Source organism: Nicotiana sylvestris, chromosome 12 (genome assembly GCF_000393655.2).
Source record: "Nicotiana sylvestris chromosome 12, ASM39365v2, whole genome shotgun sequence".
NCBI lineage: Eukaryota > Viridiplantae > Streptophyta > Magnoliopsida > Solanales > Solanaceae > Nicotiana > Nicotiana sylvestris.
In genome coordinates, this window is record NC_091068.1 from 96,332,753 (window position 1) to 96,404,841 (window position 72,089).

Genomic DNA, 72,089 nt, shown 5'->3' on the forward strand with positions numbered 1-72,089 from the left:
TGCAATCAAGTACAGAAGCGTAGTATGAGTACATAAACAATATATACCCAGTAAGTATCCAGTCTAACCTCAAAGAAGTAGTGACAATGGGTCGACTTGACACATACTAGGGTCAACAAATATAATGATATGAAGTTCAATATTTTAATTCACAATGTACGTAGATAACAACAAGCTCAAACAAGAATAATACTGAAAAATCCTTTCATAAAATCAATATATTTAGGCACTTTCTTCATTTAAAATAGGTGACCTTTCAAGCAATGAATCATACGAATTATAAGGGGTTCCGGTTCTTATATAACACACAAATACCACCGAGGACGTTTGGCTTGATTCAACATAAAAGTAAACTATACACTGCCGAGGGTCAAACGACTTGAACGATATATACAATTTAGTAACCTGCTAAGGCGAACAACTCGCTCCATGAGAGTAGTGAAAATAATCACCCCGCTCGCGAAATATACTTGCAACGCGGTTAAGTATAAATATAACTTAATGTTTCCTCAACTCTTTTCAAAATAAAAATTTTCTTGAAATCCTTGAAATCATGACATTCTCAACTTAGTTTCATTCAATGCAAATCAACAATATAATTATATAACGGTACCCACAAAGCATGGTGTAAGCCTAAAACAACCAGGACATAACAGGAATAGTTGCTACGTACGAACTCTAGTCACTTCGCACGTACGTAGCCCCCACAATTAATCATATATTAATTAAGTTTACCTATGGGGAAATTTACCTCTTACAAGGTTAGAAAAGAGTTTTACCTCGTTTCGAGCCTATTTGCAACTCAAGAATGCGCTCAAACCCTCAAACCGGAGCCGCACTATCTGAAACTATTTAAATAGCCTAAAAACCAATCATTATGGGCTTACAAGTTCATATTCTAGCTATTAAAGTGATTATCCAACCCCAAAGGCAAGATTCCTAAAATTCACCCCCGGGCCCACGTGCCCGGATTTTAGAAATTTTCAAAGGAAGTTGTCACCCATAACCTAAGGATCAAGAATATATGATTTTTACTTCATTCCATAAAAAATTTCGTGTGTTAAATCTTGTTTTTATCAAAACCTAAAACCTATATTTTCGACTAATTTACATGTTGTGATCTACCCATAAACTATGTATTAAACTCACTTAAGTAGAAATAACTTACCTCACAAAGCTAGGTTGAAATCTCCCCTTTTGAAGCTCCCAAATCATATATTAATGGAGTAAAATGTGTCAAAAATGACAAACTCTCGTATTTAATGAAGGCTACTACATTCAGCTATTTCCGCATCTGCGGTCTCTCTTCTGCAGGAGATCATCCGCTTCTGCAGAATTGGGCCGCGCTAGCTACAACCACATTTGCGTCGGGTGACTGCTTCTGCGGTTCTGCTTCTTCGGAAGAGGAGCTGTATCTACGGAACCTGGGCTCCTCCCCTTGGGCCGCATCTGCGATGGCCTAGCCGCTTCAGCGGGCTCGCACCTGCGGCTGGCCAACCAAGTGCGGTTATGACAGAAACCTGGAGCTTCAGCTCCTTCTCAAATTTCCAACTTAGTTCGAGCCTCATCCGATTGACGCTCGGGGCCCCTGGGGTCCCGCCCAAACATACCAACAAGTTTGTAATGATAAAATGGATTCGTTCGAATGCTTGGAACACCGGAAACAATATTAAAACTAGGAATCACACCCTAAAACCATTTGATTCAAACTTATGAACTTCAAGTTCTTCAATTTACTTCCAATGTGGCGAAACACACTTATACTACTCGGATTAACACCAAATTTTGTGTGAAAGTCTTAAATGACATTATGGAACTATTCTCTATCTTGGAATTCCATTCGGACCTCGATATCACAAAAACCCGCTCCAAACCAAATTTAAAGAACTTCTAAAAACCTTCAAGAACCAACTTTCACTATTATGCGCTAAAATGCTCCCAGGTCATTCAAAACCCGATCCGGATATACGCCCAAGTCCGAAATCATCATACGAATCAATTGGAACCGTCACATTCCGATTTCAAGGTCGTTTAATCAAAATATTGACCCAAGTCAAACGTGGCCTTTTAAACCAACCTTAAGGAACCAAGTGTTCCGATTTCAACCCAAACTCTTCCAAATCCCGAACCAACCATCCCCATAAGTCAAAATCAATTAAAGCAAGTAGGGGAAATCTTATTTAGGGGAACAAGGTTCTAGAAAGTAAAACAACAAGTCGGGTCGTTACATTCTCCACTTCTTAAACAAACGTTCGTCCTCAAACTAGATTAGATTCATACCTAAGGCTCTAAACAAGTGTGGATATCTGCTCCGTATGTCCTTCTCAGACTCCCAGGTCGCCTCCTCGTTTGGTTGGCCCCTCTACTGGGCCTTTACCGCAGAAATCCTCTTGGATCTCAACTAGCGATCCTGTCTATCAACAATGGAAACTAGATCCTCCTCATAACTCAAGCTCTCATCTAGCTGAATAGTACTGAAGTCTAACACATCAGACAAGTCGGTGTGATACTTCCGAAGCATAGACACGTGAAAAACTTGATGAACCCCCGATTGGCTGGGAGGTAGAGCAAGCTCATAAGCAGTCTCCCTAACTCGCCTCAACACCTCAAATGTGGCTATAAACCTTGGGCTCAACTTGCCCTTCTTCCCGAATCTCATAATATCCTTCATCGGTGAGACCTTCAAGATAACCTTCTCACCGACCATGAATGACACATCCTGCACCTTCTGATCTGCATAACTCTTCTATCTGGACTGTGCAGTGCGAAGTCTTTCCTTAATCAACTTTACCTTTTTCAAGGCATCTTTCACCAAGTCGGTATCGTACAACTTAGCCTCACTAGGCTCAAACAACCTGATAGGAGAACGACATCGCTGACTATATATACCCTCAAATGGAGCCATTTCGATGCTAGACTGATAACTGGTTTTGTAAGCAAACTCGGCCAAAGGCAAGAACTGATCCCATTGCCCTCCAAAGTCAATCACACATGCTCTCAGCATGTACTCTAATATCTGAACTATCCGCTCCAACTGTCTATCGGTCTAAGGATGGAATGCTGTGCTGAGCTCGACACGAGTCCCCAACTTAATTGTACAACTCTTCAAAAATGCGAAGTGAACTGATGGCCTCTATCTAATATGATGGAAACAAGAACACTATGCAATTGAACTATCTCCCGAATATAAATTTTGGCCAACCTCTCCGAAGTATAGGTAGTCACAACTGAAATGAAGTGTGCCGACTTGGTCAGCGTGTCAAAAATGACACAAACTGCATCAAACTTCTGCAAGGTACGCAACAACCCAACTACGAAGTCCATAGTAATGCGCTCCCATTTCCACTCAGGTATAGTCATCTGTTGAAGTAGACCACCTGGCCTCTGATGCTAGTACTTGACCTGCTGGCAATTTAGGCATCTAGGTACATACTCCACAATGTCTTTTTTCATTTGCTACCACCAATAATGCTACCTCAGGTCATGATACATCTTCGTAGCACCTGGATGAAAAGAATACCGTGAACTATGTGCCTCCTCTAGAATTCTCTCCCTCAAGCCATCGACATTAGGAACACATAGGCGACCATGGAGTCGCAGAACACCATCCTCGCAAATAGAAACCTCCTTGGCACTACCCTGTAGCACTGTCTCTCTAAGAACTACCAAATGCGGATTATCAAACTGCCGAACCTTGATCTATCCCAATAATGAAGACTGGGCAACAACACATGCAAGGACCCGGCTGGGCTCTGAAATGTCCAACCTCACAAGTCTGTTAGCCTAGGACTGATCCAAAGTTAGTGGCCTCTCCTCTACTGATATGAATGCCAAGCTACCCATACTCTCTGCCTTCCTGCTTAAGGCATCCGCAACCACATTTGCCTTGCCTGGATGATAAAGGATGGTGATGTCATAGTCCTTCAGTAACTCAAGCCACCTACGCTGCCTCAAATTGAGATCCCTCTACTTGAACAAATGCTGTAAGCTGCGATGATCAGTATAAATCTCACAGCACACCCCATACAGATAATGCCTCCATATCTTAAGAGCATGAACAATCACTGCTAACTCTAGATCATGCATGGGGTAATTTTTCTCATGAATCTTCAGCTGATGCAAAGTATATGCAATAACTCTCCCCTCCTGCATCAATACACAACCCAAGCCAATGCATGGAGCTTTGTAATATACCGTATACATCCCCGATCCAGAAGGCAATACTAGAACCGGTGCCGTAGTCAAAGCTGTCTTGAGCTTCTGAAAGCTCACCTCACAATCACCGGACTAACAGAAGGGAGCAACTTTTCGGGTCAATCTAGTCAGAGGTGTTGCAATAGATGAAAAGCCCTGCACAAATCAGTGATAATAACCTGCTAGCCGCAGGAAACTCCTGATCTCAGTCACTGAAGTGGGACGTGGCCAACTCTGAACCACCTCAATCTTCTTGGGATCCACCTTAATACCCTCTCCTGATACAACATGCCCCAAGAATGCTAGCCAAAACTAACACTTGGAGAACTTAGCATATAGCTTCTGCTCTCGCAATGTCTGAAGCACTACTCTCAAATGCAGCTCGTGCTCCCCCAGGCTACGTGAGTAGATCAAGATGTAATCAATAAAGACAATAACAAACGAATCAATATAAGGCATGACCACCCTGTTCATCAAGTCCATAAATGCAGCTGGGGCACCCCAGTCAAGCCGGAGGAACTCACTAGAAACTCATAATGACCATATCTAGTATGGAAGGTAGTCTTCAGAACATCTAAGTCTCGAATCTTTAACTGGTGGTACCCCGATCTCAAGCCGATCTTAGAAAACACCCTAGCACCCTGCAACTGGTCAAACAAATCATCGATATGAGGAAGCGGGTACTTGTTCTTAATGGTGACTTTATTCAAATGGCGGTAATCAATGCACATCCGCATAGTCCCATCCTTCTTCTTCATAAATAATACTGGTGCACCCCAAGGTGATACACTAGGTCTCACAAATCCCTTTGCTAACAACTCCTCAAGCTGCTCCTTCAACTCTTTCAACCCTTTCAGAGCCATACAGTACAGTGGAATAGATATAGGCTAGGTACTTGGAGCCAACTCAATAGAGAAATCAATGTCACGATCTGGCAGCATGCCTGGAAGGTCAGAAGAAAACATATCGGTGAACTCCTAGACTACTGGCACTGAATCAATCGTCGGAGACTTTGTAGTGGTGTCCCGAACATAGGACAGATAAGCCAACACCCTTTTTGGACCAGATGTCAAGCCTTCAGAAAAGAGATAACCCGACTAGATGAACTAACAGAGGAACCCTTCCACTCCAATCTTGAAAACTCTAGCATCGCTAAAGTAACAGTCTTAGCATGACAATAAAGAATGGCATGATATGGAGATAACCAATCCATGCCCAAGATGACCTCAAAGTTGATCATGTCAAGTAACAGAAGGTCCGCTCTAGTCTCGTAACCACAAAATGTAACCACACAAGACTGGTAGATCCGATCCACAACCAAAGAATCGCCCATAGGAGTGGACACATTGACAGGAGTAACCAAAGACTCACGAGGAATATCCAGGAAATGAGCAAACAGATATGACACATATGAATACATAAACCCTGGATCAAACAATATCGAAGCATCCCTACCGCAGACAGAAATAGTACCTGTGATCACGACATCTAAGGCCATTGCATCTGGTCTGGCCAAAAAAGCATAGAATTTGGCTGGATTGCCGGTTGGCTAGCCTGCGCCTGGCTGAGCAATGGCTGACTGACCTCCCCCTGTCTGGCTTCTACCTCTAAGATGGCCCCTACCAACCTGTCCCCCACCTCTGGGTTGCTGTAATCATAGGCTGATGACCCTGCTGTACTGCCTTGCCCCAAAGTCTGGGACAAAGTCTCTTTATGTGACCCGGATCCCCACACTCATAACAACCCTGTGGTGCTATAGACTGCTATCCTGAAGCCTGACCCTAGTGGCCCGAATACCCACTAGTAAAACCCTGAATGGCTAGTGGGTAGTATGAACTCTCTCGCATAGCACTAAAGTAGGCACTAGAAGAACTCTGATGACTAGAATATTCATTGGATGAACCCTAAATAGCTGGCGGGCGGTAAGAACTCTCTATCATTGCACTAAAATAGGGCCTCACTAGAGCACCTCGAGGAGGTGGTGGTGGTGCTGAATACGAGGGCCTACTGGGCTGACCCCTCCCAAACTGACCTCTACCCTTAGCTAGGGCACCTCTAAACTCTCTAGAGAATTGGGTCCTCTTGTCCTGCTGCAACTTCTTTCTACCCCTCTGGTGGTAACTCTCAATACTCTGAGAAATCTTTGCCACTAGCTGATACTCAGTCCCCATCTCAACCTCTCGAGCCATGGTCGCCCGAATACCGGGGTGCAACCCTGCAACGAATCTTCGCACTCTTTCTGCATCCGTAGGAAGTATCATGAGTGCATGGTGAGACAACTCAAAAAATCTTGCCTCATAGTCAGTCACTGACATCTGACCCTGCTCGAGCTGCTCGAACTGACCTCGCAGCTCTTCCCTTTGAGATTGTGGAATATACCTGTCCATTAGAAGCTATGTAAATTGATCCCAAGTCATGGGAGGAAAACATACTGGTCTACCGATAAGGTGAGACTGCCCACCATCTACGGGCCCTACCCTCTAATAGAAAGGCAGGGAAATCTACTCCATAGGACGCCAATATCCTCATGTTGTTCAGTCTATCCCTGCACCTATCAATGAAATCCTAGACATCCTCATGACGCTCACCTCTGAAGATGGGAGGTTGTAGCCTAGTCCATCTTTCCAACAACTTCTGCGGATCGCCGTCCGCATCTGGTCTAGACTCAGGTGCCACTGCCACAACTAGCTAAGCACTCCCATGGGTAGAGTATCTGGAGTCTGATATACGACAACTGCATGCCCAGGAGCTTGAGCAGTAGGGGTCTATGCTCCCCCTCCTACCTGAGATATGGCTAGGTCTACTGGAAATAAACTAGCCTGAGTCATAGAGTCCATTAACCGCAGCATACAACCCATGACCTCCTGGAATCCTGGCACTATCATGAAATCTGCCCGGGCAAGCACTGTTGCGGGCACCTCACCCTTCTCCTCAATAATGGGATCCCCTACTGGATAAGCCGGTGGTGCAACTAGGGAAGCTTTAGGACACCCTCGTCCCCTACCTCAGGACGGTGCCCTCCCCCTACCTTTGCCTCGACCTCTAGCAATGGGGGGAGCATCTTCTCCTGGGTTTGGAACGTCTGCCATATACGTCCTCACCATATGTGAGAGAATAGAAGAAGGAAATTTAGTATACCATCGACTGCATGATAGAAGATAAATAAAGTGTAGTTTCCTAATACCCTATAGCCTTTCGAAGATAAGTACAGATGTCTCTGTACCGATCCGCAAAACTCTACCAGGTTTGCCCATAACATGTGAGACCTACGTGAACGTAGTGCTTTGATACCATGTTGTCACGAACCAAATCCCACATTAGGTCGTGATGGCGCCAAATACCGTTATTAGGCAAGCCAACACTAATTAACTAGTAAATCCTCATTTGCATAATTAGTACATGAAAACCTTTCCATATTGATAAGGAAATTAGGAGTTGAAACTTAAACATAATTAGGTGAAAGTAATGATTACGAACTTAAATCATGATAGTAATCCAACAATCACAAGTCTACCAATGTGTGTGCCAAGACCTAGTGTCACAAGTATGTGGGCAATCTAGTAGAATATATAAAACCATACTATCTTAGTGTCTAGAAAGGAAATAGACAGGAAAAGTAAAGACATAGAGAGACTCCAGCTACTGTAGAACGGCTCAAAAGGGCAGCTCACCGGTAGTCTCAAGCTAAGGAGTCCACTCTACGCGCCAGACTGATGGCTAGATGCACCTGCCTCAAAGCCTGTACAATCAAGTACAGAAGCATAGTATGAGTACACAAACAATATGTACCTAGTAAGTATCCAGTCTAACCTCAAAGAAGTAGTGACGAGGGGTCGACTTGACATATAATAGGGTCAACAAATATAATAATATGAAGTTCAATATTTTAATTCACAATGTACGTAGATAACAACAAGCTCAACCAAGAATAATATTGAAAATCCTTTCATCAAATCAATAAAATTAGGCACTTTCTTCATTTAAAATAGGCGACCTTTCAAGCAATGAATCATACGAATTATAAGGGGTTCCGGTTCTTTTATCACACACAAATACCACCGAGGACGTTCGGACCGATCCAACATAAAAGTAAACTTTGCACTGCCGAGGGTCAAACGACCCGAACCATATATACAATTTAGTAACTTGCCGAGGCAAACGGCCCGCTCCCATGAGAGTAGTGGAAATAATCATCCCGCTGCAGATTATACTTGCAACATGGTTAAGTATAAATATAACTTAATGTTTCCTCAATTCTTTTCAAAGTAAATATTTACTTGAAATCCTTTAAATCATGACATTCTCAACTTAGTTCATGTGACGACACAGCCGGTTGTCTTAATAATTAATGCCCCGATCCCCTATTAACTGCTTTTTCCGTATTTATTTTTGCTATTTTGATTTGCTGGGATGCTTGGTTTTGAGTTTCTGAGAGTTCTTGGACACTTAATTCCTAAATGAGAGCTCAAGTGTTGGAAGTTGACCGTAGTCGGAATAGTGTGAAGACAACCTCGGAATAGAATTCCGATGGTTCTGTTAGCTCCGTTGGGTGATTTTGGGCTTAGGGGCATGATCGGATGGTGTTTTGTAGGTCCGTAGCTAATTTAGACTTGAAATACCGAAAGGTCGAATTTTGAAGTTTCCGGTTCGATAGTGAGATTTTGATCCGAGGGTTGGAATAGAATTTTGGAAGTTAGAGTAGCTCCGTAGTGTTGAGTGTGACATGTGTACAAAATTTCAGGTCATTCGGATGAGGTTTGATAGACTTTTTGATCGAAAGCGTATCTTTAGAGTTTTAAAATTTTTAGGCTTAAATATGTGGTTGATTCATCATTTTGATGTTGTTTTAGGTGTTTTAAGGATTGGTATAAGTTTGGATAGTTGTATTAGACTTGTTGGTGCCTTTGGTTGAGGTCCCGGGAGTCTCGGGATGATTTCGGATGGTTGACGGAAGGAATTTGGAGTTGCAGCTTCAGCTGGTTTTCAGTCATAACTGCACCTACGAGTGTGGGACCGCAGGTGCTGAGCTACAGAAGCGGCATTTGGCATCACAAAAGCGAAAACGGGGAGGTTCAGCAGGAGCCGCAGAAGCAGTATAATTTTCGCAGGAGCGGTACCGCATTTGCAGATGTGGAGTCGCAGATGAGAAATCAGGCTGAGTTAGTGATTGTCATAGATGCGACCATTGGTCCGCAAAAGCGGGACCGCATCTGCGGTCCCAGGGATGCAGATGCGAAAATCACTAGGCAGAACATATAAATACTTTTCTTCGCGAATTTTAGCCATTTTTCACCTCTTTTCAAACGGGAAGAAGCTTGGGGAGCACTTTTCAAGGGGGATTTTCAGTGGAGTTTATTGGGGGTAAGGTCTTTGGTCCCTAAACTTGTTATTGGAAAGATTTTTATCAATTTAAGCATGAAAAATTAAGAAAAATTTATGGTAAATTGGGGGTTAGGGCTTGGCTAATTAGAGACCTTTAAGTGATGATTTGAGGGACCTTTTGTGGCCCGATTTTGGTGATTTTGGTATGCCTGAACTCGTGAGAGTGTGAATATTCTAGAAATATAAGTTTTACCCAATTCTGAGACGTGGGCCGACGGGCGTTTTAGTCATTTTACCTAATTCCGCGTATTAGCTTAGAATTTCTCTGTAGAATCAGTTACTTGAAGTGTTATTTACATTATGAAAATAAATTGAATAGCTCTGGGCTATTTGGAGTCGAGTACTCATGGCAAGAGCGTGGTTTCAGATTGATTTGAGCTGGTTCGAGATAAGTGGCTTGACTAACCTTGTTTGGGGGATCTTCCCCTTAGGATTTGGTATTACTGTTAATTGAAATGCCTTGTACGTGAGGTGACGAGTGCGTACTTGTGCTAATTGCTGGAAATCCGGTTTTTCTTAAGTAATTACTGGTATGTTTCTTTTCCTGTTTATATTACCTGCATTGAAAGCCTGTTGTTAGCTTAGGAAATCATGTCTAAGTGTTTTAATTGCCTTATTTGCTCAAACTGCTTTACCTGAATTCCATGCAGCATGCTAGGCTAGAATTACTTGTTTGCCTTGATATGAAATTGACATTTCTGAATATTTTCCTGATGCTGCTGTGTAATTACATTTGGGACTATGGAAGTAACCACTTTTCTACCTGATTTCAAATATAGCCTTTTTCAGTTTATTTTTCCCATTATTTTCTTATATATTCTAGCTAGTTTACTTAAGTTTTGGTTCATACTTAACAAAATTAATCACTATGTTTAGAGAGAGAAAATCCTCTCCCCTCTCTCTACTCACCATTACCCATTGAATATTGCCAACAAATCTCAGCAAAGAATTCAACAAATACTGGGGATTTATCACGGACCTTTATCCCACCAAAACCACCCGACATAGTAAATGATCATTCAATGTCTAGTAATCACTCTACTCCCATTAATACAAGTACCTCCTCTTTCAAAGAGAAACTACTCTCCCATAAAAATCTAACAAATGCCCCAATTAATACAAACACCACCGTATTGATCATTCCAAGCCAATGACGGATGATTCCTCCCACAAATGTATCTCCTCCAAATTAAAACACATCTCTCTGACAGTGGAAGATAGAGGAAGAATGTATACACCATGGAAATTCTCCATTATAATTAAAATCCCGAGCAAATGAGTCGTCTATCAATATCTCAAAAAAAAATCCAAGACCTTTGAAAACCAAACGAAACCTTCCCATTAATCGATCTTGGATCAGATTTTTATGTAGTCAAGTTTACCAAAGATAAAAATATGGCCAAAGTTCTACAACATGGCCCTTGGTTTATCAACGGTCACTACCTCTCTGTTCGAAGGTGGGAGCCAAATTTTGTAGCCGCTAAGCTAATAAAGTTCACTCAGCCATCTGGGTTCGTCTTCCCCAATTACCCACATAATTCTACGATGGAATAATACTTGGTGGGATTGGGAACTCAATTGGTCGGCTACAACGCGTAGATGCTTGTACAAGCTCAACACTCAGAGGAAGGTATGCGAGATTATGTGTGCAAGTGCCACTAGACCAACCGGTCCAAACAACAATACAGATTGGCTCTCACATACAACAACCAGTGTATGAAGGAAAGAACTTTTTATGCAAAGTCTGTGGTAGACTGGGTCACACTGCATCAATATGTTCCTACACTACAATTGACCCAGTTAAACAGAGACAAGAAGGCCCTTGGGCCATCACCTCCACCTCCATAAACAAGGAAAAAGCAGTTGAAGAGCTATGGAAAATGGTCTCCTTTCCCAGAGGTAACGTGCAAAAATGATACGCAACCAGTGCATCTCATAACAAAGCACAAACGACACCCCCAGGTATAAATGGCAACATATTTGATGCAACATCAGGTAAGTTCCTAAATACCAAAAAGCTTGTTTTTAAATCTAAACACACTGAAGTCTTGAATCGACGTCTAAAAATGGATCCTTTTACAAACCTATCAACAATACTAATAGTGTTACCACAAACCCTAGCAAGGAAATCCATACTTCTAATAAGTCTTCATCGCTTCCCACTATTAATAATAATAATGTATTAATGCAGTTAGATGATTCCATCCATAGGGATTTGGACGGACAAAGTGCTAACCAATCTTCAATTTCTGATCAATTATTGATTCCAAGAAACCCCTCCCCTCCCCCTACCCTTGCATCGCCACGTGGAAAAAACGCTGCATGCAACCATACTAATCCTACTAAAACAGCGACCCCTTCCCCTAATCCCCTCTCAGGCACACCACCCCTATTACCTCTATTAACACCTAGTACCATTAATACACTCCTAGATGACTTGTCATCTACCCCCTGCCAAGTGGCCATGCAAACTAACCCACCAATAGCGGGTAACCTATGTTTGGAAGAAAATGATCAGGACATGCAAACACAGTCCATATTAATAGATACTCAATAATTAGTTCACGACCCCAATTTCCCTCATCCACTATGTCTTCTCCTACACACCATGAATATAGTACAACCTCATACCCAAAGGAAAATCCCTCTAAATCTACTATCTCAACACCATTGTCCATCCATCCTCTCCAGAATGGAGAATCAAATACCAAATCCCAATCTTTCGATATACGTAACCAATGCCCTCCCATAGGATCATCAACCAACGACATGGCTAGAACAAGGCCTTCAAGGCCAAACAGTCTTCTTCACTTTCAATATCCAGAACCAAGAAGTTCTATTTGTTCTTCAAAACCCACAGATTCTAGCACAACTAATTTCAGAGGGCATGAGGCTAGCGATGTCAAACTACATCAACCACCTTTGGTTGAAAAATGTTCTGGAACCAATAGCTCTAGCATTAGCACCTGCTATTCTCCACAACATGCAGGCTATTGGAATCTCCCACATCACTTCAACCCTTTGCAGAACATGCAGCTTCTTTACCAACTCCTGTTCTTTGTCCCACAGGATCAAAACACCCCACCCTTTATTAATGCATGACAACCTATTCCTTAACATTTTCCAGCTCCAATGGATATCCATCAGGCGCACCTACATCACCATCACAATGCACCCATACTAGGAGAGCAAGAAATAGTGGAACAAGATCTGAACATCCCACCACTAAACATAACATCATTCACAGAAATTCCAAATCTATGCAAAGTCAAAATCATGTTGTTCCAAGCGATGGAGGATAAGAAGTTTGTTTGCAAGTGCCCAATGGTGCTATACAAATGCTCCCTCGACATAAGGGCTCCACTAAACGAGGCAGTAGGCAAATTTGCCATAATACTAAGCCCATCTGTGAAGGGTGTCCTTATACCCCAATCAATGAGCCAACTCAGTGTCACCCCCTCCACCCAACAACATCGATCGATGAGTAGGCTCCCTAGTTTTATTATTTGGAACATTAGGGATGGTAATAATGATGAGTTGAAGTGTCACTTTAGGGATCTAATCAATACTCACAACCCTTGCATGGTAGCCCTTTTTGAAACTCGAATGTCCAATCATATAAGCACTAGAGATGAATTTCAATTTTCCAAGATGGTTAAAATCCCAACGCATGGCCAATATGGAGGAATTGCCATTTTATGGCATGACAACATTGTTCAACTCAGCCACATTCGTCTTGATGGATAGGAGATACATGCAATGATCCAGGTACTCCCAAACTACCAACCTTGGCGATTTAGTACTGTTTATACTAGTACTAATGTAAAATTAGGAATCAATTGTGGCTAAAACTAGAAAATATTGCTAATAATTATATGGGAATGTTGTTCTCATAAGGTGATTTTAATGAAGTAATTAGACAACAAGATGGAGGGGGGGGAAGACCTATCAATACATGGCTTCAGTCATGCATTCATCACTGTAATCTTATAGAACTTGGTTTTAATGGAGCAAAATACACTTGGTCTAATCAAAGACATAATCGCTCCGATCTAATTCTTGAAGGACTTGATAGGTGTTCCACTAAAGAGCGATGGTTAGAGTATTATCCTGATGCTAGTGTTACACATCTTCCAAAGACATACTCTGATCATACCCCCCTCCTAATTTCTCTCTCCCATCAGAATAGGTACCACACTCAACGTGTTTTCCGCCTTGATACCTATTGGTACCACCATCCAGATTTTAATTCTGTTGTTCTTGATACTTGGAATGGCCAAAACCTACCAAATGCCACTACTCTTTTTACTAATAAGGTTAAAATTGGGCTTCCACCACCTTTGGTGACGTCATTAATAAGAAGAAAACAATTCTAGCAAGAATTGTTAGGATCCAAAAATCCTCTAACTATTCTACTAGTGCCTTCTCAAAGAATCTTGAACAATCCCTTACTAATGAATATAGTGATCTTTTAAAAAATGAGGAAGATTATTGGAAACTTAGGTCTCGTATCAATTGGCTTAGTGTAGGGGATGCAAGTACTAAGTTCTTCCATATAAGTGTCCTTAATCAGAGACAAAAATACAGTATCTCCTTTTTCAAAGATAAGCATAACAACTGGATTAATGCCCCCGATAAAATCCTTCAACATACCTTCACATATTTCCAAAATATTTACCAAACAATCCATGACTCATCTAACTGGGCCGGCGTACAAACACCCTAACTTCCATATCATACACTGACTTAGCAGCCCTAGACAAACCTTTACAAAATTATGAGATCACTAGGGCTATTTTTTCATTCAAACCTTTCAAAGCTCCTAGCATGGATGACCTACACCTATTCTTCAACCAGAAATATTGGCGCATTGTTAAGAATACAATTTTTGATTTTATTGTCACTCCATCTTTGCAACTCACACCATCCCGGAGCAATTCAATACAACCTTTCTTAGTCTAGTCCCCAAATTTCCTAATACGAATAATCTTAAAACATTTCGACCCATTGGGATTTGCAATACAATTTATAAGATTATTACCAAAATTATTGTCAACCGTATCAAACCCTTCCGTGAAAACCTAATTGGCCCTTTTCAATCCAGTTTTCTAAAAGGAAGATGTGCGTCTGATAACGCCATCATCATCCTAGAAATTATTCATTACTATAATAAATTAAAGGCACCAAGGTGAAAATCCTCCTTAAAATTGATTTGGAAAAAGCCTTTGACCGACTAGAATGGTCATTCATCCGTAGAGTCCTAGACTACTTTAACTTTCCACCACACATCACTAAACTTATCATGGCTTGTATTAGCACCTCCCGCATTGCTGTACTTGTGAATGACTCCCAAACGTATTTCTTCAAGCCATCAAGGAGGATAAGACAAGGTGACCCTATGTCCCCATACATTTTCATTCTTAGCATTGAGCTGCTATCTATCCTCATAAACCACCAGATTGATTTAACTCTTTGCGACCCTATCAAACTAAGCTCAACAGGTCCCCCTCTCTCTCACCTATTTTTTGCGGATGACTTAACCCTAATGGAAATAACCAATGAGAAATCTACCAACACAATCAAATGATGTCTTAATTATTTTAGCTCTCTATCAGGGCAAAAAATAAATCTTACTAAGTCTAAAATAATCATTTCAAAGAACTGCTCTACTAACCTCAAAAATTCCATTTCTAGCATCCTTAATATCAATGTTAGTGATAGCTTTTGGAAAATACCTGGCTTCCTAATTCTGATTAACAAACCTAGGCAAACTGACTACACATTCATCCTTGACAATCTCAATAAAAGACTGTCTAGTTGGAAAACCAAATTTCTCTCACTTGCGGGGCGAGCAACTCTAGTTCAAACCACCCTCATGCCCTCCCTAACCACGTTATGCAATACACTATGCTCCCTAAAAAAATCCATACACAAATTGACAAAATTAAACGTGATTTTTTGTGGGTCAGTAACCAAACCTCCAGAAAAATCCACAACATAAAATGGGACACTATCTCACTACTAAAACATGCTGGGGATATAGGAATAAGAAAATCCACTAACAAAAATACTGCCGCTATTACAAGCCTTACTTGGCGATTCTTCAACCACCCCTCTGCCATTTGGGCTAAAATTATCAATTCCAAATATGCTGGTCGTTACTCTAAAAACTCTCACTCCTTCATATGGAATAACATCCTCACAAGCTGGACAATTTATGAAAGTATTATTGTTTGGCATATTGGAGATGGTATAGACATTGACTATTGGCATGCAAACTAGATGCCTTACACAAAAAGCCTGCATAGCATGATTCAAGGTCCCATGTCACCTAATGATTTAAATCTCAAAATTTCAGACATTTTTAGCGATAACTCATGAGACTTGTCAAAACTCTCTTTTGAACTCCCATCTCATATTTCAATTGAAATTCACTCTTTCACAATAACTAATGACTACCATCATATTGATACACCAATATGGGACCCCACGATAGATGGAGTTTTCAGCACAAGGTCTGTTTATCCCCTTATAGCTCCAAATAATACTCAAAACCCAAGCAAAATTTTTGCATGGCTTTGGAAACTAAAAACTTGGAATAAGATTAAGTATTTTCTATGGCAATGCTACCATGATCGCTTACCTACTAAAATCTACCTATTTCATATTGGGATTGATATATCCTTGTACTGCTCAGTTTGTAGCACCACTAAGGAAACACCACAACACATTTTTCTCTTCTGCCCAATGGCTAGATATCTATGAGAGGAACTAGGTGTTAACACGCAAACCCTTGACATCCAATCCATTTATTGGCTAGAAATTCTTTACAAATATAAGCCTCAAATTACTTGCCACTCCCTAACCTGGGACCGTCTCTTTTCCTTTGCACTTTGGCTTCTTTGGTTAAATAGGAATATAAACACCTTCCACAATCTTCGCAATCCTATAAATCATAATAATGTTATCTCAAGAGCCATGGAATATCTTCATTGTAGTAATATTAATTGTAGCAAGCTAGTAGACCTCTAACAATTATTACCAAATGGGAGCCCGCCACCATGCACCAAGTAAAACTGAATATTGATGGAGCTTTTATAGGTAGGTTTAAACAAGGAGGAATAGGAGGTATATTTAGAAAATCCATTGGAGAATGGATTCTAGGATTTAGTAAGAAAAGTTATGGACCTTCCCCACTATACATGGAACTTGTGGCATTATGCTACGGATTAAAACTAGCAAAAGATTATAACTTGACCAACCTCCAAATAGAGACGGATTCAACCTCTATGCCATCAATAATCGAAACTAACAATTACCCACCATATAATACACTTATCTCCACTTGCAGGTACTGGCTGAAGATGTTGGGGAATCCATCAATCCTACACAACTTCCATGAAGGAAACAAGGTAGCACATGAACTAGCACAACATGGAGTCAACCAAACCAACGTCTACTATAATCAGTTATATCCAGATGTCCTAGACTACTTAAGGGATGTTATAAAAGCTGACAAGGAGGGTATTAGTACTACTAGGAGCAATACCACTAATGTTGTTGTCTTAAATAGTTTGGCTATGCTTGGAAACGCTTTAATGCCTTCTTTTGGTTGTAACAATATTACTACTAGCACACCAATGTCTGCTCCCAATGGGAGGACAAGGCCATGTAACCCTACTAGTTAAATGATAAATAAAATTTTTCTTCATTTCCAAAAAAAAAAAGTATTAGTTCATATTTAGTGATAAACTAGTTGTTGTGTGCTTTATTTTACTTCGTGCTAATTTTATTTGTGCTTTTCTCTTTAGTTTTTGTCATTAATTTCTTGTTTCTATTGTTCATTAGTTATTTTAACTTTTTGTTGAGTCACATAAACTCAATTATCGCCCCAAAGTTGGAAGAACCACTTAAAGTGTCTTGATTGAGTTTGATATCAACTTTCGATGTTCATCCAAGAGTGAAAAAAATGCTTGAGTAGTGAGATTCTTAGAGTGTGTGCCTAAAGCCATGTGCATTAGAGTGATACGCGAGTGGTAAAATTTGAGTGAAATATTTGAGGGATACACAAATGGAGTGAATTATAGAGGTCCTTTTATTTTGTTTTTTTAACATATTTTCTTTGTTTGTAGGTATTATGTCTTTGAGGAGTTACTTCAATTCCAAAGAAGGGAGTCTCTAATGAGACCATTATGGAGGCTTTACAAGCATTGATTATGAAACTAGACAACATGAAACATATGGTTAAGTCTCATGATAACCTTCATAGGCAATGGCAAGGCTTGTCACCTAATTCTTACCAAGGAGTAGGAACTAGTGCAACACCACAAAATAGTTCTACTCCTACCGCACCACACATTGAAAGGCTAATCAATCAAGCACATGTTGCTAACAATCAAGTACCAAGACATGTTCCACTTCCACAAGGTAGACAAGTAAGAGTTGAGCATCAACAACAACCTCTTATGCCACAACAATCGCAAAATAGCTTTGATTATGATTTGTACTATGATGAGCAATATGATGAACCGGTTAGAGTCCAAACTAGAAGGAATGGACAAGGAGGCTTTAGAGGGAGAGGTGGAAGGCATGGTAGGAATTTTCAAGGTAGAAACTTGAATGATGCTTATGATTATAATTATGATGAAAATGTTGGCAATATGGAACATGGTAGAAGGTGGGAGAAGAAGAAGACCGGGGTCCTAATAATATCAAGATTTCACATCCTACTTTTAAGGGAAGTGGTGACACCGAAGAATTTTTAGAATGAGAAATACAAATGGAAAGGATGTTTGAGCTTAACAATGTATCTGATACAAAGAGGTTCAAGCATGCCATTTCTAAACTTGTTCGTTATGCTTTTTCTTGGTGGGAGAAAGAGAAACGGGATAGAAATAGAAATGGAGATATTGCCATTAACTCTTGGGGGTTTCTTAGAGTGGTTATGAGAGCAAGATTTGTGCCCGAAGAGTATGTGAATGACTTGCTTACCAAATTATACAATATGAAACAAGGAAACAAGAATGTGGAGGCTTACTTTGAAGAGTTGGAGACCACTAGGGTTAGAACCAATCTTGATGATAATGGAAGACTCATGAATTTTAGATTTTTGGCGGAGATTGAGCATGAAATCTCTATCCAAATGACTTGGCACAAATTTGTTACTATACAAAAGGCACTCTAAGGGGCCATCAAGGTTGAAAATAAACTCCAAGAAGAGAGGCAACTCAAAGAGAGAAAATCCAAAAATTACAACACTCCATGGAGCGAAAATAAGAAAACTTGGCAATCTCTTTCAAATGAAAACAGGCCAAAAGTTGACTCCAAGTGGCAAAATGACAAAGGCAAACCAAAGGTGGAGGCTAAGGAGGGAGGTAACAATTCTAAACCTTATTTCCAAAATCCTAACTCTAGTAGGTGCTACAAATGTCAAGAATATGGTCATAAAATGAGTGAATGTCCTAATAGAAGAACCATAATACTTATGGAAGAAGCATATGAAAGGGAAGAAAGTAGAGAATCATGTGAAGAAGAGCAGAGTGTTGATGAAGTAGAATATGACACTCCTAACTTACCTTTATATGTTGTTAGGAGAGTGTTGAGCGCATAAGTGATGGAAGATATGATCCAAAGAGAGAACTTATTCCTTGGAAGGTGTAAGATTAAAGATCAAGTGTGTTCTTTGATTATTTATGGTGATAGTTGTACTAATGTTGCTAGTGCTTCTATGATTGACAAATTGAACTTGAGGTGAACTTAAAGTGACTAGACAAGTCTTGTTGAGTTTCAAAATTGAAAAGTATGTTTATGATATTCTTTGTGATATGGTGACCATGCAAGTATGTCATTTATTTTTGGGGAGACTATGCCAATATGACAAGGATGCTCTCCATGCTGGAAGGACTAATAAATATTTTTTTTGAGGAAAATGGCAAAAAAATAGTCCTTACTCCTTTGACACCATTTCAAGTGAGTGAAGACTATAGACATGACCTGGGAGACCGAGCGGAAGATGCGAAGCAGATATCCTCACATGTTTGAGGCTTCAGGTATGTTTTTTGACTCATTCGAGGATGAACGTTTGTTTAAGAGGGGAGGATGTGACGACCCGACCAGTCGTCTCGTGAGTTACCGCTCCGTTTCCCCCATTTTTGCTTCTTATTGCTTTGGTTACCGATTCTATGTGTTATCGGGTTGGTTGGCTCGGGTTCGAAAAGGTTTTTAGAAGTTTTGAGACACTTAGTCTCTTTTGAGGAAGCTTAAGTTGGAAAAGTCAACCGGATATTGACTTATATGTTAGAGGGCTCGGATGTAAGTTCTGACGGTTCAGATAGCTTTTGGAGGTGATTTGGGGCTTAGGAGCGTGATCGGAATGTATTTTGGAGGTCCGGAATAGATTTAGGCTTGAATTGGTGAAATTGGAATTTTGGCATTTTCCGATTGATAGGTGAGATTTTGATATAGGGTCGGAATGGAATTCTGAAAGTTGCAGTAGTTCTGTTGTGTCATTTGGGAAGTGCAAAATTTCAAGTCATTCGAGCGTGTTTTTGTAGACTTTTTGATCAAAAGCGTAATTTAGAAGATTTTGGAATTTTTAGGCTTGAATCCGATGCGAATTTGGTGTTTTGATGTTGTTTTGAGCGTTCTAAAGGTTGGAACAAGTTTGAATGATGTTATGGGATATGTTGTCATGTTTGGTTGAGATCCCGGGGGCCTCGGGTGAGTTTCGGGTGGTCAATCGGATCATTTCAAGATGTTGAGAATTGCAGAAAATCTACTAAAGAGTTGCAGATAAATTGATCTTCGCGTTCGCGAGTAGACCCTCGCATTCGCGAAGGTTTAGCAGGTGAGGCTGAGGATTTAGCCTTCAGATTTGTGAGGGAGGATCTGTGTTCGCGAAGGGATGGGGTCTTATGCATCGTGTTCGCGAAGGGCTGGGGTCTTGTGCATCGCGTTCGCGTAGAGGAAGTTGAACAGCTGGGGTTCACAGTGATTTGTTCTTCGTGTTCGCGGAAGGGGAGTCGCATTCGCGGTGAGTAAGGGAGCTAGGTCTTCCCGTTCGCGAGAGGTAGGACTCGTTCGCGAAGGAGGAAATTTGGTCAAAGTCAGTTTGTGCTTTGCGGATGCGAGGCGTTGACCGCGTTCGCGAAGAAGGATTGGATGCCTGGGCAGAATGTTTAAATAGCCATCTTGTCCGCAATTTTGGGGTTAACTTCCACCATTTTTGAGCGATTTTGGAGCTTTTTGAAAAGGATTGAAGAACTGGGGCTTGTAATCGGAGACCTAGAATTTTGGATTTGAGAGGTCGTTTGTGGTTGGATTTTGATGCTTTTGGTATGAATGAACTCGGGGAGTGATAAGGAGTCTATTGATGTAATTTTTATCGAAATCCGAGACATGGGCCCGGGGGTCGAGTTTGGCCAATTTTGGGATTTGTGTTGTAATTTGATTTTTTTTGAGTGGGCTTTGTTCACTTAGTATATTTTGATGGTTTTGCACTGATTTTGGTTAGATTTGGAGCATTCGAAGGCCGATTCGAGAGGCAAAGGCATCGCGAGCTAGAGATTTGGACCGGCTAGAGGTGAGTAATGATCGTAAATGTTGTTCTGAGGGTATGAAACTCTGGATTACACATCGTTGTTCTATATTAAGGTGACACACACGCTAGATAACGAGCGTGGGGTCGTGCACCGTTTGGGATTGTGACTTAGTCCATCCTGAATGATTGTTTTACCGCGTATTTGATTGAAAACTATCTGCTATCATCATGTTTTGGGCTGAATGCCTTATTTGGGCCTTGTGCCAACTATTTGTACCCTCAGGGGATTTTTACAGATATTTCCTCACTGTATAGACTTTATACTTGAACTCAATCATGCTATATTCTACTGCTTTCATAACACAACCATCTTTACTTTGTTTAACACATTAAATGACATTTTAAATGATAATTGGGCTGAGCATCATGTTTTACTGTTGCTCGAGCGGCTTATGTGATTCTGACTAAGTAAGGTCGAGGGCATGTTTTGTGAGGATACACTAATTCATGATTTTGAGGCCGAGGGCCTGAGATTGTACGCCACGAGGTGGCTTGTTGATATGAGGCCGAGAGCCTATAGAGTATGCCAAGAGATGGCTTGATATTGCGCTTGGGCCGTAAGGGGCACCTCCAAGAGTCTGCACACCTCCAGTGAGCGCGGGTACTCATTGTGATATGAAATATAGCCCGAGAGGCTAGTGTTGTTCCATGATATTGCCCGAGGAGCGGATTCTGTTGACATTGTGCCCGAGGGGTGGATTTTTGTGTTGATCTGTTATAGTTGCTTTTCATTGAATTGTTTAACTGTTAAAAGGTGTTTTAAAGAAACCTCTTCTTAACTAAGTGTTTTTACATGTTTCCACAGTTTTATTGCTTTTTATTGGATTTTTACTGCTTCTTATAGCTTGTTGATATGCCTTTCTATGATTTCTTATCGCTCAGTCTTCATTTATTATTTTTACACATTGAGTTGGAGTACTCATTTTACTTCCTGCACCCAATGTACAGATTCAGGCGCTTCAGTCCTCTTTGCGAGGGTTGAGAGCTTCTAACAGACTTCAGAGATTCACTAGGTAGTTGCTCGGTGTTCGCAGCCCAGTGCTTCTCCCTCTATCTCATTTTCTTTTGTTTTGGTTATGTAATAGCTATGTATACTCTTTCAGACTTGTAGCTTTTATGATAGATGCTCATGACTGGTGACACCCCGATGTCGGGCTATGTCTATTCCTCAACTCTATTATTTACCTTATTTTGGGATTATTATTATTATGATAAAGACTTAGTTTCTATTATTTAATTGCTTAAAAATGAATTAGAAGTGTGTCGGCTGGCCTTGTCTTCACGAGAGGCACCATCACGACCAGGTCCGTATTTAGGGTCGTGACACTACTTCTAGTAATTCTTTTTTTGGTGTGGAAAAATTTAGTTGAGCCTCATTCATTACTCTACTAGCATAGTAAATGGGACGAAAGATCTTATCCTTTCTCTGGCCTAAACCAACTACAACTGCTATATCACTAGCATCATACATGACCTCAAAATGTTGATTCCAGTCTGGGGACACAACTATAGGGGCGATTGATAACTTTTCCTTAAGGGTTTCAAATGCTTCAGACAATTACTTGAATAATCAAACTTAATATATTTCATCAAAAGATTAGTCAACGGTTTTAAAATCTTTGAAAAGTCTTTTTATGAACTGTCTGTAAAAACCTGCATGACCTAGAAAGCTTCTGATGCCTTTTACAGTTGTGGGAGGGGTAATCCTGCTATAAGATCAATTTTAGCCTTATCAACTTATGTCCCTTTACCAGTGATTTTATGTCCTAAAACAATTCCCTCAGTAACCATAAAATGATATTTTTTCCAATTAAGAATCAAGTTTGTCTCTTCACATCTTTTAAGAACTAAGGTCAAGTGGTGGAGACAATCTTCAAATATTTTGCCAAAGAGTGTAAAATCATCCATAAAAATTTCAAGAAATTTTTCAGTCATGTCAGAAAAAATTGCTAACATGAACCACTGAAATGTAGCAGGGGCGTTGCATAGACCAAATGGCATTCTCCTATAGGCATATGTTCCATAAGGACATGTGAAAGTTGTTTTGTCCTGATCTTCAGGTGCAATTGGTATTTGGTTTTACCTTGAATAACCAACAAGAAAACAGTAAAAACCATATCCTGCAATTCTTTCTAACATTTAATCAATAAATGGTAAAGAAAAAGAATCTTTTCTAGTAGCATCATTGAGACGTCTGCAATCAATATAGACTCTCCATCCTGTTACGGTCTTGGTAGGTATGAGTTCATTACTTTCATTTTTTAGAAAAATCATACCTCTTTTCTTTGGTACTACCTAAACTAGGCTTACCCAAGGGCTGTCTGAAATGAGATAGATAATACCTGCCGCCAAAAGCTTTACGATCTTCTTTTTGACTACTTCCTGCATTGCTGGATTCAATCTCTTTTGGGGCTGGACTATTGGCCTGTAGCTATCCTCCATAAGGACTCTGTGCGTACAAACAGCTGGATTAATCCCTTTGATATCTTCTATAGTCCATCCCAAGGCTCCTTTGTGTGCTTTCAACACTTCAATCAATTTTTCTTCTTGTCTTGCAGTAAGAAAAGATTAAATAATTACTAGATATAATTATTTCTCACGATAAACATATTTTAAATGTGATGGGAGAACTTTGAGTTCAATTTTTGGTTGAACTTGTTCTTGTTGGATCTCCTCACCTTCAGAATCTATTTCTAGTATTTTGGCTTCTCTTCTGATGATAGGATCATCATCTTGTGTTGTGCCAGATTTGACGAAATATCTTTCCATTGAGTCTGGAATTAATTGATCATCTTTGAATTCATCTGTAAGATAATTAAGCATGTCAATCGAAAAACACGACGATGACGTCTCATCTCCTGAAAATCTTAGTATCTTTTGCATATCAAAAATGACTCTTTCTTCGTCAAGTCTCAAAATTAGTTGTCATTGATGGACATCTGTGATTTCTCTACCTATGGCAAGAAATGGTCTACCCAAAATTATTTGTTCATGGGGACATTCCTTCATTTCAGATACTATAAAATCTACAGGGAAAATAAACTTATATACTCTTACGAGCACATTTTCAATTATTCCCTTAGGTTTCTTAGTACTTTGATCTGCAAACTGAAGAGAAACACCTGCCTTTCATTTCACCAAGATCGAAGTTTCTAAAGATAGAAAATGGCATCAAATTTATTGAAGCTCCAGAATCACAGAGTGTTTTTTCAAAATATACTCCTCCCAAAGTGCATGGAATTGTAAAACTGCCTGGGTCACCAAGTTTTTGTGGTAACTTATTTTGAAGTATTGCACTGCATTTTTCAGTAAGCATTACCACAGAAACTTCTTCCAATTTTTTTTTGTTTGACAAAATTTCTTTTAAAAATTTAGCATATGAAGGCATTTGCAATAAAGCACCAGTGAACGGAATATTGATATGAATCTGTTTTAAAATATCAAAAAATTTGCAAATTGACTATCAAGCTTTTCTCTTTTCATTTTTTGTGGAAAAGGAATTGTTATAGGGAGAGGAGTTAATTTTTCAATATTTTTTCTTATTTTTTCTTGAATTCTTTCTTTTCATATGGTTTAGTGGGTATTTCAACATTCTTACCATTGTTTCCCTGTTGTTCTGATTGGTCTGCGTAGGGTTCATCAAGCTCCTTACCTGACCATAAGGTGATGACCTTGAGGTGATCTTTTGTGTTTTTCTCCGTATTGCTTGGTAAGGGACCCTGAATCTTTTCTGAAACAAGAGTTGCCAATTGGCTCAACTGTACTTCTAGATTTTTGATGGATGAATTTTTGCTCTCCATCTTTTCATCAGTGATTGTCGCGCCCCCTTTTTCTCGCAAAATCGGGTTTATGACATTTGGGAGGACAACTCGTTCCCTTTTGGGTATTGGGTTTTTTGATTTGAAGAGTCGTCACCTAATGATTAAGTGCATTAGGACACTAGGAAGAATTTGTTTAGAAAAACCAGAGTTTGGGTAAGTGCTAGAAATTATCTCGAGGGGAAGGTGTTAGGCACCCCTCAAGATCCACTAGTGTGGTTCCCGGCCATGCTACAATTGTGACTTAAGTACAAATAATAAATAAGAAATTAAGGGTTTCAAATATGAGGGGTTGTCACATTGTGATTGCAAATAAGTTAAAGTTTGAAGAAACAAGGAAGTTGGAATTTGAGAAAAAGGAGTTTGAAATTTTAAAAGTAATAAAATAAACAAGTAAAGGGAAGGGGGGTCCTAGGTTTATAAATAATATGGATCACATCAATGCAATACCCAGTAATCACTTCTCAGAAGAGGGGTTACACGTGGTATTAGCGCACAGGTCATCATATCCATATCTACCCTTTCCCACCCTGTTAAGGTATTTAAACGCGGAATGGTTTTGTTACTTATTGTATGCTAGTAGCCGCCCCAATCCTATCAGTCCCGGAGGCATTTGGGACTACTGGTCCTAAAGGGAAGGGAGATTTGGGCTTTCTATGGTTTAAAAGGATAAAATTCTAAAGCGACAAACAAAAACACATAAGGCAGATATGGGAGACACATAACAATTTAATAGGCTCAGATGGGCCTCCTCACTTAAAGACAGATCGTTTAGCATGTTTTGCAGATACTGGTTATGGTCTGAATTAAACTTAAATGTTAAGGAGGCAGACTGGTCTATTACACATTTCATATAAAAAACTAGAATCAGACCTGCCTGCTGGTTGGAATTAACAGAGTCTGATTCAATTAGCAAATTTTACGCTGAAACCTACAGGCTCATCTAATAATGCAGAAGTGTATTGATTTTTACAAGAAGAAGGCCTGTTGATTATAGAAAACATAAGTTCTGCCGATATTGAGTAACGTTCCTACTGAATTTAAACTTGTAAATGATTCAGATCACTTGGTTACTCCTATAGACATGCTTTCTAGGGCTCCTCCTGTCAGAACCCGGTGAACCATGTACGGACCCTACCAGTTGGGAGAGAATTTCCCTTTGGCTTCCTCTTGATGCGGAAAAATTTTCTTTAACACCAGTTGCCCTGGTGCGAATTGCCTTGGCTTGACTCTTTTGTTGAAGGCTCTGGACATTCTGTTCTGATAGAGCTGACCGTGGCAAACTGCATTCATTCTCTTTCCATCTATAAGAGTTAGTTTCTCGTAATGACTCTGCACCCATTATGCATCGTCTAGCTCTGCTTCCTGTATGATCCTTAAGGAAGGAATTTCTACCTCAGCGGGTGTGACTGCTTCTGTAACATATACCAATATGTAGGGAGTTGCCCCAGTTGATGTGCGGACTGTGGTGAGGTATCCCAATAAATCAAATGAGAGCTTCTCGTGCCACTGTTATGTTTCTCTATCATTTTCCTTAGTATCTTCTTGATATTCTTGTTGGCAGCTTCTACGACTCCGTTCATCTGAGGTTTGTAAGTTGTAGAATTCTTGTGTTTGATCTTGAAGGTTTCACACATGGCCTTCAACAAGTCACTCTTGAGATTGGAACCATTATTAGTAATGATTGATTCTGGGATCCCGAATCGACAAATGATGCGGTCACGGACAAAGTCTACTACAACTTTCTTAGTCACTGCTTTGTATGATGCTGCTTCAACCCATTTGGTGAAATAATCAATTGCCACTAGAATGAACCTATGCCCGTTTGATGCGGTGGGCTCGATAGGTCCGATGACATCCATTCCCCTAGCGGCGAACGACCACGACGAGCTTATTGCATTAAGCTCATTTGGGGGCACATTTATCATGTCTGCATGTATCTGACAACGATGGCACTTTCGGACATACTGGACGTAGTCCGTTTCCATAGTCATCCTAAAATAACCAGCCCGAAGTATCTTCTTGTCCTAGACAAAATCGTTCATATGTGGACATCAGGTCCTAGTATGGATTTCCTCTAGTAGCCTGGATGCTTCCCTTGCGTCGACACACCTTAATAATCCCAAATCAGGAGACCTTCTATACAGTATTCCTCCGCTGTGGAAGAAATTGTTAGATAACCTCCAAAGTGTGCGCTTATGAGTGTTGTTGGCAAGCTTTGGATATTCTCCTTTTTCCAAGTATTCCTTGATATCATGAAACCAAGGTTTTCTATCTACTTCTTCCTCGACATGAGCAAAATAGGCTGGCTGATCATGAATCTTCACCGGAATAGGATCAATGAAGTTCTTATCTAGATGTTGTATCATAGAGGACAGGGTAGCCAATGCATCAGCAAACTCATTCTGGACTCTAGGAACATGCTGGAATTCTATCTTTGTGAATCTCTTTCTCAACTCCTGTACATGGTACAAATAATGGAGTATCTTGGAGTTCTTGGTTGCCCATTCTTCTCGGACCTTATGTATAAGCAAGTCTGAATCCCCGATTACTGGCAACTCTTGGATGTTCATGTCAATGGCCATCTTGAGTCCCAAGATGCAGGCTTCGTACTCGGCCATGTTGTTGGTGCATGGGAACCTGAGTTTGGCGGACACCGGATAATGCTGACCGATTTCTGATACTAGAACTGCTCCTATGCTAACTCCTTTGAAATTTGCTGCTCCATCGAAAAACATTCTCCAACAATCATAGGATTCTGCAATGTCTTCTCTTATGAAGGATACCTTCTCGTCAGGAAAATACGTCTTTAAGCATTCGTATTCTCTGTCCACGGGATTCTCGGCAAGATGATCTGCCAAAGCCTGTCCCTTGATCGCTTTCTAAGTCACATATATAATGTCGAATTCACTCAGTAGGATTTGCCACTTGGCTAGCTTTCCAGTGGGCATGGGATTCTGAAAGATGTACTTCAACGGATCCATCCTTGATATGAGATACGTAGTATAGGCACAAAAATAGTGCCTTAACTTCTGAGCTACCCAAGATAGAGCACAACAGGTGTGTTCCAACAGAGAATATCGGGCCTCGTATGGGGTGAACTTCTTGCTGAGATAATAGATGGCCTGCTCCTTCCTTCCCATTTCATCATGTTGTCCAAGAACACAACCGAATGCTTCATCCAATACTGCAAGGTAGAGCAATAGAGGTCTGCCCGGCTCGGGCGGGACCAAGACTGGCGGTGTGGATAGGTACTCCTTGATTCTGTCGAAGGCTTTTTGATAGTCATCAGTCCATTTGACAGCGACTTCCTTCTTCAACATCTTAAAGATTGGCTCACAGATGACAGTATATTGAGCTATGAACCAGCTGATGTAGTTGAGTCTTCCCAAGAAACTCATTACGTCCTTCTTGTTCATTGGCGGTGGCAACTCTTGAATGGCTTTGACCTTTGACGGATCCAGTTCTATTCCTCGGCGACCCACAATAAACCCAAGTAGTTTTCCGGTAGGAACCCCTAATGCACATTTTGTGGGATTCAGCTTCAAATTGTACCTTCTTAGTCTATTGAAGAACTTCCTAAAATCTTCCATGTGATTAGTGGCTTTCTTGGACATGATGATGACGTCATCTACATATACCTTGATATCCTTGTGTATCATATCAAGGAAATTGGTAGTCATGGCCCTCATGTAGGTAGCCCCAGCATTCTTTAATCCAAACGACATCATCTTGTACATTCCCCACGACGTAATGAAGGCCATTTTCTTAGCATCTTCTTCGTCCATCCAGATCGGATGCTACCCAGCAAAACAATCAACAAACGACTGCAGCTCGTGCTTGGCGCAGTTGTCAATTAGAATGTGTATGTTTGGCAAAGGGAAGTCGTCTTTGGGACTGTCCCGATTGAGGTCCCAGTAGTCGACACAAACTCTGACCTTCCCGTCCTTCTTTGGTCACGATGTTGGCTAATCATGTTGGATACTCTACTACTCTAAGAAACTTAGCTTTGACTTGCTTGGTGACTTTTTCCTTGATTTTCTAACTCATGTTAGGCTTGAACTTCCTGAGCTTCTGCTTTACCGATGGGCATGTCATATCAGTTGGCAGCTTGTCCACCACAATAGATGTACTCAAACCAATCATGTCGTCATACGACCAGGCGAATATGTCCTCACATTCCTTCAGAAATTCTGTGTATTCTTCCTTTTCTGCCGGTGACAAATGAACGTCGATCCGAATTTCTTTGACATTTTCTGCATCTCCCAGGTTAACAATCTTGGTCTCGTCCAGGTTGGACTTAGGTCTGTTCCCAAAATCCTCAACCTCTTTAACAATCTCTTCTGGTATATCATCTTCCTCTGAGTCCGTTTGTCGCGTTGTTTCGTTACATGTCACAGTCGTTGGTTCATCAAGATAAGTAATAGTAATATTGTAAATAAAGTAAATGAGAGAAAGTAATAAGAGTAATATTCATAAGAAAAATTGAAATTCTTTGAAAAATTCCATAACTATTTTGAATATTGAAGATCTTATTGCAAAATTAAAAGGCAAAAGGAAAGTCAACTAGTAAAAATGAAAAATAGTGCATGATGCTTCTTCAGCCTTGCTACCCCAAGGCTTTTCGGGCTCTGGTGGTTCTGATGGACCAATTGTTGAAGCGTTCTCCTCGGCTTACGGCTTGTATGGAAGGGCCTTCCTCCCCCTCCTCCTAAAAAATGACACAACAATCCATGTCATCCTCTTTCAAAAACAAATCCCTCATCGGTGCTAGTGCTTCCTCTTCTTTTGACCTATATATATATCTAAGATAGAGATCTGGGCTATCGTTTTGTTCAACTGATTAATGACTGAATACTCTTTGGCCTGTATCTTCCTCTAGAGGTCGTCGGGCTCAGCTTCAGTGATGGCTGGCCATCTAGATGCCTGCTTACTCGACTCAGCCAAGTGTTCTGGAGTATAAACCCTGCCGGTCCTTGTCATACCCTGTGCCGCAACTGCTTCTCCGAACTTGGTTTTTCCTTTCCTTCTTGCCTCGGCTGTGTAATCCCATGGTATGGATTTTTTATAGAACGGTGTTATGGCCGTCATTGCTACCGGAATGGGCACCCTTGCTTTGGAAGGTAATATAACAACCTCAAATGGTACAAGTGCCTTTGGGGACCCAAACTCGACCTCAATTGGTGTTGGCATCTTTGCATGGGGTGGTGCTTCAAACTCAAGTGGTACAAACATATTCACCTCGGCATTCCCAGAAGGCTGAATTTGGACTACAATCGGGTTAAGGGTGACTATTGATTTCTTTGGCTCGTCACCCTCTACGATTAATCCGATCCATCCTTTAGGGTCCCAATCATCCTCTGTCTCAATCATGTGAACGCCTCCACCCTTGTGGTCTGGTAGAGGGTTGCTGCGGACGTTCGGGGCAGGCTCTTCTGCCACTATGATCTTGTTGTCAATCAAAGCTTGGATCTTATCCTTCAGAGAGAGGCACTCATCAATGGTATTACCTTTCATGTCGGAATGGTATGCACAAGTTTTGTTTGGGTTGACCTACTAGGAGGGGTTTTCGGGGGTTATGGTAGGGATAAGGGTGACATAACTAGCAGCTTTGAGCCTTTCATACAGTTGGTCAATTCATTCGGCAATGGCGGTATACTGTTTGGGAGGTCTGCGGTCGAAATTTGGTCGGGGTCTAGGAATGTTTTGGCTAGTGGGAGGTGATTGATAGTGGGCTTGTTGGGTGTTGTAGGCTTGGTAGACGTGTGCGGGTCGGGCATATCTGGGTGAAGTAGGTTGATATGTGGGTGGTGGAGGTGATTGGTAAGTAGGTGGTGGAGCTTGGTAAGAGGGCGAAGGTGCTTGGTAATTTGGGGTAGGTTGATATGTGAGTGGAGGTATTGGGTAGGTTCAGTATTTAATTGGGGATTTTGTTCTCTGTGCAACCATCACAGCACTTACGTCCCTTTTCTTGGACGTGCCACCAGACTGTAGAGCCTTGTTGGTAGCCTGCAAAGCTTCAAAGTTTGTGACCATGACACTTTTGATACCTTCCTCGATCCTCTCCCCAGTTTGATGATGTCAGAAAATTTCTGACTTTCAATCAACATCAACATTTCGTAGTACTGTGGGTCTTGAGCTCGGACAAAAAACCTGTTCATTTGTTTTTCTTCTAAAGCTGGTCTGACCTTAGTAGCCTCTGATCTCCAACGAGTGGCATACTCGCGGAAAGTTTCTGTGGGTTTCTTCTTTAGGTTCTAGATGTAGAACACATCTGGTGCATTCTCCGTTTTGAACCTGAACCTGTCTATGAAATCGGATGCCATACTTACCCAATTCGACCACTTCTTCGAGTCTTGGCTAATGTACCAAGATAGAGAATCTCCTTTCAGACTTCTCATAAAAAGCTTCATGCGAATCTTTTCGTCCTTCCATACTCCGACCAGCTTGTCGCACTATGTCCTTAAATGGACTCTGGGATCCCTTATACCATCAAACATTTCGAAGTTAGGAGGTTTGCACCCCTCGGGCAGTTCGACATCTGGTTGTATGCAGAGGTCTTCGTAGTTCAATCCCTCGATTCCCTTGCTTCCTTCAACACCCTGAACTCAGCTAGTCAACTTCTTGAGTTCTGCTACCAGGTTCCTGATAAGGGTGTTTTATCATCAGACTCGAGTGTGCTTGAGACAGGTTGGGTGGATGGTGGCATGGTTTTCATATAGATGGGGGTGTTATGGTAAGGGTGGAGATGATCATTTGCGGAGTTCAGTGGTTCAGGGATGAGTAGCAGGGTGTTGTTAGAAGTGTGGCAAGTGTTACAGTGGTGATGGGGAGCGGGATGGTTTTGTGGAGGTGTGGGGTTTTGAGTGTTAGGAAAGTTGACATCTGGGGTGGGGAGGGAAAACGACAAGCTTGCCAAATTTTGGACTTGATCAAGTTCCTCCTTAAATTTCAGTAGTTTCTGCTCGAGTTGGGATGCACCTTCTTTGGAGACATAAGTACCCTAAGTGATTTCTACCCGTTCAACAGAGTTTTCCTTTCTGACGTTGCTCAAATCTTCAATTTTTTCCTTGTTCCTGTTTCTGACGGGACTAGGAGGAGGAGTGGGTGGAGGGCCCTTGGATCTTGGGGAGTATGATGATGATGCCAGAGTGCACGAACTAACCTTTGGGGAGGGGAATAAAACAAAAGTAAAAACAAAAAGGTAGCAAGTTAGTGCGGATTATAAGGAAAAGATGTTGCGATATTCAAACACATTTTGCGAGAATATAAACTGTGTCCTAATTTGGGATCCTTGTTGTGCCCGAGGTAGGCCTAGTGTCAAGTTGATTTGGAGAACTTATAATGCTAAATGCCTCACTTTATTGATAAAGATAAAATGAATCCCAAAATGACACTAAAATAGCAGAGGGTAAAATGTCACTAATGGCCATTGGCCTTATTACATTTAAAGCAAAAGAAAATGAATCCTAACTACTTGGGCCCAGAAGGACCTTCCTCAGGTTGAATGCTCTCGTTGATCAGATCCTTCAGTTTGCATAGGTTCACCAGTAAACATGCCTTTACTAGGTGCTCTCCCTCATTTCCCTCAGCGTTCTGGCAGTTGGTGACTTTTTTCCTCGCTCTTCCTTCCAATTCCAGCAGACTGTATTCCAGACATTCTAACTTTTCGCTATCTTTGGCGGTCCTCTCTTTCCACTCATTGATTTGGTCATTTGATGGAAGAATCCTCCACCAGTCTAGAAAGAGTGAGGATATGCTAACCATACCAAAGTTTGGGACCTTGTTTTTCATTTTCTGCAAAACAAAAGGGTTAAGACCTAACCCACTCGACTATTAAATATCAATAATATGCATAAGCAACATTTAATTCTTCAAAAAAATGCACAGAATGTGGTAATGTCCGTTTGGGTTCCAAGGAAACCCAGTGGACTTTGGACAAGGCTATCTTAAGGAGTCATTATGTGGACAACATAACTGACTCAGCTAGGTTTTGACAGTGATGCATGCACAATTAAACAGAGTAGGGTTTCTATGGGGTATTAGACTGGTACCCTTGAGCGGACAACTCAAGAGGGAAAGGCACGGAATCATCGACTACACCGTTGATCGACTGGTTTTACCGCAAATATGCCTTTGCCAAATTTAGGGGGTAATAATATCGGAAGGGCGCAACCACTCATTATAAGTGTTTCTATGGTATTTTGTTTGGCACGAGTAGAATATGATGTTGAATATGCAGTTACAATAATTAAACAAATTGTCATGTATTTGCACATTCATAAGGTAATAATTACAATAATTTCTCAAAATTACAACAGTATTAAAGGAAAGCGGTAAAAGAAAGCATTAAGAGAAATAAAGACAAGAAACGAAGAGCCAAGTCAGTTTTCGAAGTAGGAGAGCAAAATAAATACTTAAAGGCATGAAAGACATTCAAGGAAGCATAAAGTCACAAATAACATGAAATAGTAAAAGCCTTAAAGAAATCCCAGCAGAGTCGCCACGCTGTCACGCCCTCTTTTTTCTCGCAAAATCGGGTTTATGACATTTGGGAGGACAACTCGTTCCCTTTTGGGAATTGGGTTTTTTGATTTGATGAGTTGCCACCTAATGATTAAGTGCATTAGGACACTAGGAAGAATTTGTTTAGAAAAACCAAAGTTTGGGTAAGGGCTAGAAATTATCTCGAGGGGGAAGGTGTTAGGCACCCCTCAAGATCCACTAGTATGGTTCCCGACCATGTTACAATTGTGACTTAAGTATAAACAATAAATAAGCAATTAAGGGTTTCAAATACGAGGGGTTGTCACCTTGTGATTGCAAATAAGTTAAAGTTTGAAGAAACAAGGAAGTTGGAATTTGAGAAAGAGGAGTTTGAAATTTTAAAAGTAATAAAATAAACAAGTAAAGGGAAGAGGGGGTCCTAGGTTTATAAATAATATAGATCACATCAATGCAATACCCGATAATCACTCCTCAGAAGAAAGGTTACACGTGGTATTAGCACACCGGTCATCATATCCATATCTACCCTTTCCCACCCCATTAAGTTATTTAAACGCAGAATGGTTTCGTTACTTATTGCATGCTAGTACCCGCACCAATCCTATCAGTCCCGAAGGCATTTAGGACTACTAGTCCTAAAGGGAAGGAGATTTGGGCTTTGTATGGTTTAAAAGGATAAAATTCTAAAGCGACAAACAAAAACACATAAGGCAGGTATGGGAAACACATAACAATTTAAGAGGCTCAGATGGGCCTCCTCACTTAAAGATAGATCGTTTAGCATGTCTTACAGATACTGGTTATGGTCAGAATTAAACTTAAACGTTAAGGAGGCAGACTGGTCTATTACACATTTCAGATAAGAAACCTGAATCAGACCTGCCTGCTGGTTGGAATTAACAGAGTCTGATTCAATTAGCAAATTTTATGCTGAAACCTACCGGCATGGCATCTAATAATGCAGAAATGTATTGATTTTTACAAGAAGAAGGCCTGTTGATTATAGAAAACATAAGTTCTGCAGACATTGAGTAATGTTACTATTGATTTTAGACTTGTAAACGATTCAGATCAGTTGGTTACTCCTATAGACATACTTTCTAAGTGTTATTGAGTTTAACCTTTACGAAAATGCAGAAATCCTATAGGCATGGTGTTTAAAACGCTGATTTTTATTATTTAAGCCTATAAATGCATTTGCCTAGTGATAGATACATATGCAGAATTCAGGAAACTCTATAGACATGTTCTCAATGTGATAGGCAGAAACGCAGAAACCTATAGACATGGTCTCTATGTATGAAATGCAGAAGCTATAGACATGGTATCTATGTCTGAAATGCAGAACCTATAGACAGGATTTCTATATGAAATGCAGAACCTGTAGGCATGGTTTCTATATGAAAAATGCTAGAACTGCAGGACTTGTAAACATGATTTCTATATGAAAAATGCAGAAGTGAAAACAAGACATGATTGCAGCAGTAAATACCTATGAACATGATATCTACCCTTATGCATACATGAGTGACCCTCCCCTTATCACTAAAACCCCATAAGTTATTACAAATTAATATAACCCAGAATGAATAAAGAAAAGTAAAATAAAATTACATCAGAAAGCTAAAAATCCCAACCAAGGAGAGCCTGATTCAGACTTTTGTCTGAAGCATGAAGTAAACCAACTCCAAAGATCAAATTCCAAAGCCTTTCTCTTATTTGGGATGTGTTAGAGTTTCCTAAGAGTCTCAAGTGGACTTCATACAGTGCTTACACCCAAATATATTACAGAATTAGATTAGTGCAGTGTGGAAGGGTCAACCCTCAAATGTCCAAGTTCAGAGGGAGCTCAAGGTCCCAAAGTAAGGCTCATAGGAGGGGGGCAGAACTTAGAATCTAAGAGAGAGTGCAAGTGCATAGAGGGGATTTTGGGGAAAGCCAAGACAGGCTGGTGGTCGTACCCAGCAATTGGAAGTGCTGGCACACCCCAACCAGCCTGTTAGCCGCATTGTTTGGGAGTTAGGATCCATTAAAGGATCAAGTCCAGACATGAGCAACAATTTGGATGTTGCCATGCTTTGAACATTAACTCAAACACATAGAAGGGAATAAGGGTATGGGGAATTCACACAGCAACAGATGCAAAGAGACAACATATTCAATACAGAACATAAATAGTAAAGTAGACAAGATTATTGAAACTATAAAGCAAACACATAGGGATGAAGCTGAAAGTTAAATTAGAACATACCAGTTTCAGGGATATAAGAAAAGAAGAGCAGTAGTAAAACCAAATTGCAAAAACACAGCCAGAAGATTTCAGAAGAGAGTAGAGTGTTGAATTGAGAATATAGGAGTATTGAAATTGAAAGTGTTCAATAAGTGTTGTCAGAGTATTGAACTCAAGGTCTTAAATAGTATTGAATTGGAAGTCTGTAAAAGTGCACAAGGGTCGTGCCCTTTATAGTGCTGGAAGCAAGTAAGAAAAGGTAAGAAAATAGTTTCGAAATCAATCACATAAGGTCTCCCTTCAATTAAGGGATTCTGATTTCAAACGGGCAAGATAATTAAGGAAAGAGTTTGATCAAAATCTTTTCCAAAGTAGCACAAGAAGAGTAAATACACAGAAGTTATTTAAGGCAAAAGTCCAGTGGTACATGGTTTGTGAAAATAAGGAAAGGCGATCACTCAACAGCCAGTGAAATCAAAATTACAGGCTCTGTTCGAATGAACCAAGTCAGCAAAAATGAGGAAAGGGTTTTACTTAAGGAAAATTAGTAACAATGAATCAAACCTTATTAAGAGGAATTCCGAATCAATTAGAAGTTGACAAAACCTTTCGAAGGCAAAATTCCTCATATATAAAGCATACAGACATATCGAACAAGAAAGAACTATCATGCGAAAAGCCTAGTATAGAAGAGTTCTGGGTCATAACAAAGAGGCTCAATCCAGTACATAGACTCAGAATGAGTTTGAGAGTGTCCAGGGTCCCAAATAGAACCCTAGTCCAAAACACAAGATCAAACTCGCCAAAAAAACCCCCAAATCCCAGGGTTTTCAACTCGAGTCAGATATAGAGAAGAGAAGACAAATAATTGAAATAGGCTTAGAGGTCTCTTTCAGGGATTCATGTGAAAATAAACAGATAAAATAGCAGGTTCAAGGAAAATAGAATGAAGAACTGATTTGAAGCATAAAGAACACGTTTTAAGAAAGCTTGGAACTTAAACAAGTTTCAAAAGAGAAACAAGATAGTATAGCACTTAAGAGAACCGTAGAGGAAACATGTTTAACAAAGAACTCAAACAAAATCCAGAAGAAGGCAACTACTGACCTAAAATCTTAGTAGAAAATATAGTAAATGAACATAGGGGTAAGCGAACACATAAGATAAACATGTGAAAGCATGATATAGAAACCAGTAGAAGAAAGAACGGAGCACAATAGAAGGACATGCAAAATAAGGCAAACATAAGAACACAGGAGAAGGACATGCGAGGTAGAAAAGAGAACATAAAAACATAGCATAGACATATTCACATAAAGAAAAGAAGAAAAGGAGTCAGAAAACATTTTAAAACCTTTTCAGAGACCCTAAATCGAAGAGAAGTAATTTTTGAAAGAAAATTAGGAAAAACGTTTAAGAACTCAAGTAGAGCACAGACATAGCATAGATATAAGAGAAAAACCTCGAATAGCTTAGGGTTTCAGAGAAACCCTAGAGATGAGAAAGGCTTGGAAGAAGGTCCGATCTTGAGTCGAAGAGGTCAGAAATAGGCTTCTGATGCTTGAATATGCCGGAGCTAGGCCGGAGAGGCCATTGAACCTTAGATCTATAGAGATCTGAAAGAACACCATCGAGGTCGGACCTCGAAACTTCGAACACCCAGGGTTTAATGGTGGAAGAGGATGAGTATAGGCGATCCATGGCCTGAGAAGCCATGGGTTCCAGTGAGATTGTGGTTGAAGGAGGGTGATAGGATAAGGTTTCAGGAACCTTCAAGAGAGTTTGAGAGAGGGAGAGTATTCAAAGGCGGCTGAGAGATGGAAATGAGGGTATTAGGGTAGGGTTAGTGAATTAAAAAAGGTAAGGGGTAATCGTGGTCGTTGATCTAAATGATCAACGGCCTGGATTGAAAGAAAGGGCCAAGCAGGTTAATTGGTTGGGTCAGGGGTCGGGTTAGATTAGAATTGGGACGATCCAATTGGGTTTCAAAATGGGCCAGGTTTTAAATAGCCAGTTTTTTCCTTTTTATTTTATAAAAAAGAGTAATATGATTTTGAAAGTAAATTAAGAGTACTGGTTCAATTAATAATATATAAATTTTGATTTAAAAATGTTGGAACCAATTTTATAACTATAAAAATGCTATTAAATCTTAAAGTAGGCTAGAATTGCAATTATATGCAATTTAGCTTTAAAAATACTAAATAAATTTGTAAAAATATATAAAAATTACCTTAACTATATTTTGGTATAAATATTGGAAATAAAATAAATTATCCACAAAAATGATAATTTGGGGAATAATTATTGGTTTTTATACTACTAAAATGAGCAATAAATTGATAAAAAAATCTTTTCAAATTGGGAAAAAATACTAAAACACTTGGGCATGCTTATATATGTGTACATATGTTATTTTGAAAGTATTTTGTATATGAAAAATATATAGGGAAAAAATTGGGCATAAATAGTGACCTTAATGTACTTATACAAAAGACCATCAAGACTTGAATGAGCTTATTGAGGCCTTTGCTGATATGACCCTGTTTGTTGATAAGGTCAAAAGTTTGATTGACCATGGTTTGGATTCTATTATCCGGGTGGACCCTGTATTTGTTGCTTCTGGAAGCTTTGAGAGTTCTCTGCACCATTGAAATCCTGTATGCTTTTGTGCCATTGGACTCCCAAAAGGGTACGGTTTATACTCGATAGAATGGACATGTTCGTCATTATGATTGTTTGCTTGAAATTCATGGCTCAGATGGCTTCCTCCACACATGTCACAAGCCTTAGATTGACTTGGTTGTTGTGTATTCATTGAAAAATTTCAAACTTTTGTGCCAAAGAAACAATTTGCTGCGTTAGTGTATTTAAAGCATCAACCTGATTTACCTTAGGAACCTTCTTAATGATTACACGCCCAGATGGACATTGGATGGCATTCTCAGAAATCTCGTTCAACAATTGCAATGCTTTCACCATGGTTTTTCGCATTACAGAACCTCCTGCAGCTGCATCAATTACATTTCTGTTTACCGTGACAATGGTAACAATAATTAAATTTGTAAATGGGATTCTAAAAATATGTGATCTATTCCTGAGCTAGTTGTTAGAGTAGTTGATGCTAATAATACGAAGTTTAATGATGAAATGCAAGTTAAAACGAGATAGTAATCGAACCGAGGGGCCTGTTGCCCAGGTATAGGTCTGGTCGAAGGGGGACCTCGGGGTCGACGTCAGGGTCGAGCTTGGGCTATCGGGGATAGTCGGGAATGGAATAACAGTTAAGATATGATTTAATAAGGCTCTTTATAGTCAATACCAGGTGGTAAAATGAAGAACAAATGAGAAAGCGATAAATATTAAAGTGGCCTCGGGACAGTGAGAGAGAGTGAGTTTAGAAAGAAGAGAAAGAGAGAGATATTATTGTATTTGTGGAGAAAAATGGAGCAAAATCAGCCGAGTCTAAAAAGTAATGGGGATCCCCTTTATATAGGAGGGTAACTCGTTACGGTATAGGACGTATTAACCGTAAAGTTATGGAGATAAGACGGCTAGACATGACATCTTGAAAATAGGCCCCGGATAGACCAACCATGTTAGGTTAAGTCGCGTGCCTTGGGAACTCCCCTCTTGCCTTCCGTAGATTGTTGTACTTGTCAGAATATGATATCCTTCGGACCGATATATATCAAACCTCGAGGATGAGTCTCGACCTTGGCTTCGAGCTTCGAGGGGCATGACCGCGAGATGGTTCTATGGCGGGAAAATCAGGCCCCCGGATTTGCCGTATATAGATAGTGTCCGCGTTTCTTAGATTGAAGATGACAAGAAATGATAAGAAACGGTTCTGAACCCCTGCTTCCTCTGGTGCCCTTGTGAACGGATACAAGGTATTAAGGCACATTACGCGCACTGTTCCTGTAGATTTTAGCATTGAGTGCAATGGTTGGCTTCCTTTAATATACCCATGATGCTTTTATAAATACCTGTCTCTTCCTTTCTAGATTCCATCCTGTGTTCAAAATCCTTAGTGAGGTATGTTTCCATTCGTTCTCACTCTTTCCTAGGGACACAACCCCTTTTTCTTCTTTTCTCAGATTTCCCCAAGGATGACGAATATTTCTACTTCTGCTTCCTAGAAGGTTGCGGGCTCATCTTCTTTGCTATTCTCTCGAGGCGAAGTAGATACTCCCCCCCCCGTGCCGAGGAGTGCATTCCGGGACCCTTTGTGATGACCTTCGATTTTAGGGTCGAGAGGCCTCCTCGAAGTCAGGGCGCCGCAAGCCTGTAACTCAATATATTAGCTCTACAACGGACATCAAAAGAGTGAAGGCAAACTTCTACTGGGGAGATACCGTGCTCGTGGATATTCCTGCTCAGGATGAGGATATTACGGCTCATAAAGCCTACTTTCTGAGTGTGTACACCTACCCATTCTCTTTGGGGCTGGTAGGGCCATCCTCTCCCCTAATCGACCCCGTGATTCTCGACTTCTGCCGGAGTTACCATGTAACTCTAGGTCAAGTCCACCCTTCGTTCTAGCGCATGGTTTATATGATCAAGCATTATTCGAGCATGATAGAGGGAATGCCCTTCACCCTGAACCATTTGATCCGGATGTATATACCTCATCCACTTCGTGGAGGCTTAGTCAAGCTACGTTGTTGAGCCTCGAGGTCCCTTTTTTCCCCCACTGAGGAGTTCGGGGAAAATGGTTGGTTAAGCCGATTCATCCGAGTGAGGACGTCTGATCTGATTCCAGCGGAAAAGATGTCGTTCTGTGAGAAGTGGAACACTGGGTGCAAGTTGACGTGATGCCCTTGCCCTTTCTTGGAAACTTTTCGTTATACATCTGACTCTGCCTTTCTTGTCTTTTTAGCCGCAGCGATCTACCCTGGCGCGGTGCCGAACCTTCAGGATTGGGTCAGTCGTTTGCACTCAATTTTCCCGTATACTGACCTAGCGTGGCGAGATTTATCCCGAGCTCGGTGGGAGGCCGGAGGCCCTAGAAACCTTGAGTCTTGATACATCCATGCATTTGGATATAGCATGCTATTAGTAGCTTTCTCCGTACCGTGCCTTTTAACATCTGCATCTATGCAGGTCTAGGAGGGGCCCTACTGATGAGGGAGGTACCGTCACTCTGATGCATGACGAGGAGAGGAAGAGGCAGGAGAGCATATCGGTTGAGCCACCGGAGCCCAAGAGGATCAGAGTGGAGGATTCCAAGGTTGACTCATTGGCTCCAGTATTCGGGGTGACGGGAAATCCTCGTGTTGAAGGTGAGGGAGAAAGCAGCTTCTCGGCACCTTTCAAAGAGCGTTTGGGGTTGATTGATCCTGGGGTCGTGGGAATAGATGCTTCCGGACAGGATTTTGATACTGGCGTAGCTCATATTCACAGTGGTGGGGCAGTGGATGGGGTATTGAGCACCGACCTTGAATTGATAGGTGGCCGGAGTTTTTCCCGATCCGGGACACCCTTGACAGGCAGTTTGGAGGGGCCTCAAGTTGGGACCCATGATGAACAGAGGATGGAGATTCAGGTTAACCCCGTTGTCCCATTAGATATCATTGATTCTCCAAAGGGGTAGGTCCTTCCATCTTCTGGAATGCAAGAGGAGTCTCGCGAGGAACCTTTCGTGGCGGGAGCACTTATCAAGGGCGGAGACGCACTCGGGAGGATGGTGATCATTCTTGAGGGTAATTCCGAGGTCAATGCCTCATCTATTTTTGGCGAGATGGGCAGGCTTTGTGAGTGGGTAACTTCATCTAGCCTTGTCTACTACTTCGGGATGCTCCTTCCTTTATCCTCTTAACTTTTTTATGCGGTTTCAGGCTGAGGCGCTTTATAACAGGGCCCTCGCCCAGTATCAGGACAAGGTGAGTCATCGTGAGCGTGAGAAAGACTTTTTCACCAAACAGGTTATCCATCCCTTGTTTTCGCTATCATTTGAGCCCTTGTAAAATTTCATCGCTTTTAACTCTTCGTGTCCTGCTCTGTGCAGTGTTGAGAAGGAAAATGCTTGCTGAGAGGGGAGCTTCGGGCCAGGGATGCTGAAATCTTCGAGCTTATCTGGCCTGTGGGCGAGGTGTCTTCTGAAAGGGACAACCTCAGGGAGAGAGTTACCTTGATTGAGCGTTAGCTTTAGGGCACGAAGGAGGATAGCGGCAAGTATAAGAGCCTTCATTTCGAGTTGGTGGCCGTATTTTTCCGAATCAAAGTTGAGGCCGAGACGCTCGTATCTTCGCATGGGGGAGGAGTGGTTATGGCAGATTTTTGTGTTGAGATAGCGTTCGAGGGGGCTGGCCCAATTTTACCTCGAACGGTGGATCCATCTTGGACGGGTTCCCCAGTGCTGACCGTCGAGGGCGTATTGGAAGGAAGATTGAGCGGGGTTAAAAATGGAGGTGGACCCTCGGAGAGCGGGGTCGCCATCAAGAAGGGGCCATCGGGGGATTTATAATCACCTAGATGCAAACTTTGAGGCCGTCGGTTCGGCGATAGATTAGGATCTGCAATTTATTCCTGTTAATTTCCCTGCTTGTTGTACAGTACTTTTATTTTGGCATATGTATGAGGAGAACTTTGCGACTCTGTTTCCCTTATTCCTTTTCTGTTTTGAATTCAACAACGATTGTCAAAAAAACCTTAGATCTGCAATATAGCCTGTGGCTTTTTGGGCTGACTCGAGAATTTGTCGTATGGCTGGTTGATGCGGCCTCCAGCGTGAACTACCGTGAGGGATCTCACACTTTTGCCCCGCCATCTTGCATTGGGTTTCCGGGCTGAGTTTGTCCCGATCCTAGTTGATTTTCGCTCTCCCGTGCCCGCACGGTCGGGAGATGATGGTTCTTATCTTTTGCCCTTGGGCATTATGCTGTTTCAACTATTTTAGGTCCAGTCTCCGAATCGCATTGCGATTCGAGCTTTAATTGACCCTAAAGTTCTTTCATGCCTGTATGGGCGGGCAACGATGTCCCTTTGTGTTTTGGGGTGGAAGTGACCTTACAGGCGCGTGGCCCGGAGGCTCACTCAGCTGGTCGTCAGTGGCATTTATGCCGTGCCGTTAGGCATGTTGCAGTTTAACTATTTGTAGTCCAGTCTCCGAGTCGTGTTGTGATTCGAGCTTTAATTGACCCTTAATCATATTCCAACCAGCGATAGTGTCTCTTTCGCTATTTTGGTCATTGAGACCTTTCAATATGTGGCCCGGAGGCTTGCATAGTTAACTATTTTGGATCCGGACTCTGAATAGGGTTACGATTCAAGCTCATTTTAATCCTCAAATTGTCCATTTTTAAGCTGGTGACAACTGCTCTTACAGTGTTTTGGTCGTAGAGACCTTTCAATATGGTGCCCGGAGGCTCGTTTGGCTGGCCACAATAGCTCCTACGCTGTTTTTCCCGTGGTCTTTTTGTAGGATTTGTTTTCCTCTTGTTAAGGTCTTTTGAAATAATTTTGCCTAACCCATCGTCGGTTCTGGAAGAACCTCGATTTCAAGTCGTTATCGGCGATGTTTGAGCACCTCGGAAGGTTCATAGCTCGTAGGTTGAGTAGGTTGAAGCCTTTTGATATAGAGCTGACATGGTCGAAGCTCGTTTTTGCATGTTGAGGGAAGCATGTTTTAACCGGTTCTTTCCGAAGTAAATTCGAAGTAGTGGCCTGCAATTTTTGTTTAGTGACGGTCGGGCATCCCCGAGTTGCATTAGTTTGGCTATATCAGTCGTTTTGACTATAGTCATATGTGTTTGGCCGGATCCATTTTTGATATAGAGTGATAGTTCAGGAGTCTACACCGAGGGTATGCCCTTTTGGGACTCTTACAAATGCGACGTATAGCCTGAACTTCGGGATTTTCATGCCTGTTGAGGTCTTACAATTTGTCATGCCTGTTGAGGTCTTACAGTTTGTCATGCATGTTAAGGTCTTACAATTTGTCATGCCTGTTGAGGTCTTACAGTTTTGTCATGCATGTTAAGGTCTTACAGTTTTTGTAATGTAGAATAGATCTAGTTATGTCGAGTCTGCCCGCTAGGGGTCTTACAGTTTCGGGTTTTTCAGCGCATGGTGATTAATGACAGTCTCCAAGTCATCGAGTTTGTTTAAGCTTGAAGACCGCTTTTTGTGAGATCAGAATTGCCTTGTAGGGACTTTATGAGCCTAGAATTCCGACCCTGGGGTCGTGTGGGTGCTGAATTACTGACGCTAAGTCTCCGAGTATCTCGGGACACATTTGGTGGAGAGGCCTTCGCCGTGGGCATGTTGAAATCCCCTTTTCTGGAGTACGAGATGCCGAAAGATATTCTTTATTGTTTGGTGTAAATATATACTATTTTGTTTTTGCGAGTTCAGCCCGCACAGGTGCCGCTCCTTGGGTCGTCCGACCCGCTACGTTGTTCCCTATTGAAGCCTTGTTCGTCTTTCCCCCGAGGCGGGAATGATTGCGAAAGAAATCTTGGGGGCTCCTTGAATCCTTCTTGGGAGATATATGGACGTCATCTCATTAAAAACCTTGATGGCAAAACCCATTTCGGGATAAAAAAACCGGAAGGAAAAGAGTGCGACGTTTGCTCGAGGATATGTTTGGGGTTCCACATCCGACCGCCCTAGCAGTAATACAACTTAAGCATCGATATATTACAATTACTCGGAAGTTGCTCGCCCTCCATGGTACCAAGCTTATTGGATCCTTTGCCAACTATCCCAAGGATACAGTATGGTCCTTCCCAATTTTGGCCCAGCTTCCCTTTATTAGGGTTTCTGGTGTTGAGGGTAACCTTCTTTCGGACCAAGTCTCCAATTCCGAACTAGCAAGGCTTCCCGTCTTTCATCGAGCAGCTCGAGGGTCGTTGCCATGGCTTCATTGTTTGATCCCTTGCTACTGTGTCGTAATCTGCTACTTGGTTCCCCGATCTCCACCGCTATTAGTGCCTCGTCACTATACACTACGGAAAAAGGTGTCTCCCCGGTGCTCGATTTTGGAGTTTTCCGATATGCCCATAGCACCTCGGGCAGCGTTTCTCTCCATTTTCCCTTGGCGCTTTCCAACTTCTTTTGCAAGTTTTGAATGATGGTTTTATTTGTAGATTCGGCCTGCCCGTTCGCACACGGGTGGTATGGCGTTGACAGGATTCTCTTGATTTTGTTGTCTTCAAGGAACTGTGTTACATTTCTCCTGATGAATTTCCTCCCGTTGTCGCATGTTATTTAGGATGGGATCCCGAACTGACATATGATGTGTTCCCATATAAAATTGATGACTTCCTTCTCTCTTATTTTCTCGAAGGCCTGCACTTCCACCCATTTTGAGAAATAGCCAGTCATAAATAAAATGAATCTGGCCTTACCTGGCGCCGTTGGCAAAGAGGCGACAATGTCCATCCCCTACTTAATGAATGGCCATGGTGATAAAATGGAATGCAGTTGCTCCCCGGGCTGGTGGATCATGGGAGCGAATCTCTGACACTTGTCACATTTTCGGACGAATTCCCTGGCATCTTTTTCCATGTTGTCCCAATAGTAGCCCGCTCTATTCACTTTTCGGACTAAGGAATCGTCCCTAGAGTGATTTCTGCAGTAGCCCTCGTGGATCTCCCAGAGCACGTAATCCGTGTCACCTGGTCGCAAGCATATCGCCAGGGGACCATCAAAAGTTCTCTTGTAGAGAGCCCCATTTTCGTCGAGTGAGAACCGGGCCGCTTTGGTTCGCAGGGCTCTCGATTCTTTTGGATCCGTGGGTAGCTTCCCGTCCTTCAGATAAACGATGTATTTGTTTCTCCAACCCCATGTCAGACTGGTGGAGTTAATTTTTGTGTGACCTTCCTCGACCACAGATTTGAACAGTTGGACGATAGTTTCGCTGAGCAGGTTTTCTTCTTCAGCGGAAGATCCTAGGTTCGCGAGGGCATCAGCCTCGCAATTTTGCTCTCGAGGTACATGTACTAAGGTCCATTCTTTGAAGCGACGTAATGCGATTTGGATTTTGTCCAAATACCTCTGCATCCTGTCTCATTGGGCTTCGTAGCTTCTATTTACTTGGCTTAACACGAGGAGCGAGTAGCATTTTGCCTCGACGGTCTCAGCTCCCAAACTTTGGCCAATTCTAAACCAGCAATCACAGCCTCATACTCGCCTTCATTGCTAGTCAGTTTTGTGATTTTATGGATTATCTGATTATGCCACCGATGGGCCGCTTTAGGACTATACGGAGTCCGGATCCTCTTACGTTTGTGGCACCATCTGTGAGCAAGGTCCATACCCCGGAGGATGTACCTGATTTTAATAAAAGCTCCTTCTCTACCTCGGGTACGAGGGTTTGCGAGAAGTCGGCCATGAAATCTGCCAAGATTTGGAACTTGATGGTCGTCCGAGGTTGATACTCGATGTCATACCTTCCGAGTTTGATGGCCCACTTGGCCAATCAACCAAATAGCTGAGGTTTATGTAGTACACTCCGGAGGGGATAAGTTCACAGGACACGGATACGATGGCACTAAAAGTAAGGCTTCAGTTTGCGTGAGGCGCTTATTAGTGCGAGAGCAAATTTTTCCAGATGGGGATACCGGGTATCGGCATCCCCCAAGGTTCAGCTCACATAATAAATAGTAAATTGCGTACCTTGCTCTTCTCGGACAAGTACACCGCTTACCGCTATTTCGGATACGGCCAGGTATAGGTATAGCGTTTCATCCTCCTTAGGCGTGTGCAGCAAAGGCGGGCTAGACAGGTACCGTTTCAGTTCTTCCAGGGCATGTTGGCATTTTGGAGTCCATTCGAAGTTGTTCTTTCTTTTGAGTAGGGTAAAGAAATGGTGTCTTTTGTCCGACGATCTCTATATGAATCTGCCCAAGGTCACGATCCGCCCTATCAGCCGTCGAATTACGTTGTTCACAATCGTAATCTCTTTGATGGCCTTTATTTTGTCGGGATTGATTTTGATCCCACTGTTTGATACCATGAAGCCCAGGAATTTGCCAGAGCCTACTCCGAAGGTGCACTTCTCAGGATTGAGCTTTATGTTGTAGCTTCTGAGGATGTTGATGGTTTCCTGCAAATGGGTCAGATGGTCCTCTGCGCACAGGGATTTGACTAGCATATTATCCACATATACCTCCATTGATTTTCCTACATGGTGCTCGAATATTTTATTAACTAGTCGTTGGTATGTTGTTCTCGCATTTTTTAGCCCGAAAGGCATTACGTTATAACAATATGTACCGTATTTCGTGATAAATGAGGTCTTTTCCCTATCCTCGGGGTTCATCTGGATTTGATTGTACCCCGAGTAGGCATCGAGGAAAGTGAGAGTCTTGTGACCAGCCGTAGCATTGATCAAGCGATCGATATTAGGCAACGAGAAGTAATCTTTTGGGCATGCTTTGTTCAAGTATTTATAGTCTACGCACATCCTTAGCTTATTCCCTTTTTGGCACTACTACTACATTAGCTAGCCATTCGGGATATTTTACCTCTCTGATAGATCTGATTTTAAGTAGTTTCGCCACTTCCTCTTTGATGAAGGCATGCTTTATCTCGGACTGCGGTCTTCTCTTTTGCTTTATGGGTATGAATTTTGGGTCAACACTTAGTTTGTGGAAGGTTATTTCTGGTGAGATACTTGTCATATCTAAGTGGGACCAAGCGAAACAGTCGATATTATTACTAAGGAATTGAATGAACCCTGCCCTGAGCTTGGGGGTCAGCCCCTTTCCCAGGTATACTTTACGATCAAGGAGGTGTTTGATCAAAACGGTTTGCTCCAGCTCTTTGACTGTTGATTTGGTCACGTCGGATTCCTCGGGGGCGATGAAGGTTCGGGGTGCGAAGAAGTCTTCGTCATCGTCTTCAAGGGTCTGCACGATTCTCTCCTCGTCCGAGGATGAGCATGTGGGGGTTGGCATCTCATGGTGGACCGTGAACATTTCCCTTGCTACCCGATGTTCTCCATGTTTGGTCGTGATGCCATCCCTATTGGGAAACCTTATCACCTGGTGCAAAGTCGAGGGCACTGCCCTTATGTTGTGTATCCAAGGCCTACCAAGTAGGGCGTTGTATCTCATGTCATCGTTGATGACCTGAAACTCGGTGTTTTGGGTTGTGCTAGACGTGTCGAGTGGGAGGGTGATTTCTCCCTTCGTTTCTTCTCCGATCATGTTGAAACCGTGGAGGACTCGAGGGGTGGGAACAACTTAATTGAGCAGCCCTAGCTGTTCTACTACTTTTGACCTGATTATGTTGATCGAGCTGCCTAGATCCACGAGCACGCGCTTTATCTAGTGTTGTTTAATAAAAATGAGATTACTAGCGCGTCGTTGTGCGGTTCCATCATAGCTTCGAGATCCTCTTCGCTGAATATGAGGGTTTCTCCAAGTGAGAATTCTCGAGTTGGCCCCTCCTCTATAGCGGACGTTCTCGCTCTTTTGGACACAGGTCCTCGGGGAATGTTGGCTCCCCCAATAATCATGTGGACACCGACCTCTAGGTTGGTCATGCCCTTTTCACTGTCGCCTTTGAGGTTCTAGCTTCTCATTTCACTAGTCGAGCTATGCGCTTTGTCCTGAAAGAAGTGATCTTTGGACGAGAAAAGGTGTGAAAGATAACGTGCGTTTGTTCAATGGAACCAGCAAGAAAATAATCACTATTATTTTTAGCCCCACGGTGGGCGCCAAACTGTTTACCGTGAAAATGGTAACAACAATTAAATTTGTAAATGGGATTCTAAAAATATGTGATCTATTCCCGAGCTAGTTGTTAGAGTAGTTGCTGCTAATAATATGAAGTTTAATGATGAAATGCAAGTTAAAACAAGATAGTAATCGAACCGAGGGGCCTGCTGCTCGGGTATAGGTCTGGTCAAAGGGGGACCTCGAGGTCGACGTCAGGGTCGAGCTCGGGCTATCGGAGACAGACGGGAATGGGATAATAGTTGAGATACGATTTAATAAGGCTCTTTATACCCAATACCAGGTGGTAAAATGAAGAACAAATGAGAAAGCGATAAATATTAAAGTGGCATCGGGCTAGTGAGAGAGAGCGAGTTTAAAAAGAAGAGAGAGAGATGTTATTGCATTTGTGGAGAAAAATTGAGCAACATCAGCCGAGCCTACAAAGTAATGGTGTTCCCTTTTATATAGGAGGGGAACCCGTTATGGTACAGAACGTATTAACCGTAAAGTTATGGAGATAGGACAGCTAGACATGACATCTTGAAAATAGGCCCCGGATAGACCAACCATGTCAGGTTAAACCACGTGCCTTGGGAACTCCCCTCTCGCCTGTCGTAGCTTGTTTTACTTGTCAGAATACGATATCCTTCGGACCAATATATATCAAACCTCGAGGATGAGTCTCGAACTTGGCTTCGAGCTTCGAGGGGCATGACCGTGAGATGGTTCTATGGTAGGGAAATTAGGCCCCCGGATTTGCCGTATACAATTTCTAGAAGAGGGTTTTAACCCTTGATAAAAAAAATATACAACTGCATATGTTCAGGAATGTCATGGTATGGGCATTTCTTAACATTGCTTTTAATCTTTCCCGGGCTTGATAAACTAACTTAGTGTCAGTCTGCAAGAAATTAGAGATGTCTTGTCTTACCTTTGTGGTTTTAACAGGGAAAAATATTTGTTTAAAAATTTTTGAGTCACTTGATCCCATGTGGTGATGAACCTTGTGGCAAACTTCGCAACCAAGTCTCGTCAGCTCCTTTTAAAGAGAAAGGAAATAGCCTTAACTTGATAGCTTCATGAGGTGCTCCATTATACTTAGCTGTTTCAACAAGTTCCAAAAAGTCAATTAAATGACTGTGTGGATCTTCACCTGCGTCTCCATTGAAGATGCAAGGCTGTTGAATCGTTTGAATCAAGCCAGTCCTGATTTCAAAGTTGTTGGCTGCCACTGGAGGTTTTCTGACACTAGATTCACAATTGAAGCGGATGGGTCTAGCATAATCCTTTAGGATTCTGTTTGCTGGCCTTGGTGCTACTTCATCAAACTGATCCTCCACATGGACTGGTGGTTGAATGTCTTCTACTTCTTGATTCTCCATACCTTTACAAGCTATGCTTTAGGAAGATAATGCATTTTCTTTCCTATGCAATCGAAGAGATCTTTCAATTTCAGGATCATAATTGACCAACTCTTTTATAGAAGAGCGGGTCTATAATGACGCGGCCGGTCATTTCATGAGTTACCATTCTTTTTCCCCCATTTCTTCTTCTTATTTACTTGTTCAGCTGTATTATATATTATCGGGTTGGTTGGCTTGTGTTCGGAGAGGTTTTTGTAAGGTTTGAGACACTTAATCTTTTTTGAGTAAGCTTAAGTTGAAAGGTAAATCAGATGCTAACTTATGTGAAAAAGGGCCCGGATGTGAATTTCAATGGTTTGCGTATCTTCGAGAGATGATTTGGCACTTAGGAGTGTGATCGGAACATGTTTTGGACGCCCGTAGTAGGTTTAGGCTTGAATTGGCAGAATTTGGTATTTGGGCATTTTTCGGTTGATAGGTGAGATTTTGATATAGGGGTAGGAATGGAATTCTGGAAGTTTTCATAGCTCTGTGGTTTCATTTGGGATGTGTATGCAAAACTTCAGGTCATTCGGACGTGGTTTGATAGACTTTTTGATCTAAAGCGTAATTCAGAAGATTTTGGAACCTTTGGCTTGAATCTGATGTGTTTTGGTTGATTTGATGTTGTTTGAGGAGTTTTGAAGATTGATATAAGTTTGAATAGTGGTATATGACTCATTTTTACTTTTGGTTGAGGTCTCGGGGGCCTCGGGGTGATTACGGATGGTTGGCGGAAAGTTAGGAATTGGGAAATGGTAGTTGAAGCTGAGTCTATTGTCATAACCACACTTGCGGCTAGGGGCTCGCAGAAGCACCAATGGGTTGCAGATGTGGAAAAGGGACATGGGGGAAGGAACCGCAGAAGCAGCAATTTGAGCGCACCTGCAGTATCGCAGGTGCGGGAGATCAATCACAGATGCGGCACTTGAGTTTTAAGTGAGGATCGCAATTGCGGTGTCTTGGACCGCATAAGGGGGACCACAGAAGTGGTAATGGGACCGCAAGTGCGAAAATCCTAGGTTAGAAGGTATTAAAGATTTCCTTCGCGAATTTTGAGTTACTCTTCACCATTTTCATACGGGGTTGAGCTTGAGGGAGCTATTTGAAGAGGGATTTCAAGGAGATTTCAGTGAGGTAAGGTTTTTGGGTGTTATTCACTGATTTGGCTTGAAAATTAATGGAAATTAAGGGTTAAAAATGGAGAAACTAGGTCTTAAGACTGGAGACCTTTGAGCAAGGGTTTGAGGGGTCATTTCGGGCCAGATTTTAGTACTTCTGATATGTATGAACTCGTGGGGAGATAAGGAGTCTATTGATGTAAATTTTATCGAATTCCGAGATGTGGTCCTGGGGTTTGGGTTTGGTTAATTTCGGGATTTGCGTGGTATTTTGATTGCTTTTGAGTGGGCTTTGTTCCCCAAGCATATTTTGATGATTATATGTTGATTTTGGTCAGATTTGGAGCATTCGGAGGCCGATTCGAGAGGCAAGGGCATCACAAGCTAGAGTTGGGACCAGATAGAGGTGAGTAATGATTGTAAATGTTGTCCTGATGGTATGAAACCCCGGATTACACATCATTGTGCTATTTTGAGGTGACGCACACGCTAGATGACGAGCATGGATTCGTACACTATTTGGGATTGTGACTTAGTGCATCCCGAATGACTGTTTTACTATGTAGTTGATTGAAAACTGTTTGCTATCATCATGTTTTGGATTGAATGCCACATTTGGGCCTCGTGCCAACTGTTTTGGACCCTTAGGGGATTTTTACTACTATTTCTCACTATTTTGACTTTATACTTGTACTCAGTCATGCTATATTCTATTATTTTTATAACTCAGCCATGTTTACTCTTTTTTGACATCTTAAATGATATTTTGAGCTGAGCATCATATTTTTACTGTGCCCAAGTGGTTTTTAGAGATTTCTGACTGAGTAGGGCTGAGAGCCTATGTTGTGAGGTTATATGGGATCAGGCTGCACGCCGCAATGGTATTGAGCTGATTCATGATTATAAGGCCGAGGGCCTGAGTTGCATGCCACAATGTGGTTTGATATGAGGCCGAGAGCCTATTGATTATGCCACGAGATGGCTTTACCCAGTTTGTTATGTGATATAGCCCGAGGGGCTGATGTTGTTTTCATGTTATTGCCCGAGGGGTTGATACAAGTGATTGTGAGATAGCCCGAGGGGCTGATTCTGTTGTTATTTTGCCCGAGGGGCTGGTTCCATCTGTTTTTCTACTCTCGCTATTTTTCATTCACTCGTTTAACTGTTAAAAGATATTTTAAAGAAGCTTATACTGAACTAAGGTGTTTTATGAGATTTCACTGTTTTATTGCTTTGCAGAGGTTTTTCACTGTCTCTTTATAGCATTTTGCTGTGTTTTGCGTGTTTTCTTATCGCTCAGCCTTCATTTATTTTTATTACTCACTGAGATGGAGTACTCACATTACTCCCTGCACCCTGTGTGCAGATTCATGAACTTCAAGCCCTGCTAGCGAGGGTTGATTGCTTCCAGCAGACCATGCGGAGTTCACTAGGTAGCTGCTCGACGTTCGCAACCTAGTGCTTCTCCTTCCCATATTAATCTTCTTTTGTACTGAATTGTACTGGACTATTTAGCCTTTTCCTACTCTTAGACATATGTTAAGATGCTCATGACTGGTGACACCCCGATGTCGGGCTGTGTTTATTCCGCAAATTAATGTTCTATCTCACTTTTATTTTAGGATTTATAGTATGTTAATGAATTAAATTGAATTATTATAATTGTTAAAAATGAATTGGGTGTTGTGTCAGCTGGCCTTGCTTCACGATAGGAGCCATCACAACCGGGTCCGGGTTTTGGGTCATGACAAGTTGGTATCATAGCCGAGGTTACATAGGTCTCACGAGTCATGAGTAAGTTTAGTAGTCTTGCGGATCGGTACAGAGACATATGTATTTATCCTCGAGAGGCTGCAGAACCTTTAGGAAACTTCGTATTCTTGAAATTCTTGTCGTGCGAATCTATTGATCAGAGTACTTAACTTCTATTATTCTATTCTCTTACAGCTAGTGAGGACACGAGTAACCGGTCAGGATAGACGACCACCAGTACCATCGACTGTAGCCACCAGAGGCCGAGGACACGATCAAGGCCGTGGTAGGGGTAAATGTGTGGCCTGCACAATAGCTAGGGCATCACCTACAGATCCACCAGTCGCCCTAGTTCAGGAGCAGGTTTCAGTTGTGGACACTCCAGTAGCACCAGCTCAGGCACCAGCTGTGCCCATTGTGATTTCGGGTCTTCAAGAGGTCCTGGCTCAGACTCTATTAGTATGCACTGGCCTAGCTCTGGTGGTCTCAGTTACTACAGCCACAACTACTTCTCAGGTCGCGAGAGGCGCTCAGACTCCCGCCACTCGCACACCTGACACGGTCGTGGAGGGACTTCAGACACCGGGGGAACATCTAACCCAGCCGGTTGCAGCTGCTCAGGACTATGTAGCTCCTGCCATGCCAGAGGACGAGCAGCACAGGTTGGAGAGGTTTGGTAGACTTCAGCCTCCAACTTTCAGTGGTGCAGAGGGCGAGAATGCCCAGGGTTTCTTGGACAAGTGTCAGAGGATTCTTCGTACAATGGGTATTTTGGAGACCAGCGGGGTCGCTTTCACTACTTTTCAAATTTCTGGAGCTGCCCTCACTTGTTAGGAGGCTTATGAGAGGCGTAGGCCGATTGGAGCAGCACCCCTTACCTGGCAGCAGTTCTCCGTTCTCTTTTTGGATAAGTATGTGCCATAGTCTCGTAGAGAGAAGCTGCGCAGGCAGTTCGAGTGGTTGCGTCAGAGAGATTTGACTATGACGCAGTATGAGATGAGGTTCTCAAAGTTGACTCATCATGCTGTTTGGTTGGTTCCGATAGATAGAGAGAGGATCAGGAGGTTCGTTGATGGCCTCACTTATCAGCATCGTATTCTCATGACCAGGGAGAGGGTGTTTGGTGCTACCTTTGAGGAGGTTGTTGAAATTGCTCACAAGATTGAGTCAGTTCGTCGCCAGGAGTGAGATGAGAGGGAGGCCAAGAGGCCTAGGGGATCTGGTAGTTATGGTGGTTCTCGTTTGAGAGGTTAGTTTCAGCACAACAGAGGTCATCTATTCAGGCATACTCAGCCAGCTCGCCCAAGTTATCGTAGGGCGTCATCGGGTTATGGTTCTTAAAGTTCTCATCAAGGTCAGTAATCACTCAGTGGAGCTCGTCCCATGCTCTATCAGTCCAGGGCTTTTCTATGCTAGGTGCATCTACTAGTCATTCCGGTGCTAGGGGTTCCTTTTAGTCCCCGTCTCTATCACCCGGGAGTTACTCTGAGTGTGGAGAGATGGGTCATATGTTGAGGTAGTGTCCTCATCGTCTTGGGGGTTTATCTTAGCAGAGGAGTCAGCCATCGTCTTCAGTGCCAGTTACTTCACCACCACCCACCCACCCAGCTAGGGGTTGCCCTAGACGGGGAGGTCGATCAGGTGGCGGTCAGGCCCGTTTCTATGCACTCCCAGCTAGACCCGATGTTATTGCTTCAGACGTCATGATCATAGGTATTGTCTCAATCTGCCATAGAGATGCCTCTATATTATTTGATCTCGGTTCCACTTATTCTTATGTGTCATCATACTTTGCTCATTATTTGGATACGCCCTGTGAGTCTCTTATTTCATCTGTTCGTGTATCAACTCTGCTGGGCGATACTATTGTTGTAGACCGTGTGTACTGGTCATGTGTGGTGACTATTAGGGGTCTGGATACCCGAGTGGATCTATTGTTGTTATGTATGGTAGACTTCGATGTTATATTGGGCATGGATTGGCTATCTCCAAGTCATGCTATTTTGGACTGTCATGCTAAGACAGTGACATTGGCTATGCCAGGTGTGCCATGGATTGAGTGGCGAGGTTCGACTGATTATGTTCCTAGTAGGGTAATTTCATTCTTGAAGTCCTAGCGTATGGTTGGGAAGGGTTGTCTTTCTTACTTAGCCTTTGTGAGGGATGTCGGTGGAGAGACTCCTAGTATTGATTTTGTTCCTGTTGTGAGAAATTTTCCCGATGTATTTCCTGCAGACCTGTCGGGCATGCCACCGGACAAGGATATTGATTTTGGTATTAATCTGATGCCGGGCACTCAGCCCATTTCTATTCCACCAGCGGAGTTGAAGGAGTTAAAGGAATAACTTCAGGAACTCCTTTATAAGAGGTTCATTCGGCCTAGTGTGTCTATCACAACCCAAACCGATGGGCCGTGACGGGCACCCGGTACCTTACTCAACCGAGTACCAACGTAACGTATCTTTCTTATTACATCATCATATACACGTGAGATACGGGCCTAATAGGCCAATATGTTTATTTATAAACTCAAAACATAGGCCGACAAGGTCGTACAATCTTTCGTATACACGATATATGTCTACAAGCCTATAAGAGTACATAAATGTCATAAAGGTCGAGACAGAGTCCCGCCATACCAAACAATACACGTCTAAATCATACTAACCAAACGAGCAACTCCAAAGCAAATGGAGCGCACCAACACCTTCCGCTAAGCTGATAGCCTACTTGGAGGGCTCTCGACCTGTCTATCGAGACCTGCAGGCATGAAACGCAGTGTCCCCAGGCAAAAGGGATGTTAGTACAAATAACATACCGAGTATGTAAGGCACATAAATAAATAAGTAAGAGACATGGAAGAATATAGAGTACATGACTCAACCTATAAGTCTGAATGACTTTGTAAATCACGAAATAATTATAGTATCATGCATATGCGTATGGATTTCATGTCGTGCATAGGTACATGTTTCATAACATCATCAGCCTCTGAGGGTATCCCATCATATCATCTTGGCCACTATGGGCAAAATCATCAACGTATACCAGCTGATCAGGTGGTGGTGTATATATAACGCCATAACCTTTCCCATATCCCATATATATATATATATACACACACACATACATATTTACGCGTATATAACGACATCTCGTCATGGGTCAATGTACATGAATGCAATGCATGAAAACTTTGTTAATAAAATCTTTTGGAATGTTATAAGACCATTTTGCCGTAGAGTAATATCTTAAAGTAAACTCTTTTCAACTTTCGTATTATTTTTTTTTGAGACCCATGAATAGATGATAAAATATTATGACACATGGATATTCAAGAACGTAGATATTTCTAATACTTTTATGAATAGAGACATTCATGGAATTTGTGCATTTGCACTTTTCGTTCGTATTATATGGATCATGACAAAAGAAAGAAGGGATAGCCTTAACATACCTGGAGTAGGAAAAACTCCATATAATATTCTGTTGGAAACCTTCGTGGATTGAAATTAGAACCTAAAAATCGGATTAAGCTTCTGCGCTTTGAAATTGAGGAATGAAATCTTGCTTTGATTTGTTGAAATTTGGATGAAAATTTCTTCTAATGAAGCTTTCGTTTGAAATAAAATGTTTCTGTTCCAACGTTCTTAGCTTTTAAGCCAAAGGAAGATTGTGTTTGGCCTTTTACAAGGAATTCCTACTAAGTTCATAGATAAGATTTTCAATTCTTACCAAGACTTTAACTTAAGTCATCATTTGGTTACTACATAATATCCATCTGGCAAGGTGACCAAGAGGTCATCCTTTGCCATTGTGTCTTTATGCCACGTGGAAGGGTGGGTGAAGATTATCAATCTTTACCCACTTATTAGTTAACTGGGTAAAGTCCCGTTACCCAGTAATTAATTAATTACCCGCATAATTTAAAAATTATCTCGAATTACTTAAAATACTACTCTCTTTTAACACAACTTATACATCTTACTATCGTGTCTATGGAGTACCTTGTACGGTGCTAGTCCATAAATACCAGGTATTTTTGCTCGGGCCGTATTTTATCTCAAAATGCAAAACTTTGACAAAATTTATTTTCTTCGATATTACTTTCCCTTTTACCTTCATGAATTTACTCATCACTTATAATTCTTATAATCCCCAAATAATCTTTTCATTGTACTGATGCCAATTACCTTAAAACAAATTCAACGTACAATACTATAGGGTGCAACATCGTAGTAACTTATTACTGCGAAGCGTGATGTCACTGTAATGTAATACTGCAAGGCATAACATTATCGTAATATATTACTACAGGATGTAACATTCTCGTAATATATTACTACAGATGGTAACATCATCATAATATATTACTGTAGAGCATAACATCGCCGTAATACTGCAGGGAGTAGCATTATTCCCCCTTGGAACATTCGTCCTCGAATGTTGACTGATGCACTTATCATTTTCATAACTTATATCTTCCAAATACTTTTAAACTTCCCTTGCTATCTAGGTGACTATTCTGTGAATGAGACCAAAGACAAGGGTATTCCCCCCTTAGGCCTCCTTTTCACACCACAACTTGTAGTCGGGATCCTTCAAATCTCGTAATTGTTGCTACCTTTCATCATGCAGCCTGTACAATTTTGACCTTGTAAGTGTGCCCAATCTCTAGGCTTCATATGTAGAGTTTGATAAGATGTCCCTTAAGGCATATCTTAGTATACTGAAGTTCTTTACTCGGTACTTTGTTGAATTCACGAATATTTATCCCATCGCATAGGTCTGTTTAGCTATCCTTATGAATTTACTGCCATAACTCTTACTTTAATTTATCATTGCTGAGGTTTGCTACCAAATCCCAGCTTACTCTCGTTGCTTGTTCCATACGTATAAATTTAAGTCCTTTAATGCTTTCTCATTACTGCTCATCTTTAGAATGACGGCCTAATCCCATCTCATACTTTGTGACTTTTGTCCATCCATTGTTAAAGGAGTGAAATAGTGAAGCTCTGGGGATGATTTCAAGGATGATAGGGAAGCGAGAGTGGTGTTAATGGTGGGAGAAGGAGGCTATTGTTCAATTGCCATTATAGGAGTATTTGGAAGATGAGTAGAGAAAGAGAGAGAGAGAGAGAGAGAGAGAGAGAGAGAGAGATGAAGAGAGGATCACAACTACACAAAAGAGATGAAGTTTCATGACTTGCTGTGAGAGAGAGAAAGTTTTATTGGAATAAGGGCTAATGATGAGAGGAGAGAGAAACAGGTTCTGAATAATTCTAAAAATGACGGTAGGCTTGTGGGAAAGAATTACCGTGCAGAGGGGATGAAGGTATTTGAAAGACAAGACATGACATGCAGACTTTGAAAAGTCGGATGATGTGGCAGTTTAGTTAATTTTGTTAATTTCTTTTAGAAGGCATGTAGAATAAGCACATTACTACTAACCTGGGGTACAGGAACCTGATGCCAGAACAATTTTTTGAAAAAGGTTTTTACAACTCCTCTTTCGCAGTTCATAACTATACCTTTAGCTTCTATGATCGTCATATGTGTTTACCTACAACGGTATTGATGTGAGTTAGGCTTGGTCAGAAAATACTTTAGCTAACTTTACCTGACAGTGTCTTGCATAGCCAGCTGATGGAGAATCAGGTTCTTCATTAGACTCTCATGACCCCATCTTCACCTTGGTTGTTCTATAATATTCTCTACTCAAGGCTTTGATGAAGATATCTGAAATTTGGCCTTCTGTATTGCATGACTCTCCACTAATCAATGCTTTTGTCCATATTGACCCTCAGAAGATAACGCCACCCCTCAATGTGCTTGGTCTCTTGTTTTGAGCTGCATAGAGAAGATATGCCATTAGAAGATACCCCAAGGTCTTCTAGTTGCTACTCATTTCATAGGGTTTGAGCACAGTAGGGTGCTTCTGCTACACATTCTTCTTCAGTTGTTGATAAGGCTATTGATTTTACTTCCTTGTCCCCCAAGGTATGAGGCATGAACACGGCAAGTGAACCGTTCCATAAGTGTTTTTTCCTTTCCACAAGAAAACCTGCACAGTTAACATCATCATACCCAACAGGATTAAAAACTATCACCTGAGGGGTAATGCATGACCAGGTCCTGAGTTCCCTTAAGGTATCTCAAACTTCTTTGGGCAGCCTTCAAATAGGATTCCTAAGGACTTGACTTTGGATTCTATTCTGGAGTGGAGATACAAAAGGGACTAAGGAAAATTCTTTTTTTTGAGTTTTTAATACTTATCTAACTCTAGAATAAAAGGGAGTGGTTAAATTGTCACATAGATGGGAGCTTTTGTGTTTCCAGTTTGGTACTGAGGTTTGATTGGTAGGGGAAATTTGGAGGTTAATTTGATTTCCTCGCACTCTTTGTTCTGTTGCTTATGGAGTGCCATGAGCTGCATCTCCACTCTTTCTTCAGCTTCAGTGGTAGTAAGTGAAGTACCGGTGTGAGAAGTGGAAGATGATGTTGCATTGTCTTTCACCAGTCTCCTTCATCTTACTCATTTAATCAGCCTCCCTATTTGAAGCCTCAGATATTTCCCAGGGACCAGAGTTGGTTCATCAATATTGATCATCACTGTTTCTTCCTTGGTTAGAGGAAGGTGTCTTGTTAATACCCCATGAGCACTTCCTTCCACTTAGTGTGCCCTTTGTTGTATATTGTGTGGCCTTGCTTTGTGGAGAGTATCCCAGAAGGATTCCTTCATTCGCCTTTTGCATTGAACTTCCCAAGCTAGTCCTTCCCGTTGTCGAGAACATGGCATTTTCAGTCAAGAAGGTTCTCAAATGAGTTCTCTTTCAGTCAAGAAGACATTTTCTTCCATTTGGCAGCTCATAGTGGGTTTTGATTCATGAGAGACTTGATCATACACCTGTTCACCAAGTAGAAAGCAGTATTTACTACTTTTGCCCAAAAATTCTTGGCGATTACATAGTCGATGAGCATTGTCCATGCTATATCTTCTAGTTCCGTTCTTTCTTTCAGCAATACCATTTTACTGTGGAGCCCTTGGTGTGGAGAAGTTGTGTGTGATTCCATTTTTTGTTACAAGCTCATCAAATTTTGGCGTTGTCACATTCTGCGCCGTGATCAGATCTGATGAATACTTACCTTCAATTTTACCTTCACTTGGATCTTCTTTACAGAGGCCCTTAAACATTTCAAAAGTCTCATCCTTTGTTCTAAGAACTAGTGCCCAGGTGAATCTTGTATTTGATAGACCACGAACCAGGTCCTTCTCAAGCATCTCATATCACCAACTTATAAGGATTCAAAATCAGCAACGTAGATGTTCTTGTTTCAATTTGGCCACTAAGACCACCTTGCCAGTCATCGGATTGGTAGTTGTGCACTCTTTTGACAAGAACTCTACTATGTTCCCTTCAGCGAAGATTTGAGAGACACTGAGGAGACTGTGCTTCAGGCCATCCACATAGTACACATTCTCAATTGAGTGACAGAGAGATTTTCCAACTTTTCAGCACTGAGAATGTACCCTTTCCTTTATAAATGGATACATTCCTTTCCTGCAGGGCTTTTAGTGAGAAGAAATCTATGGTGCTTCCCGTCACGTGCTTTGAGCATCCACTGTCCTTGGTTCATTGCATTCCTCTTCTTCTCATTGTTCCCTGCATATGCAAATTATGGGTTAGATTTAGGAACCCAAACTAGTTTGGGTGCCTTGTTATGATAAAAATGATGGATAAGGCCTTTTCTAGTCCATGCAGACAATATTCGTTTCTTGCGACCGGTACCTAGTCCCTTGTTAGTAGTCACTTTGTTAGTAAACACTTTGTTTTTCTAAACAGATTGAACCCTGGCCTGGCAATTTTCTTTGAAGTGCCCATTGTTCCCACAGTGGGTACACAGCTAGTTAGCAAGAACAATGACATACTTGTTGTGAGGGTTGTAGGGAGGAACATAATTCCCTGCATGTTTCCACTATTATTCAAATACATTGCAGTCACAACATATGAGGACCAGGTCCATTTCAGAGATTTCTCAAGATTAATTTTGACTTTCTCCAATTCAGCTTGATGTTGCCGATTTTTCTCAAATTCACCACATAGACTAGTTTTCTATTATTTAATTCATATTTAAGCTTTATGTATGTCTCACTACCTACTTCCTTCCCTTTCCCAAGACTCCCAGTCCTATGTTCTCTATTGAGTCCCTTAATGGTTTCCTCTAAGTCAGTGATTATCACTAAGAAATCATCCCTCTCTTGCTCAGTAGCTGAAATATTTTCTTCTAGAGTGTGTTTCTGATTGCTGATACCTTCTATTGTTTCCTTCAAGTCAACTACCACAACCATCAGGTCATCTCTCTCATTTTCTATACTAGTTATCTTTTCATTTAAAGCTTCCTTTTCTTTTTGAAGATTAACTATGGTCTCATTTAGGTCCACTACACAGACCATCAGATCATCTCTAGATTGTTCAGCTTCTCTTCATTCTATGGTTAGGATTTCCTTATCATTAACAAGGCTATAATAGGCATCAATTAGGACATTTGCTAATGACCTTAACTTCTTAGAAGAGTAGGATTTCAGATTTCTCTGAACATCCTTGAAATTTACCTCATCGTCTTCATCGTATTCATCATCATCAGACTGAGCCATCAGCGCGAACAGTGAATCATACTTCATTGCTTCAGTTTTCACTGCCATCATGGAACTGTTTTCTGCATCTGGTTCCCTTTCGGATTCACTAGAGTAGTCTCCCCAAGCAGCAAGAGCCTTCTTCACAATATTGTCAGCAACACTTTTTCGATTGAATTGTTTGTCTGGAACCATGTTCCTTTTTGCTGCTTTGTCAGGATTTTGTTTATATTGCTCCCGTTTCGCGAGTGGACAGTCTTTGATGAAAATGCCCTAGCTTTCCACATCTGTGACATAGATCATTGTTCCTTGCTTTACTTGAATTGCCCCTCTTTGGTATACCACCATTTCTTTGAACCATCTTTTGAAATCTTTTAGTAAGATAGGCCATGTCACTATCATCATCACTTGAGTCACTGCTTTTAGCTTTAGTACCAGGTTCTTTTCCTTCTTCGGCTTTTTCCTTTTACTGTCTTTCTTTCTTTTCCTCTCGTATGTCTTCAGATACCAATTCACTCATCCATGGTCAGAGTTTGTAGATCTTTAGCTTCAGTGATGGCATTTACCTTACTGTCCCAAGAACTAGGTAGAACACTGAGGATTTTCCTTACGAGCTTGTTTATGGGACTGACATCTCCAAGTGAATGAAGCTCATTTATGATAGAGGTGAATCTGGTGTGCATATCTTGTATAGACTCATCATCCTTCATCCTAAAGAGCTCATACTTTATGGTGAGTATGTCAATCCTGGACTGTTTAAACTGAGTAGTTCCTTCGTGTGCAGTTTGCAACACTTCCCATATTTCTGTGGCAGTATCACAAGCTGAGACTCTGTTGTACTCATCAGGTCCTATGCCACACACCAAGTTTTCTTGGCACGATAGTTCTTTTCAACAGATTTTCTGTCAATGTCATTGTACTCTTTTCTGTCTTTCGACACCATTGGTCCTATTTCTGCAAGCTTCTTCATAGGAACATGTGGACCATCACAAATGCTCCCACAGTTTTGAATCTTCTAGCATTATAAAATCATGCATGCAGGTCTTCTACCAGCCATAGTATTGACCATTGAATCTAGGAGGTCTGTAGGTTGATTGTCCTTCCTCAAAGTTGGGTGGAGCAGCCATTGAGATCCTTTCTAGGTGTTAACCTTTTAGAAAGAACCTGCTCTAATGCTAATTGTTAGTTTGTATGAGTCCAACAAACTGTAGAGTACCTGGTCCTCTATGAGATAATGCTGAGAATGCTAATAAAACTGAAAGTAAAGGAGACAAGAGATTTTTACGTGGAAAAATCCCACACAAGGGGATCAAAAAACCACGACTTACACTTGTAGGCTTTTAACTTCACTAGCTTGCAATATCACTATTACAAGCCACTTTACAATAACCCTATTACAAAGATTTCAACTAACTTGTAATGCTCTCACCACAAACCACTTTATAACTCTCCTAGTTACAAAGGCTTTAAACTTATCATAACATAAACTCGGAAGTTTACGAATTTTTGGTTTTTCCTACGACAAAGCTTCTAAGAAAGCAAAATAGGAAATACAATGAAGAACAAATAACAAGATTACAATTCAACTATGGATATACATAAGCTCATTGTGAAACTGATCCTTAGTGGAGTTGTCTTCTTGTTCTTGACACACATATGACTTCAATGCCGGATGAACAGTGTTATACTTGAGAGAATATCACTGAATGACCAAGTGAAAATGTTGTGCCTTACACCAGGTTGTTATATCACAAAAGACATTTCAATGGATAGTGATGTCAATTCTTTGTACACGCTTCTTCCCAATGAGAAGTGACTGCTGCACTATTTGTGCAGTTGCGTTTTAGCTATATAGTTGACCTGTACTTCTGTCAGAGAACACTAAGGGACCAGGTCCCATTTGTGTTCCTCTTTTGTAACAGTTGCGAGATAGTCACTTTTCGTTGTTACGTTCCAGTTGTACCGTTGACTTGTATTTCTGTCAAAGAATCCTAAGGGACCAAGTCCCTATTGTGTTCCTCTTTATAATGATTGTGGACAATTACTGACTTGTACTTCTATTGGAGAGTCTAAGAGACCAGGTCACCAGGTTCCTATTGTGTTCCTCTATGTGGTTATTCATTCATTTGCTGATTTTCAGACTAGACATTGTTCAGTTGAAATGTATACCATGTGGGTGGGTTCTCTATCTGGTTCTTCACAACAAGTTTGTTAGATTATCAAACATAAGAAGCATAAGGCAAAGACATTGAAAACCTATCACTAAGGAGTTACAATGTTGTGCAAGATTTTTTTCCTAGTTTCTATTTATTTCAGGAACTCTCGAGTGGAAGGTGATAGTTATTGGTAGAGAAGAGGATGACCTCTACATTCTAAGAAATAAAGGTAACTCAAGTCCACAATAGGTAGCTAATAACAAGAATGCCACCAATCATTCATCTGTAAATACCATTTCCAGTTCAACTAGTGACAGTGAAGGTAGTTCCAAGGATAAGACTAAGACTGATGATATATCTCTTTGGCATATGAGACTATGACATGCCCCTTTAAAAGTCTTGAAAAACATTGATGGCTTGGTAACACTCAGCAGAATATGACATGCCCCTTTAAGAGTTTTTTGTATGCCATATTGCTAAACAAGCAAGACTGCCCTTTCTTCTAAGCACTGCTTGTTCTGTTAATCCTTTTGATCTTGTGCATGCTGATATTTGAGGTCCTTATAGAGTTTCCACTCATGATGGTAATATGTTTTGACTCTAGTAGATGATTTATCGATATACACATGAATTTTCCTAATGTCTACTAAAGTAGATTCTATTGTGGTGTTAAGGAACTTTCTAATATTTGTCAAAAATCTGTTTGCCTATGGTGTAAAATGTCTTATAACAAACAATGGTTCAGAATTTTTCAATGATCAGGTAAACAGTTTACTAAAGGAGTATGGTATTGTACATCAAAACTCTAGTGTATATTGTATACGGGTAAAATGGGGCTTGCCCGATTTTACAATTATTTCAAGATCAGGGAACTGCATCGAGGGTCAGCCTCGTAATAGATCAGTGAGAACGAAGAAAAGATACCGAGTTCGAAGATCGATGTACCCATTGAGATTGAGGTCCCTGGCGATCGAGACCAGATATGATCAGCTTCAAGTGCAACGCAATAACGGGCAAAATATTCGTAACCGGTCGGAGAACACAGCGAAAATCTTAGAACAGATGAAATCAAGGACAATTATTTGTATCAATCATGAGATTTACTTCCGTAATTAGAATTGTACCACAATTAGGATTCCTCTAGTATATAAAAAGGTGTCCCCATCATTTGTAAGGACCTTACATTCAGACAGATCAAAGCAATATAATATTTCTCTATTGTTCATTAATTTATTGTTCTTTAACTATTCTTGCTTTACTACTCTCGAGGGTTTATCAGCTCGAGGACATTATCCTAACATTGGTTTGTTTTATATTCTTATCAATTCCATCACTTATCTCTAAATTAACCAAGTAGTATTAAGTGAAATCACACATCCTTAAAACCATATTAAAAGTTTAATTGTTACTCGGTGTTCAGGGTAAACATATATACACCATAACAAAATGGTATTGTTGAAAGGAGACATAGATATATTCTAAACATGGAAAGAGCATTAAGGTTTGAAGCATTTGTACCTCTAGGATTTTGGGGAGAATGTATGTCCATAGTTGTATACTTACTGAATAGACTACCCACTGTATTGTTGAAAGGCCAGTCACCTTTTCAAAAGTTATTTCAAAGAGTTCCTTCACTACAGCATCTTAGGGTTTTTGGCAGTCTGTGTTATGCTACCACTGTGAAGAAAGGTGACAAGTTCAGTCCAAGAGCAATCACAGCTGTTCATCTTGGATATTCAACTACTCAGAAGGGTTATTATCTCTATGATCTAACATCCAAGGAGTTCTTTGTAAGCAGAGACACTGTCTTTCAAGAAGACATTTTCCCATTCAAGAATATGAACACTGGCCCTTCACCTATGTTCCCAGTACTGCAACTGGTTGAACTTGATCCACCTACTGTACCTGCACCCTTGTATTCATCATCCAGCTCAACCACTAACACTAATACCTCACAACCTTCACCATCTCCTATTATCCTTCTCCTCTACTAGTACAACTCAAAATATCTTCAAGGAAATCTAGACCACCTATTTGGATGGGATATTATGTTGTCTAACAGAAATCTTCTTGTCCATACCCACTATCTAACTATGTGGTGTATAATCATCTTACTCCTGCCTACAAGTCTTCCTTAGCTTTTTATTCAGTAATTGTAAAACCCAGGATTTATGCAGAAGCCAGTGCCAATCCAGTGTGGGTGGAGGCTATGAAGTCTGAGATTTCAGCTTTGAGAGCAATAATACTTGGACAATTGTTGACCTTCCTCAGACAAGGTCCCTATAGGATGAAAATAGGTGTTTAAGGTCCAATATAAATCCACACGAGAGGTGGAAAGGTATAAATCAAGGCTTATAGAACAAAGGCTACAACCAACAAGGAGGTTTGGATTATACTGAAACTTTCTCACCTGTAGCTAAGATGGTCACAGTGAAATCTATAGTAGCTCTTGTTGCTGCTTCACACTGGTTTGTTTTTAAATGGATGTTCATAATGCATTTCTTCAAGGTGATTTATGTAAAGAAGTTTATATGCAAATTCCTGATGGCTTTTCAAGCCAGGGGGAGTATCAGAAGGTGTGCAAGCAGAATAAGTCCTTGTATGGACTTAAATAAGACCCAAGACTATGGAACTTGAAACTGACAGAAGCATTGACATATCTGGGATTTGTACAGTCACACTATGACTATTGTTTATTCGCACACAGAGGGAGCTTAAGTTCTGAAAATTTGACCGTAGTTAGAACAATGTGAAGACAACCTCGGAATGGAATTTCGATGGTTCCGTTAAATCCTTTGGGTGATTTTAGGTTTAGGAGCGTGTCCGGATTGTATTTTGGAGGTCCATATCTAATTTAGGCTTAAAATAACGAAAGTTGAATTTTTAGAAGTTTCTGGTTCGAGAGTGAGATTTTGATCCACGGGTCGGAATGGAATTTCGGAAGTTGGACTAGCTCTGTAGTGTTGAATGTGACGTATGTGCAAAATTTCAGGTTATTCGGATGATGTTTGATATACTTTTTGATCGAAAACGTATTTTGAGAGTTTTTGAAGTTCTTAGGCTTCAATCCGATGCTAAATTGATGCTTGGATGTTGTTTTGAGTGTTTGGAACAAGTTTGAATGATGTTTTAGGAGTGGTTGGCATCTTTGGTTGAAGTCCCAGGGGCCTCGGATGAGTTTCAGGTGCTTAATGAAAATTGAATTGGACTTGGGAAGAATTTGAATGTCTGAACTTGTCATAACTGCACCTGCGTGTGTCGGACCGCATGTGCGGCGCCGTAGAAGCGGCTAGGTGTCCACATAAGCGAGTTTGGTCCAAAGCACCAGGACCGCAGGTACAGCTAGGTTTTTGCAAATGTGGTGCCGCAGATGCGGCCAAGCGACCGCAAAAGTAGACCCAACCCGTTGAGTGATTTTTGCACCTGTGATGCCTTCTTCCGCATGTGTGAGACCGCAGGAGCGCTCCCTTGAACGCAGATGTGGTAATCACTGGGCATAAATATAAAATTTTGAGTGTTTAGTTCAAAACTTGGAAAAATCCGATAGGATCTCGGGAGAGGGCAATTTTGGGGGGAATTTGAAGAGGAAATCATTGGGTAAGAATTCCTTAACCCTTTCTAGTTGTATTCCATTAATCTATTGTTAGTTTTGTCATTTAATTTTGGATTGGAGGTGAAAATTGAGGAAAAATTGGAAGAAAGTTCTTAGACCTAGAATTCGAATTTTGATTTGGAATTTGACCTTGGATTTGGATAATTTTGGTATGCGTGAACTCGTGAGAGTATGAGGATTCTGAAAATATAAATTTTACCCGATTTCCAGGACGTGGGCTCGAGGGGCATTTTGGTCATTTTACCTAATTTTGTAGAATCAGTTACTTGAAGTGTTATTTACATTATATTTAAATTAAATAGATTTGGGTCGTTTGGAGTCGAGTACTAGCGGCGAGAGTTCGGTTTCAAGTTGATTTTGAGGTGGTTCGAGGTAAGTGGCTTGCCTAACCTTGTTTAGGGGGACATTCCCTTAGGATTTGGTATTGTGGTAATTGAAGTGCCTTGTACGTGAGGTGACGAATGCATACTTGTTCTAATTGTTGAAAAACCTATTTTCATTAAAGTAGCTTTAATTGTGTTTTCCTTTCCTTCTTACTCTACTTGAAATTTAAGCCTGTTGTTAGCTTAGAAAAGCATGTTTAATCGATTTAATTGCTTTATTTCATAAACTGCCTTAGTTGTATTATGTAAAGCATGATAGGTTAGAATTACCTGTTTTACTTGGTACGAAATTTAGCTTAATTGAGTATTCTTTGTGTTGTTGCTGTGTGTTTTACTTTAGGACTATGAGACGGCATCCCGGGAGATCCCCTGCATGTATTTATGATCTAAGCTAAGGTACGGGATACTGAGAGATCCCTAGCACATATATTGAGGATACCAAGAGATCCTGGAGATACCAAGAGATCCCTAGCATATATTGAGGATACCAAGAGATCCACGGGATACCAAGAGATTCCTAACATGTATTGAGGATACCAAGAGATCCTCGGGATACCAAGAGATCCCTGACACATATTGAAGCTACTAAGGGATCCTCGGGATACTGAGAGATCCCCGGTTACTAGCTTTGTGAAGAGTTGTATTCCTTGTGATTGTCTTTGCCTCTGTTTCAGTTGTTGTTATCCTTATTATCCTGTATTAATTCTTATTGTTATCTTTCAATTGTCTTGCTTTATCATATACTGTCATACCTTATGTTTCATTTAATCTTAGTAGGGCCTTGACCTTCTTCGTCACTACTCGACCGAGATTAGGTTTGGCACTTACTGAGTACCGCTGTAGTGTACTCATTCCCTTTCTGTACATGTTTTTCATGTACAGATCCAAGTACCTCCACTCAGACTTATCACACTTGAGACAAGGCACTTGTAGAGACTCCGAGGTATATCTGCCACGTCCGTAAACCGAAGAGTCCCTTTCTACTCTCTCTTTTAAGTATTAGCCCTTATGTATTTTCTTCCTTTGTTAAATATTCTGGAGTTAGATACTTGTAGATATTCAAAGGCTTGTGATCATGAGATTCCGGGTTTTGAGAAATGTAATTAGTTTTTGAGAGTTGATATTGTGTATGCCGAGCGACACTTTTAAACACTGTTTTATTTCACTATTTTGGTTTTTATTATTTCTTCCGCAAGTTGGTTTATTTTCCGTATTGTTAGGATTACCTAGTTGTAGATACTAGGTGCCGTTGGTATTAGAGCTCTAGGTTCATAGGAGTCATGAATCACAAGCCGGTTTATTAGAGTCTCGCTGATTGGTACGGAGACGTCTGTACTTATCTACGAGAGGCTATGTAACTGTTAAGAAAATTCCACTTCATTTGATTTCCTTGTTGTGTGAGATTATTGATATCAAAACTCTAAACTTCTTTCTTGTATTCTCTCACAGATGGTGAGGACATGTGCTACCCGAGACGATCAGGCACCCGCGGCCCCTACTATAGCTGTTAGAGGCCGGGGCTGGGGTAGAGGCCGAGGACGCGACGTGGTGTAACTAGAGCACCTGTTCGAGATGCCGCTGAGGTACCACCAGCAGTTCTAGCTAGAGTCCAGGCACCTGATACGCCTACTGCTACTACTACTCCAACACTTCTGGAGACTCTAGCACAGTTCATGTGCATGTACACAACTTTGGCTCAGGCAGGGTTGGTTCCCCTTGTCGCAGCTACATCTTAGGACGGGGGAGGTGCACAGACACCGCCGCCCGCACTCCTGAGTAGCGAGTGCATGTTGAGCAAGTTCCCGAGATTATTTCTGTATAGCCTACAGTCCTAGATCAGCCCGAGGATAAGGCCGCGGTTTCCGAGAATGAGCAACTGAGGCTTGAGAGGTTCAAGAAGTACAAGCCTCCTGTATTAAGTGGTCTAGCATCGGATGATGCTCTAGGATTTCTAGATGAGTGTTATCGTATTCTCCGTACCATATATCAGGATCGAGTGAGGTTTTCTTTACTACTTTCTAGCTACGAGGAGCCGCCTATGAGTGGTGGCACACCTATGAGTTAGATAGTCCTGATGAGGCTGCTTCACTGACTTGGACTCAGTTTTCAGATCTACTCCCGAGAGAGTATGTTCCTTAGAGCCTAAGGGATACATGGTGCGTAGAGTTTGAGCATTTGCGCCAGGGTGCTATGACTGTCTCAGAGTATGTTGTACGTTACACTAGTTTGGCTAGACATAAACCAACCTTGGTTTCTACTGTTAGCGAGAGGGTTCACCAATTTGTTAAGAGGCTTATTCCCAGCATCAGGTCTATCATTGCTCGTGAGTTGGAGATGGATATTTCTTATCAGCAGGTGGTGATCATTGCTAGGAGGATTGACGGTATGCATGCTAGGGAGAGAGAGGAGATGGAGGCCAAGAGGTCTCGAGAGTCGGGCCATTATTCTAGTGCTCGTGCCCCAGCTGCAGTACGTCATGGTAGGGATTACATGAGTCGCCCTGCTCATTCAGCTTTTCTAGCAACCAGTGGTATTCAAGTTCCTCCTAGGCCTTAGGAGCCTTATTATGCACCCCCGGTATTTAGCATGCCTCCTGTGCGGGGTGCTTTCAGAGAATAGTCCAGCAGACCTGGCCCGAGCTAGTCACAGCTGCCATGTCCTCCCAGAGCTTGTTTTGAGTGTGGTGACACCCGCCATATGGTGAGGGATAGCCCTAGACTTGGAAGGAGTGCGCCTCCACAAACTTCTTAGCCACAACGCACCCCGCAGAGTTCTCAGGCTATGGTTACAACTCTAGTTGCTACCCCACCTACTCAGCCAGCTAGAGGTAGAGGTCACCCTAGAGGGGGAGGCCAGGCTCGATACTATGCCCTTCGTGCCTGTACCAAGGTTGTTTCCTCTGATTCTGTCATCACATGTATTGTCTTAGTTTGTCACAGAGATGCATCGATTTTATTCGATCCAGGCTCCACTTATTCTTATGTGTCTTCTTATTTTGCCCCGCATTTGGGTGTACCTTGGGATTCCTTGAGTTCCCCTGTTTATGTTTCTACTCCTGTTGGAGATTCTCTTGTTGTGGACTACGTTTATCGGTTGTGTTTGGTTGCTCTTAGTGGTTTTGAGACCAGAGTCGATTTATTGTTGTTCAGCATGGTTGATTTTGATATTATCTTGGGCATGGACTGGTTGTTGCCCCATTATGCTATTCTTGATTGTCACGCCGAAACCGTGATGCTGGCTATGCCAGATGTACCGCATGTTGAGTGGAGGAGTGATTTAGATCACACAACCAGTAGAGTTATTTCTTTCCTTAAGGCTCAGCGTATGGTTGAGAAACAGTGTGACACATATCTAGCTTATGTGAGAGATGTCAGTATTTATAACCCTTCCGTTGATTCAGTCCCAGTAGTACGGGATTTTTCTGATGTATTTCCAGCTGACCTTACGGGCACGCTGCGTGATAGAGATATTGATTTTGGCATTGACTTGTTGCCGGGCACTCAGCCCATTTTTATTCCTCCGTATCATATGGCTCCTTCTGAGTTGAAGGAGTTGAAATATCAGTTACATGAATTTCTTGATAAGGGTTTTATTCGGCCCAGTGTATCACCTTAGGGTGCTCCTATCTTGTTTGTGAAGAAAAAGGATAGTTCTATACGTATGGGTATTGATTATAGCTAGTTGAACAAAGTGATAGTGAAGAATCGTTATCCTTTGCCTCATATTGATGATTTGTTTGACCAACTATAGGGTGCATGAGTGTTTTCTAAGATTGACTTGCACTCAGGTTACCATTAGTTGAAGATTCGGGAGCTAGATATCCCGAATACTACTTTCAGGACTCGGTATGGTCATTATGAGTTACTTGTTATGTCATTTGGGCTGACCAATGCCCTAACAGCCTTTATGCATTTGATGCATAGTGTGTTCCGGCCATATCTTGACTCATTCGTCATTATCTTTATTGATGATATTCTAGTGTATTCCCAGAGTTGGGAAGATCACGAGCAGCACCTGAGGGCTGTGCTCCAAACTCTGAGGGAAAAGAAATTATATGCTAATTTCTCGAAATGTGAGTTTTAGTTGGATTCCGTGGCATTCTTAGGCCACGTGGTATCGAGTGATGGCATTCAGGTGGATCTGAAGAAAGTAGAGGCAGTGCAGAGTTTGCCTAGACCATCATCAGCTACAGAGATCCAGAGTTTTCTTGGCTTGGCGGGTTACCACCGTTGTTTTATGGAGGGGTTTTCATCGATTCCAGCCCCTATGACTAGACTGACCCATAATGGTGCTTTGTTCCAGTGGACGGAAGAGTGTAAGGAAAGCTTTCAGAAGCTCAAGACAGCTTTGACTACAACCCCAATTTTGATATTGCCTACAGGTTTGAGGTCTTATACTGTCTATTGTGATGCCTCGAGGATTGGCCTTGGAGCAGTTTTGATGCAGGATGGTAGGGTGATTGCCTACGCGTCTAGACAATTGAAAGTACATGAGAAGAATTATCTTTTCCATGATCTCAAGCTAGCTGCCATTGTTCACGCCCTGAAGATCCGGCGTCATTATTTGTACAGTGTCCCTTATGAGATTTATACTGATCATCGGAGCTTGCAGCACCTGTTCAACA

General features: G+C 41.4%; 4 protein-coding genes across 4 annotated transcripts; 1 reads left to right on the forward strand and 3 right to left on the reverse strand.

Annotated features, from left to right (window-relative positions):
- Window positions 1-2,401: 2,401 nt before the first annotated feature.
- LOC138883411 (uncharacterized) lies at window positions 2,402-3,004 on the reverse strand. Its single transcript, XM_070164096.1, has 2 exons — window positions 2,792-3,004; window positions 2,402-2,692 (listed from the first exon to the last, which is right to left on the reverse strand). Exons 1-2 carry the CDS (start codon window positions 3,002-3,004, stop codon window positions 2,402-2,404), a joined length of 504 nt encoding a protein of 167 aa, XP_070020197.1.
- Window positions 3,005-5,263: 2,259 nt separating this feature from the next.
- On the reverse strand, window positions 5,264-5,692 carry LOC138883412 (uncharacterized). Its single transcript, XM_070164097.1, has one exon. It carries the CDS (start codon window positions 5,690-5,692, stop codon window positions 5,264-5,266), a length of 429 nt encoding a protein of 142 aa, XP_070020198.1.
- A 10,945-nt stretch (window positions 5,693-16,637) lies between these two features.
- LOC138883413 (uncharacterized) lies at window positions 16,638-17,758 on the forward strand. The gene is made up of 2 exons (XM_070164098.1): window positions 16,638-17,247; window positions 17,709-17,758. Exons 1-2 carry the CDS (start codon window positions 16,638-16,640, stop codon window positions 17,756-17,758), a joined length of 660 nt encoding a protein of 219 aa, XP_070020199.1.
- Window positions 17,759-49,379: 31,621 nt separating this feature from the next.
- On the reverse strand, window positions 49,380-49,784 carry LOC138883414 (uncharacterized). The gene has a single exon (XM_070164100.1). It carries the CDS (start codon window positions 49,782-49,784, stop codon window positions 49,380-49,382), a length of 405 nt encoding a protein of 134 aa, XP_070020201.1.
- Between the last annotated feature and the right edge of the window lie 22,305 nt (window positions 49,785-72,089).

Excerpts from the sequence above, each read along its gene's own strand:
- LOC138883411 (XM_070164096.1), bottom strand. The coding sequence starts at position 3,004 with ATGCTGAGAGCATGTGTGATTGACTTTGGAGGGCAATGGGATCAGTTC. Across the intron at positions 2,693-2,791 it reads TGAAAGATGCCTTGAAAAAG|GTTATCTTGAAGGTCTCACC; the intron begins GTAAAGTTGATT and ends GTCGGTGAGAAG.
- LOC138883412 (XM_070164097.1), bottom strand. The coding sequence starts at position 5,692 with ATGGCCTTAGATGTCGTGATCACAGGTACTATTTCTGTCTGCGGTAGG.
- LOC138883413 (XM_070164098.1), top strand. The coding sequence starts at position 16,638 with ATGCACCAAGTAAAACTGAATATTGATGGAGCTTTTATAGGTAGGTTT. Across the intron at positions 17,248-17,708 it reads CAATGGGAGGACAAGGCCAT|GTATTATGTCTTTGAGGAGT; the intron begins GTAACCCTACTA and ends CTTTGTTTGTAG.
- LOC138883414 (XM_070164100.1), bottom strand. The coding sequence starts at position 49,784 with ATGGAGAATCAAGAAGTAGAAGACATTCAACCACCAGTCCATGTGGAG.